At 44.3% G+C, this 72089-nt stretch overlaps 1 protein-coding gene across 1 annotated transcript; it reads left to right on the top strand.

The window, feature by feature from the left end:
• Window positions 1-38468: 38468 nt before the first annotated feature.
• On the top strand, window positions 38469-44483 carry LOC147958273 (uncharacterized). Its single transcript, XM_087532023.1, has 3 exons — window positions 38469-38921; window positions 44338-44365; window positions 44410-44483. Exons 1-3 carry the CDS (start codon window positions 38469-38471, stop codon window positions 44481-44483), a joined length of 555 nt encoding a protein of 184 aa, XP_087388149.1.
• Window positions 44484-72089: the final 27606 nt, after the last annotated feature.

Below are 72089 nucleotides of genomic sequence, written 5' to 3'. Positions count from 1 at the left end.
GACTGATACATACAATATGCTCGGTCTAAAGTGAAGTAGTACGGACATAGGAAATAAGAGTAAAACTTAAAGAGTCTCCATAATCTAGACTTCTCGGTTTCTTAATCGGTGTCTATCTTACTAAGATACTGGTGCAGCTAAAGGTGCTGGTGCTCCACCCCACTCTAAGAAGTATGACTGTGATTTGCCAATACCCAAATGGGTATTTACTGCTCACTCCCCTTCTTAATTTAGACTTGTTTGAGCACACATCCTTCCTATATGTTTCTCACCTAGATCCAACCAAACAAGGAAGATGTATGGCCCCCTCAATCAAAAGAAGGAAGTGCGGGAGTTTACTGGTAGGCAATAACGACAACTGAAAAGTGTTCAACTCAAAGAAAGAAGCTAGTGGGAGCTTCGAAGTCATGTCCCTCCTTGTTACACACCTCTTCTTGGAGAGTATGTGTCTTTGTTTAAGCTTCTCAACTATCGATAAACTGAACACTTTATTTTTTACTGCTCTTGGACATAGATATGTGTGGTGGCTTTCCACTTTCTGATATATTTTTCTCAGTGGATCGGTGAATATAATGAGTAACATAGGAATGGGGTATATTTGCATAGATATTTTCTTTGTTAAATATTTATATTTGACAAATTTGTTTGGTTATATGGATTGGAAGGTACTAAATGCGAAATTAAACGCACTTGCTTACATGCCAACCTACATGCCTGCATACATTTTAGCCAAGTTGATAGAAGCGCATCACACAAGGTGTTTCACTCTTGAAGGGACACTAGTGAGCTGTGGGCACAATCATTTTATAAGGGGATTAAATATTTTACGTTGTAAATGTAAGCACCACTCAAAAGGAAGCTGAACCCCTTCACGGTTAAAGAAAACCTTTAAGGTGGCAACTAATGAATATATCACTGTAGCTTAAATAAATATAGTACTGTTGATTCTCATTTAGTTTTCTAAGCCTCGGTAGACTTCTGAAAAGCCATAATTTCAGTTTAGTGAAAAGTGTAGCTTCCACCAGATTTTTTGGAAAAGTACAACCTTAGTTTATTGAGAAGTGTAACATCCACAAGATATCCAAGAAGAATAACTTTATCGCCACTAGTATTAAAAGAGCAACCATAAATTTCCTAAATCCACACATTAAACTATAACCGAGATAACAAGAACCCTCCGATCAAATCAACTAAACATATCCTACTGCCCACATTACATTAATGGTATGCCAGTTAGATCAATGTCTCCGATGAAATGTTCTGCCAACCAGACGCCATGCTTTGACAATCATCCTAAACCTCCACATCCTCGACGCTGCACCTAACTCCCTGATTTCTGATCAATATTACACAAATCATGCCTCCCTAACCCTTCTTTCTCTAGGCACCAGATCAAGACGAACGGATCCGCAATAACCTTGTGCCGCCGCTCCTCACTTCTCCCGTCCCATGCACTTCCCCTTTGGTCTGTTTCTTTCTCCTTCCCCTTCCACAAGGCAGAGACGGCTAGTGCACACGTGTGGGTCGCGTCACCTCTTGCACAAGCGTGAGTGTTGTCCTTGGTGAGGGGGAGATGGCGAGTCGAGGGGAGCGCGGTGGTGGCTAGGCAAACCCAGCCGCTGCTCAGATGGAGCATGGTGGCTGCGGTGACGGGCCGTATTACGGAGGCCGTGGTGGTTGACCAGGCGGTGGCAATCCCGATGATGGTATTGTCGTGGGCGTGAATACTACCAAGGACAGTGACGGTGCAGGTGGCGGCGGCCATAGCCGTGGTTACTACCAAGGAGGTGGCGTTGGTCGTGGGCAACCAAGGAGGCAATGATGGCAGCCATGGCCGTATGTACTACCAAGGTGGCCGCAAGAGCCTGTACACTATCGGTGAGCTTCCATTCAACACCAATGAGTTTGAGATCACCTTTCCTGACTACAAGCGAGGTCCATCTAGGCAATGGTTAACTCAGTTAGTTAGTCATTTTGCCCCATGACATGACAAGATGAGGTGATCAGATTCCCCATGCCATGTATGTTTGCATGCGGGAAAGGAAGTTCAAGGTGACCATCAAGCACACCACCCTGGTCAGCCTACAGTAATTGCAGATGCTCATGGACGGGATCTCCACGGTCATACCGGCGCATCCACCGCACGTGCTCGACATTGTGTTGTGTGACATCATGCTCAACGAACGGAATAACACGGGGTAACAAAAACTCTCTACCCTTTGCGTCGTTAGTATCGATCATTTTGCTTGCATTTCTTACTTGTTGGGGGCTTGTTTTCACTGTGCGCCTCAGGTTCGTTCCGGTAGGCCGGTCTTTCTTCTCACAGACCTTCAAGGAAGCCATCAAGTTAGGCCAGGGTATCGAAGGATGGAACGGGTTCAACCAGAGCGTCAGACCTACCTAGAGTAGATTTTCCCTCAGCATAAGTCTGTGACATGTATTCCTTGCATTATGTTTCCACTTACCAGGATGCATGAATGATGTGGGAATATTCTTACTTGCCAATTAATGTATTCTGAAGTTTGGATTGCAAACATGTCATTGATTGATTTCATCATGGAGGTTCGTAATAGGAGAGATCTCATTCACGGCATAGATGATCTTGATTATCTTAAGATGTCCATATATTCCGTACACACCAATTCTTTCTCATCGTGGGCCAAGCAGTTCTCTCTCATAGATAATAATATCCTGCTCTTAGCACCGGTTTTCACTTCGTGCGGTAGCTTCTTCTTATTTTGTCTCCTCAAACACTTCCTCCATGAGAACCAAGTTTTGATCAACGATATATTCTAAAAGTAAGAGCAACTCTACTAATTTACGTACCTTGTCTTCGGCCACCATACTTTCTTAGAATGGTGAAGGCGGATTCTATGAACCTATAATAAGGGCGAATGATACATACAATATAATCGGTCTAAAGTGAAGTAGTACGGATATAGCAAATCTGAGTAAAACTTAAAGAGTCTCCATAATCTAGACTTCTCGGTTTCTTAATCGGTGTCTATCTTACTAAGATACTGGTGCAACTTAAGGTGTTGGTGCTCCACCCCACTCTAAGAAGTATGACTGTGATTTGCCAATACCCAAATGGGTTTTTACTGCTCGCTCCCCTTCTTAATTTAGACTTGTTTGAGCACACATCCTTCCTATAACTTTCTCACCTAGATCCAACCAAAGAAGGAAGATGTATGGCCCCCCTCAATCAAAAGAAGGAAGTGCGGGAGTTTACCGGTAGGCAATAACTACAACTGAAAGTGTTCAACTCAAAGAAAGAAGGTAGTGGGAGTTTCAAAGTCATGTCCCTCCTTGTTACACACCTCTTCTTGGAGAGTATGTGTCTTTGTTTAAGCTTCTCAACTATCGGTAAACTGAATACTTTATTTTTTTAGTGCTCTTGGACATAGATATGTGTGGTGGCTTTCCACTTTCTGATATTTTTTTCTAAGTGAATCGTTGAATATAATGAGTGACATAGGAATGGGGTATATTTGCATAGATATTTTCTTTGTTAAATATTTAAGTTTGACAAATTCGTTTGGTTATATGGATTGGAAGGTACTAAATGGGAAATTAAATGGAATTGCTTACATGCCAACCTATATGCCTGCATACATTTTAGCCAAATTGATAGAAGCGCAACACACAAGGTGTTTCACTCTTGAAGGGACACTAGTGAGCTGTGGGCGCAATCATTTTATAAGGGGATTAAATATTTTACGTTGTAAATGTAAGCACCACTCGAAAGGAAGCTGAACCCCTTCACGGTTAAAGAAAACCTTTAAGGTTGCAACTAATGAATATATCACCGTAGCTTAAATAAATATAGTACTGTTGATTCTCATTTAGTTTTTTAAGCCTCGGTAGACTTCTGAAAAGCCATAATTTCAGTTTAGTGAAAAGTGTAGCTTCCACCAATTTTTTTGGAAAAGTACAACCCTAGTTTATTGAGAAGTGTAGCATCCACTTGATATCTAAGAAGAATAACTTTATCGCCACTAGTATTAAAAGAGTAAACATAAATTGCCCTAAATCCACACATAAAACTATAACCGAGATAACAAGAACCCTCTGATCAAACCAACTAAACATATCCTACTGCCCACATTACATTAATGGTATGCTAGTTAGATCAATGTCTCCGATGAAATATTCTGCCAACCAGACGCCATGGTTTGCCAATCATGCTAACGCTCCACATCCTCGACCCTGCACCTAACTCCCTGATTTCTGATCAATATTACCCAAATCATGCCTCCCTAACCCTTCTTTCTCTAGGCACCAGATCAATACGAACAGATCCGCAATAACCTTGTGCCGCCGCTCCTCCCTTTTCCCGCCCCATGCACTTCCCCTTTGGTCTGTTTCTTTCTCCTTCCCCTTCCACAAGGCAGAGATGGCTAGTGCACACGTGTGGGTCTCTTCACCTCTTGTACTAGCGTGAGTGTTGCCGTTGGTGAGGGGGAGATGGCGAGTCGAGGGGAGCGCGGTGGTGGCTGGGCAAACCCAGAAGCTGCTCAGATGGAGCATGGTGGCTACGGTGACGGGCCGTATTACGGAGGCGGTGGTGGTTGACCAGGCGGCGGCAATCCAGATGATGGTGTTGTCGTGGGCGTGAATACTACCAAGGACAGTGGCGGTGCAGGTGGCGGCGACCATAGCCGTGGTTACTACCAAGGAGATGGCGTTGGTCGTGGGCAACCAAGGAGGCGATGATGGAAGCCGTGGCCGTATGTACTACCAAGGTGGCCGCAAGAGCCTGTACACTATCGGTGAGCAGCCATTCAACACCAAGGAGTTTGAGATCACCTTTCCTGACTATAAGCCAGGTCCGTCTAGGCAATGGTTAACTCGGTTAGTTAGTCATTTTGCCCCGTGACATGACAAGATGAGGTGATCAGATTCCCCTTGCCATGTATGTTTGCATGCGGGAAAGGAAGTTCAAGGTGACCATCAAGCACGCCACCCTGGTCAGCCTACAGTAATTGCAGATGCTCCTGGACGGCATCTCCACGGTCATACCGGTGCATCCACTGCACGTGCTCGACATTGTGTTGTGTGACATCATGCTCAATGAACGGAATAGCATGGGGCAACAACAACTCTCTACCCTTTGCGTCGTTAGTAACGATCATTTTGCATGCTTTTCTTACTTCTTGGGGGCTTGTTTTCACTGTGCTCCTCAGTTTCGTCCCGGTAGGCCGGTCTTTCTTCTCACAGACCTTCAAGGAAGCCATCAAGTTAGGCCAAGGTATCGAAGGATGGAATGGATTCAACCAGAGCATCAGACCTACCCAGAGTAGATTTTCCCTCAGCATTAGTCTATGGCATGTATTCCTTGCATTATGTTTCCACTTACCAGGATGCATGAATGATGTGGGAATATTCTTACTTGCCAATTAATGTATTCTGAAGTTTGGATTGCAACCATGTCATCGATTGATTTCATCATGGAGGTTCGTAATAGGAGAGATCTCATTCACGGCATAGATGATCTTGATTATCTTAAGATGTCCATATATTTCGTACCCACCAACTCTTTCTCATTGTGGGCCAAGGAGTTCTCCCTCATAGATAATAATATCCTGCTCTTAGCACCGGTTTTCACTTCATGCGGTAGCTTCTTATTATTTTGCCTCCTCAAACACTTCCTCCATGAGAACCATGTTTTTATCAATGATATATTCTAGAAGTAAGAGCAACTCCACTAATTTACGTACCTTGTCTTCGGCCACCATATATTCTTCAAAGGGTGAAGGCGGATTCTATGAACCTATAGTAAGGGCGACTGATACATACAATATGCTCGGTCTAAAGTGAAGTAGTACGGACATAGGAAATAAGAGTAAAACTTAAAGAGTCTCCATAATCTAGACTTCTCGGTTTCTTAATCGGTGTCTATCTTACTAAGATACTGGTGCAGCTGAAGGTGCTGGTGCTCCACCCCACTCTAAGAAGTATGACTGTGATTTGCCAATACCCAAATGGGTATTTACTGCTCGCTCCCCTTCTTAATTTAGACTTGTTTGAGCACACATCCTTCCTATATGTTTCTCACCTAGATCCAACCAAACAAGGAAGATGTATGGCCCCCTCAATGAAAAGAAGGAAGTGCGGGAGTTTACTGGTAGGCAATAACCACAACTGAAAAGTGTTCAACTCAAAGAAAGAAGCTAGTGGGAGCTTCGAAGTCATGTGCCTCCTTGTTACACACCTCTTCTTGGAGAGTATGTGTCTTTGTTTAAGCTTCTCAACTATCGATAAACTGAACACTTTATTTTTTAGTGCTCTTGGACATAGATATGTGTGGTGGCTTTCCACTTTTTGATATATTTTTCTCAGTGGATCGGTGAATATAATGAGTAACATAGGAATGGGGTATATTTGCATAGATATTTTCTTTGTTAAATATTTATATTTGACAAATTTGTTTGGTTATATGGATTGGAAGGTACTAAATGCGAAATTAAATGCACTTGCTTACATGCCAACCTACATGCCTGCATACATTTTAGCCAAGTTGATAGAAGCGCATCACACAAGGTGTTTCACTCTTGAAGGGACACTAGTGAGCTGTGGGCACAATCATTTTATAAGGGGATTAAATATTTTACGTTGTAAATGTAAGCACCACTCAAAAGGAAGCTGAACCCCTTCACGGTTAAAGAAAACCTTTAAGGTGGCAACTAATGAATATATCACTGTAGCTTAAATAAATATAGTACTGTTGATTCTCATTTAGTTTTTTAAGCCTCGGTAGACTTCTGAAAAGCCATAATTTCAGTTTAGTGAAAAGTGTAGCTTCCACCAGATTTGATGGAAAAGTAAAACTCTAGTTTATTGAGAAGTGTAACATCCACTTGATATCTAAGAAGATTAACTTTATCGCCACTAGCATTAAAAGAGCAAACATAAATTGCCCTAAATCCACACATTAAACTATACCCGAGATAACAAGAACCCTCCGATCAAATCAACTAAACATATCCTACTTCCCACATTACATTAATGGTATGCCAGTTAGATCAATGTCTCCGATGAAATGTCCTGCCAACCAGACGCCATGGTCTGCCAATCATCCTAACGCTCCACATCCTCGACACTGCACCTAACTCCCCGATTTCTGATCAATATTACCCAAATCATGCCTCCCTAACCCTTCTTTCTCTAGGCACCAGATCAAGACGAACGGATCCGCAATAACCTTGTGCCGCCGCTCCTCCCTTCTCCCGTCCCATGCACTTCCCCTTTGGTTCGTTTCTTTCTCCTTCCCCTTCCACAAGGCAGAGACGGCTAGTGCACATGTGTGGGTCGCTTCAACTCTTGTACAAGCGTGAGTGTTTCCCTTGGTGAGGGGGAGATGGCGAGTTGAGGGGAGCGCGGTGGTGGCTGGGCAAACCCAGAAGCTGCTCAGATGGAGCATGGTGGCTGCGGTGACGGGCCATATTACGGAGGCAGTGGTGGTTGACTAGGCAGTGGCAATCCCGATGATGGTGTTGTCGTGGGCGTGAATACTACCAAGGACAGTGAAGGTGCAGGTGGCGGCGGCCGTGGCCGTGGTTAGTAAAGGAGATGGCGTTGGTCATGGCCAACCAAGGAGGTGATGAGGACAGCCATGGCCGTATGTACTACCAAGGTGGCCGCAAGAGCTTGTACACTATCTGTGAGCTTCCATTCAACACCAAGGAGTTTGAGATCACCTTTCCTGACTACAAGGCATGTCCATCTAGGCAATGGTAAACTCAGTTAGTTAGTCATTTTGCCCCATGACATGACAAGATGAGGTGATCAAATTCCCCATGCCATGTATGTTTGCATGCGGGAAAGGAAGTTCAAGGTGACCATCAAGCACGCCACCCTGGTCAGCCTACTGTAGTTGCAGATGCTCATGGACGGGATCTCCACAGTCATACCGGCGCATCCACTTCACATGCTCGACATTGTGTTGTGTGACATCGTGCTCAACGAACGGAATAACACGGGGTAACAACAACTCTCTACCCTTTGTGTCGTTAGTATCGATCATTTTGCATGCTTTTCTTACTTGTTGGGGGCTTGTTTTCACTATGTGCCTCAGGTTTGTCCCGGTAGGCCAGTCTTTCTTCTCATAGACCTTCAAGGATCAAGTTAGGCCAGGGTATCGAAGGATGGAACGGGTTCAACCAAAGCATCAGACCTACCCAGAGTAGATTTTCCCTCAGCATAAGTCTGTGACATGTAATCCTTGCATTATGTTTCCACTTACCAGGATGCATGAATGATGTGGGAATATTCTTACTTGCCAATTAATGTATTCTAAAGTTTGGATTGCAAACATGTCATCGATTGATTTCATCACAGAGGTTCGTAATAGGAGAGATCTCATTCATGGCATAGATGATCTTGATTATCTTAAGATGTCCATATATTTCGTACCCACGAATTCTTTCTCATCGTGTGCCAAGCAGTTCTCTCTCATACATAATAATATCCTGCCCTTAGCACCGGTTTTCACTTCGTGCGGTAGCTTCTTCTTATTTTGTCTCCTCAAACACTTCCTCCATGAGAACCAAGTTTTGATCAACGATATATTCTAAAAGTATGAGCAACTCTACTAATTTACGTACCTTTTCTTCGGCCACCATATTTTCTTCGAAGGGTCAAGGCAGATTCTATGAACCTATAATAAGGGCGAATGATACATACAATATGCTTGGTCTAAAGTGAAGTAGTGCGTACATAGGAAATCAGAGTAAAACTTAAAGAGATTCCATAATCTAGACTTCTCGGTTTCTTGATCGATGTCTATCTTACTAAGATACTGGTGCAGCTTAAGGTGCTGGTGCTCCACCCCACTCTATGAAGTATGACTATGATTTGCCAATACCCAAATGGGTATTTACTGCTCGCTGCCCTTCTTAATTCAGACTTGTTTGAGCACACATCCTTCCTATAACTTTCTCACCTAGATCCAACCAATGAAGGAAGATGTATGGCCCCCCTGAATCAAAAGAAGGAAGTGCGGGAGTTTACCAATAGGCAATAACCACAACCTAAAAGTGTTCAACTCAAAGAAAGAAGGTAGTGGGAGCTTCGAAGTCATGTCCCTCCTTGTTACACACCTCTTCTTGGAGAGTATGTGTCTTCGTTTAAGCTTCTCAACTATCGATAAACTGAATACTTTATTTTTTAGTGCTCTTGGACATAGATATGTGTGGTGGCTTTCCACTTTTTGATATTTTTTCTAAGTGGATCATTGAATATAATGAGTGACATAGGAATGGGGTATATTTGCACATATATTTTCTTTGTTAAATATTTATATTTGACAAATTCGTTTGGTTATATGGATTGGAAGGTACTAATTGGGAAATTAAAAGGACTTACTTACATGCCAAGCTATATGCCTGCATACATTTTAGCCAAGTTGATAGAAGCGCAACACACAAGGTGTTTCACTCTTGAAGGGACACTAGTGAGCTGTGGGCGCAATCATTTTATAAGGGGATTAAATATTTTACGTTGTAAATGTAAGCACCACTCGAAAGGAAGCTGAACCCCTTCACGGTTAAAGAAAACCTTTAAGGTGGCAACTAATGAATATACCAACGTAGCTTAAATAAATATAGTACTGTTGATTCTCATTTAGTTTTTTAAGCGTCGATAGACTCCTGAAAAGCCATAATTTCATTTTAGTGAAAAGTGTACCTTCCACTAGATTTTTTGGAAAAGTACAACCCTAGTTTATTGAGAAGTGTAACATCCACTTGATATCTAAGAAGATTAACTTTATCGCCACTAGTATTAAAAGAGCAAACATAAATTGCAATAAATCCACACATTAAACTATACCGTAGATAACAAGAACCCTCCGATCAAATCAACTAAACATATCCTACTTCCCACATTACATTAATGGTATGCCAGTTAGGTTAATGTCTCCGATGAAATGTTCTGCCAACCAGACGCCATGGTTTGCCAATCATCCTAACGCTCTACATCCTCGACTCTGCACCTAACTCCCCGATTTCTGATCAATATTACCCAAATCAAGCCTCCCGAACCCTTCTTTCTCTAGGCACCAGATCAAGACGAACGGATCCGCAATAACCTTGTGCCACCGCTCCTCCCTTCTCCCTTCCCATGCACTTTCCCTTTGGTCCGTTTCTTTCTCATTCCCCTTCCACAAGGCAGAGACGGCTAGTGCACACGTGTGGGTCGCTTCACCTCTTGTACAAGCGTGAGTGTTTCCCTTGGTGAGGGGGAGATGGCGAGTCAAGGGGAGCGCGGTGGTGGCTGGGCAAACTGAGAAGCTGCTCAGATGGAGCATGGTGGCTGCGGTGACGGGCCGTATTACGGAGGCCGTGGTGGTTGACCAGGCGGCGGCAATCCCGATGATGGTGTTGTCGTGGGCGTAAATACTACCAAGGACAGTGACAGTGCAGGTGGCGGCGGACGTGGCCGTGGTTACTAACAAGGAGATGGCGTTGGTCATGGGCAACCAAGGAGGCGATGATGGCAGCCATGGCCGTATGTACTACCAAGGTGGCCGCAAGAGCCTGTACACTATCGGTGAGATGTCATTAAACACCAAGTAGTTTGAGATCACCTTTCATGACTACAAGCCAGGTCCTTCTAGGCAATGGTAAATTCAGTTAGTTAGTCATTTTGCCCCATGACATGACAAGATGAGGTGATCAGATTCCCCATGCCATGTATGTCTGCATGTGGGAAATGAAGTTCAAGGTGACCATCAAGCACGCCACCCTGGTCAGCCTACAGCAGTCCACTGCATGTGATCGACATTGTGTTGTGTGACATCGTGCTCAACAAACGGAATAACACGGGGTAACAAAAACTCTCTACCCTTGCATCGTTAGTATCGATCGTTTTGCATGCTTTTCTTACTTGTTGGGGGCTTGTTTTCACTATGCGCCTCAGGTTCGTCCCGGTAGGCCGGTCTTTCTTCTCACAGACCTTCAAGGAAGCCATTAAGTTAGGCCATGGTCTCGAAGGATGGAACGGGTTCAACCAGAGCATCAGACCTACCCAAAGTAGATTTTCCCGGAGCATAAGTCTGTGACATGTATTCCTTGCATTATGTTTCCACTTACCAGGATGCATGAATGATGTGGGAATATTCTTACTTGCCAATTAATGTATTCTGAAGTTTGGATTGCAAACATGTCATCAATTGTTTTAATCACAGAGGTTCGTAATCGGAGAGATCTCATTCACGGCATAGATGATCTTGATTATCTTAAGATGTCCATATATTTCGTACCCACCAACTCTTTCTCATTGTGGGCCAAGGAGTTCTCCCTCATAGATAATAATATCCTGCTCTTAGCACCGGTTTTCACTTCATGCGGTAGCTTCTTCTTATTTTGCCTCCTCAAACACTTCCTCCATGAGAACCATGTTTTTATCAATGATATATTCTAGAAGTAAGAGCAACTCCACTAATTTACGTACCATGTCTTCGGCCACCATATATTCTTCAAAGGGTGAAGGCGGATTCTATGAACCTATAGTAAGGGCGACTGATACATACAATATGCTCGGTCTAAAGTGAAGTAGTACGGACATAGGAAATAAGAGTAAAACTTAAAGAGTCTCCATAATCTAGACTTCTCGGTTTCTTAATCGGTGTCTATCTTACTAAGATACTGGTGCAGCTGAAGGTGCTGGTGCTCCACCCCACTCTAAGAAGTATGACTGTGATTTGCCAATACCCAAATGGGTATTTACTGCTCGCTCCCCTTCTTAATTTAGACTTGTTTGAGCACACATCCTTCCTATATGTTTCTCACCTAGATCCAACCAAACAAGGAAGATGTATGGCCCCCTCAATCAAAAGAAGGAAGTGCGGGAGTTTACTGGTAGGCAATAACCACAACTGAAAAGTGTTCAACTCAAAGAAAGAAGCTAGTGGGAGCTTCGAAGTCATGTCCCTCCTTGTTACACACCTCTTCTTGCAGAGTATGTGTCTTTGTTTAAGCTTCTCAACTATCGATAAACTGAACACTTTATTTTTTAGTGCTCTTGGACATAGATATGTGTGGTGGCTTTCCACTTTCTGATATATTTTTCTCAGTGGATCGGTGAATATAATGAGTAACATAGGAATGGGGTATATTTGCATAGATATTTTCTTTGTTAAATATTTATATTTGACAAATTTGTTTGGTTATATGGATTGGAAGGTACTAAATGCGAAATTAAATGCACTTGCTTACATGCCAACCTACATGCCTGCATACATTTTAGCCAAGTTGATAGAAGCGCATCACACAAGGTGTTTCACTCTTGAAGGGACACTAGTGAGCTGTGGGCACAATCATTTTATAAGGGGATTAAATATTTTACGTTGTAAATGTAAGCACCACTCAAAAGGAAGCTGAACCCCTTCACGGTTAAAGAAAACCTTTAAGGTGGCAACTAATGAATATATCACTGTAGCTTAAATAAATATAGTACTGTTGATTCTCATTTAGTTTTCTAAGCCTCGGTAGACTTCTGAAAAGCCATAATTTCAGTTTAGTGAAAAGTGTAGCTTCCACCAGATTTTTTGGAAAAGTACAACCTTAGTTTATTGAGAAGTGTAACATCCACAAGATATCCAAGAAGAATAACTTTATCGCCACTAGTATTAAAAGAGCAACCATAAATTTCCTAAATCCACACATTAAACTATAACCGAGATAACAAGAACCCTCCGATCAAATCAACTAAACATATCCTACTGCCCACATTACATTAATGGTATGCCAGTTAGATCAATGTCTCCGATGAAATGTTCTGCCAACCAGACGCCATGCTTTGACAATCATCCTAAACCTCCACATCCTCGACGCTGCACCTAACTCCCTGATTTCTGATCAATATTAGACAAATCATGCCTCCCTAACCCTTCTTTCTCTAGGCACCAGATCAAGACGAACGGATCCGCAATAACCTTGTGCCGCCGCTCCTCACTTCTCCCGTCCCATGCACTTCCCCTTTGGTCTGTTTCTTTCTCCTTCCCCTTCCACAAGGCAGAGACGGCTAGTGCACACGTGTGGGTCGCGTCACCTCTTGCACAAGCGTGAGTGTTGTCCTTGGTGAGGGGGAGATGGCGAGTCGAGGGGAGCGCGGTGGTGGCTAGGCAAACCCAGCCGCTGCTCAGATGGAGCATGGTGGCTGCGGTGACGGGCCGTATTACGGAGGCCGTGGTGGTTGACCAGGCGGTGGCAATCCCGATGATGGTATTGTCGTGGGCGTGAATACTACCAAGGACAGTGACGGTGCAGGTGGCGGCTTCCATAGCCGTGGTTACTACCAAGGAGGTGGCGTTGGTCGTGGGCAACCAAGGAGGCAATGATGGCAGCCATGGCCGTATGTACTACCAAGGTGGCCGCAAGAGCCTGTACACTATCGGTGAGCTTCCATTCAACACCAATGAGTTTGAGATCACCTTTCCTGACTACGAGCCAGGTCCATCCAGGCAATGGTAAACTAGTCTTTTTGCCCCATGGCATGACAAGATGAGGTGATCTGATTCCCCTTGCCATGTATGTTTGCATGCGGGAAAGGAAGTTCAAGGTGACCATCAAGCACGCCACCCTGGTCAGCCTATAGCAGTTGCAGATGCTTATGGACGGGCTATCCACGGTCATACCGGCGCATCCACAGCATGTGGTCGACATTGTGTTGTGTGACATCATGCTCAATGAACGGAATAACACGGGGTAACAACAACTCTCTCCCCTTTGCGTCATTAGTATCGATCATTTTGCATGCTTTTCTTACTTGTTGGGGGCTTGTTTTCACTGTGCGCCTCAGGTTCGTCCCGGTAGGCCAGTCTTTCTTCTCACAGACCTTCAAGGAAGCCATCAAGTTAGGCCAGGGTATCGAAGGATAGAACGGGTTCAACCAGAGCATCAGCCCTACCCAGAGTAGATTTTCCCTCAGCATAAGTCTGTGACATGTATTCCTTGCATTTTGTTTCCACTTACCAGGATGCATGAATGATTTGGGAATATTCTTACTTGCCAATTAATTTACTCCGAAGTTTGGATTGCAAACATTTCATCGATTGATTTCATCACGGAGGTTCGTAATAGGAGAGATCTCATTCACGACATAGATGATCTTGATTATCTTAAGATGTCCATATATTTCATACCCACCAACTCTTTCTCATCGTGGGCCAAGCAGTTCTCCCTCATAGATAATAATATCCTACTCTTAGCACCGGTTTTCACTTCGTGCGGTAGCTTCTTCTTATTTTGTCTCCTCAAACACTTCCTCCATGAGAACCAAGTTTTGATCAACGATATATTCTAAAAGAGCAACTCTACTAATTTACGTACCTTGTCTTCGGCCACCATATTTTCTTCAAAGGTTGAAGGCAGATTCTATGAACCTATAATAAGGGCGAATGATACATACAAGATGCTCGATCTAAACTGAAGTAGTACGGACATAGGAAATCAGAGTAAAACTTAAAGAGTCTCCATAATCTAGACTTCTCGGTTTCTTAATCGGTGTCTATCTTACTAAGATACTGGTGCAGCTTAAGGTGCTGGTGCTCCACCCCACTCTAAGAAGTATGACTGTGATTTGCCAATACCCAAATGGGTATTTACTGCTCGCTCCCCTTCTTAATTAAGACTTGTTTGAGCACACATCCTTCCTATAACTTTCTCACCTAGATCCAACCAAAGAAGGAAGATGTATGGCCCACCTCAATCAAAAGATGGAAGTGCAGGAGTTTACCGGTAGGCAATAACCAGAACTGAAAAGTGTTCAACTCAAAGAAAGATGGTAGTGGCAGCTTCAAAGTCATCTCCCTCCTTGTTACACACCTCTTCTTGGAGAGTATGTGTCTTTGTTTAAGCTTCTCAACTATCAATAAACTGAACACTTTATTTTTTAGTGCTCTTGGACATAGATATGTGTGGTGGCTTTCCACTTTCTGATATTTTTTCTTAGTGGATCATTGAATATAATGAGTAACATAGGAATGGGGTATATTTGCATAGATATTTTCTTTGTTAAATATTTATATTTGACAAATTTGTTTGGTTATATGGATTGGAAGGTACTAAATGGAAAATTAAAAGGACTTTCTTACATGCCAACCTATAGTTTTGCATACATTTTAGCTAAGTTTATAGAAGCACAGCAGACAAGGTGTTTCACTCTTGAAGGGACACTAGTGAGCTGTGGGCGCGATCATTTTATAAGGGGATTAAATATTTTATGTTGTAAATGTAAGCACCACTCGGAAGGAAGCTGAACCCCTTCACGGTTAAAGAAAACCTTTAAGGTGGCAACTGATGAATATATCACCGTAGCTTAAATGAATATAGTACTATTGATTCTCGTTTAGTTTTTTAAGCCTCGGTAGACTTCTGAAAAGCCATTATTTCAGTTTACTGAAAAGTGTAGCTTCCACCAGATTTTAAGGAAAAGTACAACCCTAGTTTATTGAGAAGTGTAACATCCACTTGATAGCTAAGAAGATTAACTTTATCGCCACTAGTATTAAAAGAGCAAACATAAATTGCCCTAAATCCACACATTAAACTATACCCGAGATAACAAGAACCCTCCGATCAAATCAACTAAACATATCCTACTGCCCACATTACATTAATGGTATGCCAGTTAGATCAATGTCTCTGATTAAATGTTCTGCCAACCAGACACCATGGTTTGCCAATCATCCTAATGCTCCACATCCTCGACCCTGCACCTAACTCCCTGATTTCTGATCAATATTAGCCAAATCATGCCTCCCTAACCCTTCTTTCTCTAGGTACCAGATCAAGATGAACGGATCCGCAATAACCTTGTGCCGCTGCTCCTCCCTTCCCCCGTCCCATGCACTTCCCCTTTGGTCTGTTTCTTTCTCCTTCCCCTTCCACAAGGCAGAGACGGCTAGTGCACACGTGTGGGTCGCTTCACCTCTTGTACAAGCGTGAGTGTTTCCCTTGGTGAGGGGGAGATGGCGAGTCGAGGGGAGCGCGGTGGTGGCTGGGAAAACCCAAAAGCTGCTCAAATGGAGCATGGTGGCTACGGTGATGGGCCGTATTAAGGAGGCCGCGGTGGTTGACCAGACGGCGGCAATCCCGATGATGGTGTTGTCGTGGGCGTGAATACTACCAAAGACAGTGACGGTGCATGTGGTGGCGGCCATGGCCGTGGTTACTACCAAGGAGATGGCGTTGGTCGTGGGCAACCAAGGAGGCGACGATGGCAGCCATGGCCGTATGTACTATCAAGGTGGCCGCAAGAGCCTGTACACTATCGGTGAGCTGCCATTCAATACCAAGGAGTTTGAGATCACCTTTCCTGACTACAAGCCAGGTCCATCTAGGCAATGGTAAACTCAGTTAGTTAGTCATTTTGCCCCATGACATGACAAGATGTGGTGATGAGATTCCCCATGCCATGTATGTTTGCATGAGGGAAAGGAAGTTCAAGGTGACCATCAAGCACGCCACCCTGGTTAGCCTACACTAGTTGCAGATGCTCATGGACGGGATCTCCACGGTCATACCGGCGCATCCACGGCACGTGCTCGACATTGTGTTGTGTGACATCGTGCTCAACGAATGGAATAACACAGGGTAACAACAACTCTCTACCCTTTGCGTCATTAGTATCGATCATTTTGCATGCTATTCTTACTTATTGGGGGTTTGTTTTCACTTTGCGCCTCAGGTTCGTCCCGGTAAGCCAGTCTTTCTTCTCATAGACCTTCAAGGAAGCCATCAAGTTAGGCCAGGGTATCAAAGGATGGAACGGGTTCAACCAGAGCATCGGACCTACCCAGAGTAGATTTTCCCTCAGCATAAGTCTGTGACATGTATTCCATGCATTATGTTTCCACTTACCAGGATGCATGAATGATGTGGGAATATTCTTACTTGCCAATTAATGTATTCTGAAGTTTGGATTGCAAACATGTCATCGATTGATTTCATCACGGAGGTTCGTAATAGGAGAGATCTCACTCACGGGATAGATGATCTTGATTATCTTATGATGTCCATATATTTCGTACCCACCAATTATTTCTCATCATGGGACAAGCAGTTCTCTCTCATAGATAATAATATCCTGCTCTTAGCACCGGTTTTCACATTGTGCGGTAGCTTCTTCTTATTTTGTGTCCTCAAACACTTCCTCCATGAGAACCAAGTTTTGATCAACGATATATTCTAAAAGTAAGAGCAACTCCACTAATTTACGTACCTTGTCTTCGGCCACCATATTTTCTTCGAAGGGTCAAGGCGGATTCTATGAACCTATAATAAGGGCGAATGATACATACAATATGCTCGGTCTAAAGTGAAGTTGTACGGACATAGGACATCAAATTAAAACTTAAAGAGTCTCCATAATCTAGACTTCTCGGTTTCTTAATCGGTGTCTATCTTACTAAGATACTGGTGCAGCTTAAGGTGCTGGTGCTCCACCCCACTCTAAGAAGTATGACAGTGATTTGCCAATACCCAAATGGGTATTTACTGCTCGCTCCCCTTCTTAATTCAGACTTGTTTGAGCACAAATCCTTCCTATAACTTTCTCACCTAGATCCAACCAATGAAGGAAGATGTATGGCCCCCCTCAATCAAAAGAAGGAAGTGCGGGAGTTTACCACTAGGCAATAACCACAACCTAAAAGTGTTCAACTCAAAGAAAGAAGGTAGTGGGAGCTTCGAAGTCATGTCCCTCCTTGTTACACACGTCTTCTTGGAGAGTATGTGTCTTTGTTTAAGCTTCTCAACTATCGATAAACCGAACATTTATTTTTTAGTGCTCTTTGACATAGATATGTGTGGTGGCTTTCAACTTTCTGATATATTTTTCTCAGTGGATCGTTGAATATAATGAGTAACATAGGAATGGCGTATATTTGCATAGATATTTTCTTTGTTAAATATTTATATATGACAAATTCGTTTGGTTATATCGATTGAAAGGTACTAAATGGGAAATTAAATGGACTTGCTTACATGCCAACCTATATGCATGCATACATTTTAGCCAAGTTGATAGAAGCGCAGCACACAAGGTGTTTCACTCTTGAAGGGACACTAGTGAGCTGTGGGTGCAATCATTTTATAAGGGGATTAAATATTTTACGTTGTAAATGTAAGCACCACTCGAAAGGAAGCTGAACCCCTTCACGGTTAAAGAAAACCTTTAAGGTGGCAACTTATGAATATATCACCGTAGCTTAAATAAATATAGCACTGTTGATTCTAGTTTAGTTTTTTTAAGCCTCGGTAGACTTCTGAAAAGCCATAATTTCAGTTTAGTGAAAAGTGCAGCTTCCACCAGATTTTATGGAAAAGTACAAACCGAGTTTATTGAGAAGTATAACATCCAGTTGATATCTAAGAAGATTAACTTTATCGCCAATAGTATTAAAAGAGCAAACATAAATTTCCCTAAATCCACACATTAAACTATACCCGAGATAACAAGAACCCTCCGATCAAACCAACTAAACATATCCTACTTCCCACATTACATTAATGGTATGCCAGTTAGATCAATGTCTCTGATTAAATGTTCTGCCAACAAGACACCATGGTTTTCCAATCATCCTAACGCTCCACATCCTCGACCCTGCACCTAACTCCCTGATTTCTGATCAATATTAGCCAAATCATGCCTCCCTAACCCTTCTTTCTCTAGGCACCAGATCAAGATGAACGGATCTGCAATAACCTTGTGCCGCCGCTCCTCCCTTCACCCGTCCCATGCACTTCCCCTTTCGTCTGTTTCTTTCTCCTTTCCCTTCCACAAGACAGAGACGGCTAGTGCACACGTGTGGGTCACTCCACCTCTTGTACAAGCGTGAGTGTTGCCCTTGGTGAGGGGGAGATGGCGAGTCGAGCGGAGCGCGGTGGTGGCTGGGCAAACCCAGAAGATGCTCAGATGGAGCATGGTGGCTGCGGCGACGGGCCGTATTACGGAGGCCGCGGTGGTTGACCAGGCGGCGGCAATCCCGATGATGGTGTTGTCATGGGCGTGTATACTACCAAGGATAGTGACGGTGCAGGTGGCGGTGGCCATGGCCGTTGTTACTACCAAGGAGATGACGTTGGTCGTGGGCAACCAAGGAGGCAATGATGGCAGCCATGGCCGTAGGTACTACCAAGGTGGCCGCAAGAGCCTGTACACTATCTGTGAGCTGCCATTCAACACCAAGGAGTTTGAGATCACCTTTCCTAACTACAAGCCAGGTCCATCTAGGCAGTGGTATACTCAGTTAGTTAGTTATTTTGCCCCATGACATGACAAGATGAGGTGATCAGATTCCCCATGCCATGTATGTTTGCATGCGAGAAAGGAAGTTCAAGGTGACCATCAAGCACGCTACCCTGGTTAGCCTACAGTAGTTGCAGATGCTCATGGACAGGATCTCCATGGTCATACCGGTGCATCCACTGCACGTGCTCGACATTGTGTTGTGTGACATCGTGCTCAACGAACAGAATAACACGGGATAACAACAACTCTCTACCCATTGCGTCGTTAGTATCGATCATTTTGCATGCTTTTCTTTCTTGTTGGGGGCTTGTTTTCACTGTGCGCCTCAGGTTCGTCCCGGTAGGCCGGTCTTTCTTCTCACAAACCTTCAAGGAATCCATAATGTTAGGCCAGGGTATCGAAGGACGGAACGGGTTCAACCAGAGGATCAGACCTACCTAGAGTAGATTTTCCCTCAGCATAAGTCTGTGACATGTATTCCATGCGTTATGTTTCCACTTACCAGGATGCATGAATGATGTGGGAATATTCTTACTTGCCAATTAATGCATTCTGAAGTTTGGATTGCAAACAATATCATCGATTGATTTCATCATGGAGGTTCGTAATAGGAGAGATCTCATTCACGGCATAGATGATCTTGATTATCTTAAGATGTCCATATATTTCGTACCCACCAATTCTTTCTCATCATGGGCCAAGCAATTCTCTCTCATAGATAATAATATCATGCTCTTAGCACCAGTTTTCACTTCGTGCGGTAGCTTCTTTTTATTTTGTCTCCTCAAACACTTCCTCCATGAGAACCAAGTTTTGATCAACGATATATTCTAAAAGTAAGAGCAACTCTACTAATTTACGTACCTTGTCTTCGGCCACCATATTTTCTTCGAAGGGTGAAGGCGGATTCTATGAACCTATAATAAGGGTGAATTATACATACAATATGCTCAGTCTAAAGTGAAGTTGTACGGACATACGAAATCAAAGTAAAACTTAAAGAGTTTCCATAATCTGGACTTCTCGGTTTCTTAATCGGTGTCTATCTTACTAAGATATTGGTGCAGCTTAAGGTGCTGGTGCTCCACCCCACTCTAAGAAATATGACTGTGATTTGCCAATACCCAAATGGGTATTTACTTCTTTCTCCCCTTCTTAATTCAGACTTGTTTGAGCACAAATCCTTCCTATAACTTTCTCACCTAGATCCAATCAAACAAGGAACATGTATGGCCCCCCTCAAACAAAAGAAGGAAGTGCGGGAGTTTACCGGTAGGCAATAACCACAACTGAAAAGTGTTCAACTCAAAGAAAGAAGGTAGTGGGAGCTTTGAAGTCATGTCCCTCCTTGTTACACACCTCTTCTTGGAGAGTATGTGTCTTTGTTTTCAATGATGCTTACATAAAAGATAAGAATTGAAACATAAAGAGAGCATCATGAAGAATATGACTAGCACATTTAAGTCTAACCCACTTCCTATGCATAGGGATTTTGTGAGCGAACAACTTATAGGAACAATAATCAACTAGCATAGGAAGGCAAAACAAGCATAACTTCAAAACTTTAAGCACGTAGAGAGGAAACTTGATATTATTGCAATTCCTACAAGGATATATTCCTCCCTCATAATAATTTTCAGTAGCATCATGAATGAATTCAACAATATAACTACCACATAAAGCATTCTTTTCATGATCTACAAGCATAGAAATTTTATTACTCCCCACATAAGCAAAATTCTTCTCTTTCTGAATAGTGGGAGCAAGCTCAACAAAATAACTATTATGTGAAGCATAATCCAATTGGAAATTAAAATCATGATGACAAGTTTCATGGTTATCTTTATTCTTTATAGCATACGTGTCATCACAATAATCATCATAAATAGGAGGCATGATTTCATCATAATAAATTTGCTCATCAAAACTTCAGGGACTAAACATATCATCTTCATCAAACATAGCATCCCCAAGCTTGTGGCTTTGCATATCATTAGCATCATGGGTATTCAAAGAATTCATACTAACAACATTGCAATCATGCTCATCATTCAAGTATTTTATGCCAAGCATTCTATGTAATTCTTCTTCTAGTACTTGAGCACAATTTTGCCTCCCATCATTTTCATGAAAGATATTAAAAAGATGAAGCATATGAGGCACCCTTAATTCCATTTTTTGTAGTTTTCTTTTATAGACTAAACTAGTGATAAAACAAGAAACTAAAAGATTCGATTGCAAGATCTAAAGATATACCTTCAAGCACTCACCTCCCCGGCAACGGTGCCAGAATAGAGCTTGATGTCTAATACACAACCTTCTTCTTGTAGACGTTGTTTAGCCTCCAAATGCAGAGGTTTGTAGGATAGTAGCAAATTTCCCTCAAGTGGATGACCTAATGTTTATCAATCTTGGGCGGGCCGGAGACGCAGCTGGATGACATTCTTTGGGCCGTCCATGACGGAAAAAAAACGTGGTAGAAGCGAGGGGGAGGAAAATTTCAGGGAGTTCCCGGTTACGGTGGGAGGTCGGGGGCCAAGCGATGCGCGTTTCTCTCGTACACGTACGTGCGTGTATGCGAGGAGTTGGCTCTAACTGAACCCGAGCGAGGCGTTGGGCTCTAACTGAACCCGAGCGATTGCACTCCAGGCTACGCGTTACTGAACCCGAGCGATCGAACGATGGCTGTTAACTGAACCCGATCGAGCAATTCCTTCGCTGCTGCTGCTAACTGAAGCCGATCAATGCTGCGTCTGGGATGAACAGTGAGCGTTGCGGGGGGTTTGGATGAATAGTGAGCGGTGGCATTGCCTCTGGATGAACAGGACCCCGTGGTGTGGTGGAGGGCTGGATGAATAGTAGACGGTGGAGGGGTGGTTGAATAGGACCCCGTGGTGTGGAGGGCTGGATGAACAGTAGTCGATGGAGGGGTGCCCGTGGAGGGGTGGTTGAACAGTAGCCGGTGGAGTAGCGCGCGGTGGAGGCTGGATGAACAGGAGCCCGTGGAGGCTGGAGGAGGTCGAAGGTAGCCCATGGAGGCTGGAGGAGGTCGACAGTGGAGATGAACAGTATCCCGTGGAGTCCCGTTTTGCGGTACGCCACACCCCTCTCGATGAACAGGACCCCCGTTTCGACCGTAGCGCTCCAACACAAGTCCGTTTCGTCCGTTTTGCGGTACGCCACACCCCTCCCGATCAACAGGACCCCCGTTTTGACCGTATGAGCTCTGTTTTGTCCGTTTTGCGGTACGCCACACCCCTCCCGATCAACAGGACCCCCGTTTCGACCGTAGGAGGTCCGTTTCCTCCGTTTTGCGGTACGCCAGACCCCTCCCGATCAACAGGACCCCGTTCCAAACGTAGGAGGTCCGTTTCCTCCGTTGTGCAGTACGCCAGGCCTCGTTTCCATCGCCTGTTCCGTCCAAGCCATCCCGATGAACACAACCATGCATTCCGTTCCGACCCAGCCGGTTGGCTCCCACGCGTTCCGTTGCCTGTCGATGAACACGACGCATTCTTTTGCCTCCCCATGAACACGACGCATTCCGTTGCCTCCCCATGAACACCACGACGACGTTGTTTCTCCGTTCAGACCCAGCCATGTACACGAGCCCTGGCCGTACGTATGCGCGAGTAGGCGTTCGAGACCTTGCCCGTATGTACACATACGTGGCCGTATTTTCTTTCTTGCACCCTAGCCGCTGTACGTACGTGTACATGCTACGTGCGTGCCTCTACTACGACACGTACGCGCCTCTACTACGACACGTGCACGCCTCTACATCCACCAGTATATATGTACGTACACGTTCGCGACCAGAATGACAATGCTACGTACGCTTCGACCAGGTGGGTCCCGACTATCAGGCACTTCCTTGCCTGCGAAGATGTAGCTGGTGGGTCCCAGCAGTCAGGGGGGCGAATCGTTTTTTTTGCCCGGACGCACTTCCTTGCGTGTGAAGATGTAGTTGGTGGGTCCCAGCAGTCAGGGGCAAACGTTTTTTTCGTGAAATACAGTGGCCTGTCCGGTGGGTCCCCGCTGTCAGGTGGAGGAATAATTATTTTGCACGTAATAAGGAGGCACTTCCTTGCTACGGCCGTGGAACCAGCTGTCAGCCTCTCCACATACAGTCCACGTCCGATGGAAGCCATTCCTTGACCACGTTGACCACGCCGCGCCGAGAGCACCAGGGCGGTGGACGACGGCAAGGCCTAGGAAGGGGACGACGCGGAGCCGGGGAAGACGTGGCAGTGGATGCCCACACATAGAGGAGTACGAGGGTTCACTGGTTCGCTGCGGTGTGAGGCTGCCGTCGCCGCAGAATAACAAGAGGTGTGGGTGAGTATAGGGATGGCCTGGCCAGCGGTGGGAGTAGTAGGGGGCGGTGAGGCCTCTGCCGCATCGCAGCCGGCCACGGGAGGTAGGAGCACGAGGCATGACCGGCGCTGGTTTGGGCGGCTGGAGCAAGAAGACTAGAGGTTGAAGAAGCACTACGGCCGTTGGATGGACATCGTACGGTCACTAGAGCTAGAATCGGGCATATTGACTAAGTTGACAAAGCCCTCCATCCCCGTCAACTTAGTAGGCCCACAAGTCAGCCTGCCACTATACTGGGTCCCAGCTAATAGGGGGAGTATTCATTTTTTTTGTGCGTAATAAGGAGGCACTTCCTTGCGTGCGAAGATATAGCTGGTGGGTCTGAGCTATCAGCGGCGGTAACGTTTTTTCGCGAAATACAGAGGCCCTTTCGGTGGTTCCCTGATATCAGGTGGAGGAATCATTATTTTGCGCGTAATAAGGAGGCATTTCCTTGCGTGCGGCCATGGACCCAGCTATCGGCCTCTCCACGTACAGTCCACTTCAGATGCATGTCGGTCGTTGACCACGTTGACCAGGCCGCGCCGAGAGCACCAGGCGGTGGACGACGGCGAGGCCTAGGAAGGGGATGACACGGAGGCAGGGAAGACTCGGCAGTTGTTTCCGACGTGGAGGGGAGTATGACTGTACGAGGGTTTACTGGTTCGTCTGCCATCGCCGGAGAATAACAGCAGGTGTGGGTGAGTAGAGGGATGGCTAGGCCAGCGATGGGAGTACGGTGGGGCGGTGAGGCCTGCGCGGCAGCACAGCCGGCCGCGGGGAGGAGGGAGCAGGCAGTCGCGCCGGCGCTTGTTTGAGCGGCTGGAGTAGGAAGAGCAGAGATTGAAGAAGCACGACGGCCATTCGATGGATATCCAACAGTCACTGCTTGTGCGTCAACCTTTTTTTATGAAAGCCTCAAATCTGTGGAAAACATCATATAGCCCATCTGCCATTATTTCTAATAATTTACAGCCCATTTGCTAATTCTTAAGGTTGTTTTGGAGCCCATATTCTTTTTGTTAGCATTACAACCCATATTGTGGCCACGGTTACAAAATTATATGAAATTTTGCATATTTCGGTGCGGTCCGAACTGTTTTTAATCCCGAAATTTCGACTCACATTCAAACTGATTTTAAAATAAATGTATATAAATATGAAACCCAACAAATTCTCCACGCATAAAAATTGATGTAATTTAAAATCTCAAAATGAAAAAAAAATATTTGAAACTAATTGCCGGTTTGATATGTTTTAAAAATGTACAGCCCATTTCTCATTACTGATATGCCATTTTCTCGGCCAGCCGAATGAAGCTCCCCTCATCTTGAAAGATTTGCAGCCCAACAGGCCTGACAAAGATACTTACTTGGAAAATCACAAAAAAAACTAGGCTGTGGTCATGGACCCAGCTGTCAGCCTCTCCATGTACAGTACTCTTCCGATGGAAGTCTGATGGAAGGGGACGACGCGGAGCCGGGGAAGACGCGGTAGTGAATGCCCACGTGGAGAGGAGTACGAGGGTTCACTGATTCGGTTGCGGCATGAGGCTACCGTCGCCGCAGAATAACAGGGGGTGTGGGTGAGTAGAGGGATACCCTGGGCCAGCGGTGGGAGTAGTAGGGGCGGTGAGGCCTCCGCGGCATCACAGCCGGCCATGAGAGGCAGGAGCACGCGGCACGACCGGCGCTGCTTTGGGCGGCTGGAGCAAGAAGACGAGAGATTGAAGAAGAATGTCGGCCGTTGGATGTAAATCCAACGCCTTCTTAGGCTTCGACCTACTCGCCCACATGTCAGCCAGTCCATTTGTTTCTTTAGTCCATTTGGTGGGCTGGGTGAAACAATGATGTAGCATCTATGCAGCCCGTTTAAATTCCATTTGCATTTTTCTCGAAATCCGCGGACTTGCTGGGCTGGGTGAAAATATCATGTTGGGCTAGACGGAGAAATGTTATAAAAACATAAACACATGATTGCACGTCAGTAAAATCTTTGCAAGCTTATGTACGCAATCACTAGGAGTTAACTTGCCAAGTTATATATAAACAATTATTATTATTATTTTGTAAGAACTTTCAACTTATGAAATAAAATACCATTTTAATTTGATGAGTTAATAGTACATGGGGTATTATTATTTTTTAGGCTAGACGTGGGACAGTTGAGTTGGTTCTAGGGGAAAGTACTGGGAGAAAACTCAGTTTACATCGAAAAAGAAAATGGGAGAAAATTCAGAGACCTGCTAGGTCCACCTGATGAGGGGAATATGTTGGGAGGAAGGAGATTCAAAGCACGGCAGCCGAGTGAACTAGTTTTTTTTACGGACAAGTGAACTAGTTTACATACATAAGCAAATAGCCACTAAAAAAGCAATCAGGTTAATGGGTTCTTAAAAGAAATATTTCAGACAAAACAGATAATTATGACACATAGGCTAATGCATGAAACACTCAGATAATGAAGGTGCTTATCAACAGATAAAGTACAACATCTAGACCTTCCTGGCATGCTTGATCATGACGCTGCGGCTGTCCGTGTACTCGTCGCTTATGGGAAGCAGACACGCCCTCATGTCCAAGATCTGCCTGTACATGTCGTAGCATGTGTATGCGTACTTGGCCGCGTAGGTTATGTACGCTAGATTCAGAGGTACCTCCCACGTGTTCAGGTCGTCTTCTTTCATGTTGGTGTATCAGGGGTCGATGATGGTATCAGCGAGGTCAACCACGGAGTCCTTCTCCTGCCCGTTGCTGATGATCTTGTATTGCTTCTGGATGTCGACAAGCTTGTTGCACCATATGGCCGAATCGTCGCGTTCTTCCTTCTCTCCACCGTAGCGAAGGTGCAGTCGGCGCTGCCGATGAAACGGGCGAATGCTCCAGAACCTGGTGCAGCCATAGGACTGAGGCGAGGCAGAGCTTCACCGAGTCCGTATCGTTGGTGTACATCACATTCAACTTGGTGCAACCATAGGACTGATCAGCGAACTCAAAGGGGAACTCCTTGCTGAAGTCCATATCCAGCAGGCTCACCCCTCGGATCGCCATTGGAGTCTCTTCGAGTGAACGAGTGTGTAGGCGGCGACAGCAATTCATTTTTTAGCTCTTGGGGAACTGGATTCAACAGTAAGCTGAGTGTGTATAGGCGACAACAGTTATTACCCCTCCCTCGTCCGCTGCACGCCCGGCAGAAGATGCACCCTCGGCCACACGTCGGTTCACGAGCGGGTCTGTATTGGTACTGTAATAACAAGAGTTAGTGGTCACTTTACTTAAATTTAATTAGCTTTAATAGAAATTTATACTTAAAACAAGTAATGCATTCGCTCGTTCTATCAGTGCCACATGATCAACATGCACAACAATTAGAATTATTATTCTCAGGATGCACACGATCAGCACATTTGTCGCACTTTCACAAAGATAATACTACCAACTTTGAACTGTTTGTTATGGTTGTTGTCCTTTGCATCATCATGCCGTGTTTCCCAGCTTGCAAGATTCAGAACCAACAAATAAGATCCAAATAATAAGTAGAACAAAGATGCCTACACATCTCACTGATTCCCAGCTTGCAAGATTCAGAACCAACAAATAAGATCCAAATAATAAGTACAACAAAGATGCCTACACATCTCATTGATTCCCAGCTTGCAAGATTCAGAACCAACAAATAAGATTCAAATAATGAGTACAACAAAGATGCCTACACATCTCACTGATTCCCAGCTTGCAAGATTCAGAACCAACCCATTAGAGCCTTTTGATAAAGTGAATATCGGGATTAAATCCATCTTGGCTAGCCATGTCATACAATCGAAGAACTTGGCGAATGCTCTTGACCGTCACAACATCTATAGTTGAGTATTCCTGTTTGTGCAACATGTTTGCACAACACAAACAAGGAGACAGGAGAGCATGATTTCGCTTTAATAGCGGCCTCCTTGAACTCAACCTCCAGCTCTACTTGGATGAGGTCTGCCTGGAGTTCTATGATTCATTTCATGCGCCTTTTTCTGCAGTTCACTTGAAATGAAGCAAAGATTGCATCATTCAGCTAGCAAGAAGTACTTGCTCTTGTGAGCTGTCAGGTTCTTCTTTAGTAGTTGCACTAAAATTGAGGAACATTAAGGTTGGCTGTCCGGCTCATGTAAGGTGCAACTATAATTTTCTTATCCTTTTGTGCAGTTCCACTAAAATAAAGTGCAATTGTGGTGACAGTGACGGCTCCATCTAGTAAAGGCTAATAAAATGTTGCACGAGATTACCAGTAGAACTTGACGGAGATTTTGGAAACTCCAATCATCATTTTGTGCAGTTCCACCAAAATTGAGAGATGTTGCCCACGTGACATTTTAGTTGAAGTGCACAAGACACTCATTCCAAAAAAAGTGTTTTGTGCAGTTCACCAAAAGGTCACAATTGCAACAAGGTGAAATGGATATCCCTATCTACACAAAAATATAGAGTAAACAGTTGTTGGTCAATAAGAATATACGAAACATATACAAAATGAAAAGAAGCATCTTAATTATGTTCATGGCAATCACGCAAGGACAATAGAAATTTTAAAACGTCAGCAATGCTTCATGTTACCAGAAGCATTACGATCAACAATGAGATTCCTCAAATATGGGATTACTTTAATGGTGGCATTTCTTGTTTACCAGACACAGTAAATCAACAGCAGCTAAAGAGTTGGTTTAAGGGCATGGGACCGTGGGGACACCAGGACACTCAGCAGCATAAAGGAGCAACTTACTTATCATACTGGGGAAAATAGCAGGAGTGCCATTTGTAACACAGTTTAATTGCATTTTATCACTAGAGGCATTAGATTAACAATAACACTGGTTAGACATGTCCCTAAGGTAACAGTGTGATCGCTTCATTTTACATGCGCCCTTACATTAACAACAGCAAAAGGTTGGTATAAGGACATGCGACACTGGACGCATCAGCACAATGTACCTACAAGGAGTCATAAAGTGGTGATGCCGAGTTTGTTCATGCTATGTGAGGGCAGCAAACCTAATCCTGGAGACCTTGTACTATGTGAGGGCAGCAAATCTAATCCTGGAGACCTTTTACTATGTGAGGGGAGCACATCTAATCCTGGAGACCTTTTACTATGTGAGGGCAGCAAATCTAATCCTGGAGACCTTTTACTATGTGAGGGTAGCAAATCTAATCCTGATACCTTTTACTATGTGAGGGCAGCAAATCTAATCTTGAGACCTTTTACTATGTGAGGGCAGCAAATCTAATCCTGGAGACCTTTTACTATGTGATGGCAGCAAATCTAATCCTGGACATACTCTGTTGACTTGTCCACCAGCCGCCACTTTCTATCCTTTTTTCAACCAATAATAGATCTGTTCCTTATCTAGTTTGTACTGCGTTTTCCCATTATTTCCCTTTTCAACCAAGAGACCGGTTGGGTATCCGGTCTCTACTACTTTCACCATATTATTTCCTCTTTGAATCAAGTCCTAGATTCATGCTACAACTTTCCCCCTTTCTTCGTTGTTTGAACAAAGCCCTAGATTCGAATGCATGAAGTAGCTTTACCTCTAATAATACTAAAAATTTAGGTGGCTTTGGAAGAGCTGATGGGAGTAGAAAAAGATGCACATGCAAACACGTGGGGAGCTGGGGCAGTAGAGCAAGGCCGCTTTCGAAGAACTTATACCTGAGGGTCGCCAAGATGTCGGCAGCGGCAGGTCGGATCTGCGGACAATACGGTAGGGAGGAGGAAGGGTCAGAGGACCTCCCGAGCCGGCGCTGTGTCGGAGAGAACGGCACGGGCAGAGGATCGGGCCCCACCGGCAGCTGTGGGTTTCCTCCCTCGGCGGCGATGACCGCGTGAATGTTGCCTGCAGTCGCCAGCACTGTCTGGAAACGCTGCACAGTGCGGGGCCGCAGGCCGGCGCCTTGCATGATTTGGCACAGCCAACTGCCGCTCGCGTCCATCGCCTCCATAGGTGCTTGTGGCTTCTGGTCACATGGTCTTGGATTGGAGTGAGCAGTGTTGCGCAGAGACTTTGGAGTAGATGGACTGGAGTGGTGGGGCTATACTAGCAAGTAGTTGTACGTACTAGTACAATAGTGGGCTCACATAGCAATTTTGTCTCATGCAAGAGCCTGGCTATATGCGTGCTCCAATGTTCGCAACTGCAACGTTCGGTTTGCGCTTGGCTCTTCGCCTCTTTGAGAATACGAACAATGATGTTACTACTACTGCTTCTATAGTGTCGAATCCACTGTTGCATGTCCATCCACCGCGAGCGGGACGGATAGCTTGTTGTAGAAGTACTACTAATAAAAAGCCTGTCCTCGTTTGCGAGCAACCGCGCGCATGGGTGAGGGAGAAGGCGTGTAGTATAATCAAGCTTCTCCTCGTTGTACGAGTTAACGCGACACATCATAGCACTGGCCCCACATGCTTGCCTCTAAACTTGGCTGAAAGACCCGCAGTGTACAACATATTTGCTGCAACCTCTAACATTTACCCACCACAAATTAAAATATATGTGGCCGTATGCAACGTTCTGATGTAGAGGCCGGGGAGTCCCCCCTTTTCGAAAAAAACAAATTAAAATATATATTCCTGTCTTGACCATATGAGCGTGCAAACTACAATCACCAGGGTGTCAGGTAGGGCCAAAAGACTATTTTAAATTTTAAAAAAAACTTCAAGACGGCCACATAGCATGGAGCCGACCCCAACGATTTTAAGCTTACAGGCATGGTACACGCTATCCTAGACTACTCTACACATGAAACTGCCGCACGAGCGTCCGAGCTGTGCTTGGCTCTCCACCTCTTCGGGAAGTCGAACAATGATGGAGTACTACTGCACTGGAGGAGTACTATAGTACGCTTCTGGCCATCTGACACCGATTGAACTGCTGCATGTCCACCTCGTGCGGGAGGGAGAGCGTGTAGCGAAAGCTTCTCCTAGTCTTGCCAGCCACCATGCTCATGGGCGAGGGAGGGAAGCTCCTGCCTTTGCGTGTATGACAGGTGGGCCCGACAGGTGTGTGGCCAACCTGTCATACAGCCAAAGGCAGGTGCAGTTAAGTGCGCGAGGGAGAGGATAATCAAACTTCTCGTTGATGTACGAGTTGACGCGACACATCAAAGCACTGCACTCGATATATTTCAATAATTTGTGTTTACCGATGCATCAATCACAACGCATGCACGCATGCCGTGACTCTCCTTTTGATACCTGCATGTGTTGATTTAATGCACCTTGAAGTAGTATAAAATATGTGACGGTAAAGCTTTGTAATACCCCGGCCCAAGTCGAGAGATGGTTGTGCACGAGGAGGGCGAGATCATGCAGACCGGATAGGACCCGACGATGGAGCTCTCTAAGGTCTCGATGGACCTCACCGTGCTCCACTGCCCCTTGTGCCTCCGCCCCTTGACGCCTCCAGTGTATGAGGTTCGAATACACCTCGACCGTTCGGCTGATTGAGCAAGGTGCAGGTTTCTTGATTGATGTGTTGTTCGATTGATTTCTGCAGTGCAAGGGAGGGTGTCAGTGTCAAAACCGGCGGATCTCGGGTAGGGGGTCCCGAACTGTGCATCTAGGCGGATGGTAACAGGAGGCAGGGGACACGAAGTTTTACCCAGGTTCGGGCCCTCTCGATGGAGGTAATACCCTATGTCCTGCTTGATTAATATTGATGATATGGGTAGTACAAGAGTAGATCTACCACGAGATCAGAGAGAGGCTAAACCCTAGAAGCTAGCCTATGGTATGATTGTATGTTGTCCTACGGACTAAAACCCTCTGGTTTATATAGACACCGGAGAGGGCTAGGGTTACACAAGGTCGGTTACAAAGGAGGAGATATGCATATCCGTATTGCCTAGCTTTCCTTCCACGCCAAGTAGAGTCCCATCCGGACACGAGACGAAGTCTTCAATCCTGTATCTTCATAGTCTAACAGTCCGGCCAAAGAATATAGTCCGGCTATCCGGAGACCCCCTAATCCAGGACTCCCTCAGTAGCCCTTGAACCAGGCTTCAATGACGGTGAGTCCGGCGCGCAGTATTGTCTTCGGCATTGCAAGGCGGGTTCCTCCTCCGAATACATCACGGAAGAATTTGAATACAAGGATAGTGTCCAACCCTGCAAAATAAGTTTCCACATACCACCGTAGAGAGAATAACATTTCCACAAATCTAATCTGCTGACACGTTTTGGCAACACGACATTTTGCCATGGCCCGGTAATTATTTGAACCGTTTTTCTTCAACCAGCTCCACACATAACACGAGGCAGTTTTTTGGCACGTCTTGTCAAAGCAGAGATCGTGTTCCCCTAATTACGGGATTCTCATCAATACGGTCATGGGTAACCCAACCATATCTAGGACTCCTAGATTATAGGCAAGTCCCAAACGGCTACGGAGAGGACGCTTGATATTCACCCACTTTATAAAGGGACAAGGCTTTTACTCTTTCCCTCCCGTGCTCAATCGAATCCTTCCCCCGCCTCGAGTTCTAACACCCAAAGCCCAGGTCAGGTGCTCCGGACCTTCAATCATGTCCGGATCTAGCCTTCAAGGCCGGTGGATGCCCTCCTCCGTTACAGAAGAAGATATCAAGAAGTTGAGGGAGGCCAGATACCTGACCGCCGAGGTTTCGCATCGGCTGCCTGCCCGAGGGTAGGTTGTCCCTACTCCTGAACCCAACGAACACATCGTGTTCATCTCCCACTTCCTTCGAGGTCTAGGCCTCACTCTGGATCCCTTCGTTAGAGGGCTGATGTTTTATTATGGGCTAGATTTCCACGATCTAGCCCCAGACTCCTTTCTCCACATCTCATCATTTATGTTGTGTGTGAGGCTTTCCTCCACATTACCCATCACTTCGGCCTATGGCTCAAGACCTTTGACATGAAGCCGAAGATGGTCGAGGGGCAGCATGTAGCGTGCGGAGGCGCATTAATAAGCAGGATCACCGGAGCTCCATGGCCAAAGGGTTATATTCCAGAGGTGTCCGGATTATGGCAACGGGAGTGGTTTTACATCACAGCTCCCAGAAGCGCCAAGTGGGCGGCTGCCCCTGCTTTCCGCTCAGGCCCTCCACCACAACTGATGTCATGGATTAGCAGAGGGCTAGGCTGGGGTCCCGCCAAGGACGTGCCTATACTGCAAAGCCACATTCAAAATCTCTTCGAAGGAGATTTCAGTTTGATTATGGTAATGCAAGTCATGCTGGTTCGATGAATCCAGCCATGCAAACGCCGTCCTCTTCGCATGTGGGAGTTCAACCCAGAAGGACCGTGCGCTATTCAGAATTTCCTCGGCCTGACGCACAAGGAGATGTATAGATCATTCTTCGTACCCCAGATAGAGTGTCCGGATACTACCGAGGACGTGGGCCTGAGCAGCAACCACACCGCCGACCAAGTAAGTTATCCTCTAGCCGAACACAACGTCTTTCATTTATCATGACGTTATTCTGAGAAATCGCTATTTGACCAGGACTGGATAACAAAGGCGAAGATAATTTGGTGTTCGGCCCCCCTTCCTGAGGGTTTGGAAAATCCGGTAGTGGAAAAGATGCTCGAGCTAGCACCTTGCCCGGAGCCCTCAAAGGAAGACAAAGGGGGGAATAATTAGGGTGAAAGCGAGCCTCCACCGCTACCTATTCCGACCGAGGGAACGAGCGCCTCCGTGAGGGAGGATAACTGAGGGAAGGAATCTGACATTCTCTCACCCCGGAGAAGGAAGAGGACAACCTTTGAAGATCCGGAAACCAAGGTTTCCAAGCGGGAGAAGAAATCTCCACCATAGGGTCCTGCCTTGGAGGGTGCTCTTGCCGCACAAAGTCCGCGCGGGGATCAGCCCTCTAACGAGCTGTAAGTAATTAAAAAGTACTTTAATAGCGAAGATATATTACCTTACCTCTGAGGAACATAACCGAAGTATTTATCTTGCAGTTCGGATCTTAGCCCTTCTCAGCAAAGCTCGTCTTCGGGGGATCTTCTTCCGGAGATGATGGAGAGCGAAACGCCTTCCCTGGACTCCTCCGCTCAAGAAGCGGGTGACCTTGAAGTGTCGTCACGGTGGGCCTCTCTGGATCCGGTGAGGCCAGAAGATAATCCTATAGTCACCCGAAGTCCCCAGCGTCCGGCTCTCGAAGAGAGCAAACAGAAGAGTCCGGCACCGTCTAGTATGCGGTCGGACGTACTGAGAGAGCTGTTGGAGCGAGCGGCCATCTCAGAAGAACACCATACATTGATGGGTACGGTGATGGAAAGTATTTCATCCGCCGAAAGCGGGTTGCATGATGCCTTTATGAGTCTACTGACGGGCTTTGAGGTACGTAAAATGATGTACATTTGTGATGGTACCACACATTTTTAGGTGTGCCTTGTGTAGATAGTAGCCCCTGAGACTCTGGTTGTTGCCGAGAACGGCGGAAAACAGAGGATCGTAGTCCCAGGAAATAACCATACCGTTTTAATGTGCAGGTAGTGGGAGCTCCGGTGGCTAGCCGGACTCATGAGTTTGCCGAACTGAAGCGGCAACTGGATGCGGCGGATGCCGACATCGAGCTTGTTAACAAGAGGCTTGACGAGGCACAGAGTAAGTGCTATTTTCTGGTGAATGGCACATAGTAAGAGCAGCATGATGCCAGTATCTTTAATATGTTGTGACTGTAGATGGAGCTGCCACCGTGGAAACCCTGCGGGCGGAACTTGCCCGAGCCAAAGAACAAGCAAGGATTAGTAATGCGGCTGCTTTGAAGGCGGCCAAAGAGTTGAAAGCTGAGAAGGCCGCGCATTGCGAGAGCAAAGAGAAGATGGCCAAGATGGCTGTAAAGTTAAAAGACACTGCCAACCGTTGTCAGTTCCTTGAAAAAGAAAACCGAGCGAAGGCAATGGACCTTGAAAAGGCCACGATGGCGAACAAAGACACCCGCTCTGCTATGAGAGAGAAGAAGGAGGAGTTGCGTGAAGCCGGGGATATTGCGCCTGGGAAGCCCTTGATGCTACGGAGGAAGTTCGGAGATCCGCGGTATGCCCCTCTGGATCGGCTGTGGAGTTCGGTAGACGCATATATGGACTTGGTGGCGAGCGCTGTCGATGCGGCCAAATACTTCCGAGATCAAACAGACCGTGAAGTGGACAAGCTATTCTGGTCGCAATTTAACGTTCCAGAGCGCTCGCTTCCGTTGACTGGTCAGCTAGCCGAATGGGCCGAACTCAATAGGTTGTCCGGACTCGCCATGAGGTCTGTCGTGGATCAGCTGTGGCCGGAAAAGCCGAAGTCGGACAACTATTTCAGGTTAGTGCAGCAGTTCCTTGGTGCGGTGTCGCGCATCAATGCGATGAAGAGGTCGGCGTGCATAGAAGGCTCGCGGATGGCCCTTGCCCGTGTTAAAGCATACTGGGCGGAGATGGATGCTACCACTGTTGCGGCGCAGGGTTCGGCCATAGGCCGAGTGGCTGCCGAGCACTATTTCGAAGAGGTTCTCGAGGGTGCTCGTTTGATAGAGGCCCAGTGCTCGAAGAATATTATGTTTGAGTGACATGTATTCCCATTGTAAACACAATGTTTTTATGAAATTCATAAAGGTTGTGTTTGTACTTTTGCCAGAAAGTAATATGATGCCTCCTGTGCGGCCGTTTATGTATACATGTGTATAACCTGAAAGATTGCAGTCATCGCCTTCAGCCCCCACGCATATAATGCAGAGGTGTTCGCAGAAGACGCGTGTTCACACTTAACCCAACGTCTTGGTCCTATTAAGGAGGTGATAGCGCAGCGTACGAGGCAACCGGACTATAATGCTTTAACACTTTCACTTAGCCATAGGAGTTTGACGGTAGGGCTACTATATAGCCCCTGGTGGCTCCACACTCTCCTGAATTCGGGGTGCGTACATGCCTAGCCGGGAAACGGCCCTTCATTAAGGCGAAGGAATTCTAACATCCCGATAGGTCATCGAGTGGTTGACCAGTCTCACGCTATATCATGATAGTCAGTTTTCGGCTTTCTCTACTGAGGTGCTCGTCCGGATGACCCGGGGAACAGTCGCAGTAGTTCTCCTAGTGCTACCTTAGCCGATAGAGCGGAACGTAAGGTACCAAAACATAGGAGCCGGGCAAACCCAACATTTGACCAAAGACATGATTCGGAGCTGATGCATATAGGGCCAAACTCGCGACGCCGAACACTCCCTAAGGTATTTGGTCTTTATGGTATGAACCGGGCCTAATCAGTGCCCTTTGTAAGAAGCCCCTAGTGTTCGGGTACGTGCATTATTCTGACGTGGCCACATGCCAAGACGCCAGCATCCTTCTCAATTGTACTAAGAATCCGAGGGATGTGTATCAACAAGAGGCAGTAAAAAAGGTTGACGCAGAGTCTTAATCTAAAAAGAATCCTTGGAACGGGTCCCTGCTGCACGTCTGCGCCTGTGTCTTCGTTGTGCCGTATCCCGGACGGGTGTAGCATGGTGGTCATTTGTAAAAGAGAGGAACTTAGGTGAAAAGTTGTCGTGCAAAAAGGTAGGTTTTTTGAAAAAACCATGTATAATTCAAGATGAGTAAAAATTGCCACTTGTCTGCGTGCGTTGAGCCCCTTGTATTTGTGATAGGGGTGTGGCCATCAAACCTGTATGAATTACATATAGCTGCGCCGGACTCGTCTAACCGTGTCCGTGGTCTTGACGACCTATCGAATACTTTAGTTGGTGAGGCCGATTTAGTGTGCGGCTGCCCAGGTAGCCGCATTCTCTTCGACGCAGGGATCGCTCCATATTTCCATTTACTGTAATGATGCCACGTGGACCGGGCATCTTAAGCGTGAGGGAAGCGTAGTGTGGTATTGTGTTAAAGAGAGTGAAAGCTTCGCGTCCAAGTAGTGCTTGATAGCCACTTTGGAACGGAGCAATGTGGAAGGTTAAATTTTCGCTATGGAAGTTATTGGGGAAGCCGAATATAACTTCTAGTAGCAGGGAGCCCGTGCAGTGAGCCCCTGGGCCTTTGCTTCTACTTTTTTAGACTCCTCGCGGTGGCAATGAGCCTTTGACGGGCATTCTGTTGCTCTGGGTGTCTGTCCGGTGTGATGTCATCCAGAATGTTATCTTTGACAGAATTGGGTTGTTCGGTTTGATTCTCCGTGTTGTCGTGGTCCAGCGATGGTTCACCCTGCTCTAACGCTGGGTCTGTATGATCATTGTTTCTGCCAAGGCGGGATTTGGAGCGGCGCTTACGCCGCCGCTTTGACTGCTTCTCGAGGGGACAACCCTTCATTGCGTCCTTCTGTTCCTCGTGGTCGTTTTCTTTTGGTGTGTCCACCATGTATACATCATGTGATGAAGTGGGCGTCCCGTGCCCTATGGGAAGTGGTTCCTGTTCGTCTCCTGCATTGTTGTCCATACCGTCGATGTCTTCGGAGTCGAAGTCGAGCATGTCGGTTAGGTCATCGACAGTGGCTACTAAGTGGGTGGTGGGTGGGCGGTGAATTTTGACGCCATCCGCATCCCAATCCTGCCGGACATAGTTCGGCCAGGATTTTCCTGACAAGGAGAGAGACCTTAATGAGTTCAGTATGTCGCCAAGGGGCGAGTGCTGAAAAATATCCGCGGAGGTAAACTCCATGATCGGCGCCCAATTGGATTCGCTAGGAACGGGCGCAGGCGGTTCAGAGTCCGTGGCCGGAGAGAGATCCGGTAGTTTGTCAACACAGCTCTCATGCAGAGTAAGGTCGATGTTCAGCTCGATCGCCGATGGGGGTAAGGCCTCCGTGGTGGGGTCCATCCACCCGTCCATGGACGGCGCAACTGGCTCCGAATTGAGGGTTAGAGCGGCTGCCGGTGCGATCTCCTGAACACTATCAGATGGTAGAGCTAAATCGTACTCATCATGACCGCCTGACGCACAAGGCAGAGGCTCGAATCCGTCGGAGATCAAGTCTCCGCGGATATCGGCCGTGTAGCTTAAGCTCCCAAACATGACCTAATGGCCAGGGGCGTAGCTTTCAATCTGCTCCAGATGGCCAAGCGAATTGGCCCGCAGTGCAAAGCCGCCGAATACGAAAATCTGTCCGGGGAGAAAAGTCTCACCCTGGACTGCATTGCTAACGATGATAGAAGGAGCCATCAAGCCTAACGGCAATGACACAGAGGAACTCTCAATGAAAGCACCAATGTCGGTGTCAAAACCGATGGATCTCGGGTAGGGGGTCCCGAACTGTGCGTCTAGGCGGATGGTAACAGGAGGCAGGGGACACGAAGTTTTACCCAGGTTCGGGCCCTCTCGATGGAGGTAAAACCCTACGTCATGCTTGGTTAATATTGATGATATGGGTAGTACAAGAGTAGATCTACCATGAGATCAGAGAGGCTAAACCCTAGAAGCTAGCCTATGGTATGATTGTATGTTGTCCTACGGACTAAAACCCTCTGGTATATATAGACACCGGAGAGGGCTAGGGTTACACAAGGTCGGTTACAAAGGAGGAGATATGCATATCCGTATTGCCTAGCTTGCCTTCCACGCCAAGTAGAGTCCCATCCGAACACGAGATGAAGTCTTCAATCTTGTATCTTCATAGTCTAACAGTCCGACCAAAGAATATAGTCCAGCTGTCCGGAGACCCCCTAATCGAGGACTCCCTCAGAGGGCACCTGGCCTGCGTGGACTGCCGTGTCGAGCGCCCCGGGAACTAGCGGCAGTGCCAAAAGTGCGAGCGCGGCGGTGGCTTCAACGTGCGGAACACGGCGGTGGACTCCGTCCTTTCATTGGTGAGGGTGGAGTGCCCGCATGAAGGCTGTGGGCTCTACGTCACTTACCACAAGCTCGCCGATCACCAGAGCATGTGTCCGCTCGCGCCCTACAAATGCCTCGTGCCCGTCTGCGGCTACGAAGGCCCGCCGCCGGCGCTCTACCACCACATCAGCATCGCGCATCCCATGCCCGTGCACAGGATCCAGTACGGCACGATGCTCCAGCTGCAAGTGCCATTGTCGGAGCCACGGCTCTTGCTGTTCGCGGAGGAGGACCACCGCGCGTTTTTCTTGGTCAGCGGCGTGCTCGACATCGGCACGCCTATCACCGTGTCGGTCGTCTGCATCAGAGCGGGGGCGTCCCCACTACCGCACTACATGGCCAAGCTGTGGGCGAATGGCCCGCCGGGGGATCCCAAAGGCACGACCGACACCGTCAAGGTGGAAATGGCGGTGACAAGCAGCAAGGATCCCAGCGATGTTGACGTGCAAGAGCTGACCTTCTTGACAGTTCCGCCCAAGCTGCTGGCCGGGGCTAAGCTTGTGTCCCTCCACATTCAGATTGACAAGCTCACGTCCTAAATGTTTCTACAATGCCTTCTGTTTATCTTAGTAATATGCTAATATAGGGATTACCTTGGTCTACTTTAGCTTAAGAAATGGTGGGTTTTGGTGGCGATGCAATAATCGGTTTAGGATGTGGATTGTGTCGTCGGTTGTGAAATGGCGGGTTCTAGCGCGGATGTTTGGCCTTTGTTGGCCTCTTGGGATGTTGCGATTTCAATCTGGTAGCTTTTAGTCCTTCGTGTTAGGCTGGAGTTGTGCTGAACTTCTTATGAATTGTGGTGGTTTTCAGTAATGAAAATCGGAAGGGGCAAGCCCTTCTTTGATCAAAAAAATTAATCGTCCTTATATATTCATCAGTCTTGCTATAAGTCGTAGTAGATGCTATATAGGTCCGTCGGATCTTACATCAAGATCCATGCTTTCAGATTTTCTTTTTTCTCTCTTAAATCTCAGTCAAGTGAGACATAGCCACGCCATTAAATAGAGGCTCGGGCACCATTAATGGAGACCTTGGGAGAGAGGTGGACGGCAGATGGAGGTCAAAGGGCTCTCCTCCCGATAAGCACGCGCAGAGGTCTGATCGCACGTCTCTCGTACTCAAATAGCTACCCTGCACGGCGCCTCCTAGCTAATAAAAAATGGGGACGCATGGCGGCACGTAAATGGTACTAGTAAGTAGAACGCCTACGGTTTCAATAATACTTGTGTTTCCGATTGTAACGTGACAGCACTTGTTCCAAAATGACTTTGTTGATTGTTAATGTGTGCGCCTTCGCAAATCAGGCTGCAAATTTACCACAGCATGTTGGTGCCATGTCATGGCACCAATCCAAGTTTCATTATTTCCATGCGTGTTTTGGATTTACAGGAATTAAAAAACTAAGTTTCTCAATGTTTCCAACCCAGCCACGACGCCCAGAATTTTGTATTTCATTCCCATTTCTTGCATGGAACCTAGAAATTTACCCGAGGACACACATGTGATTTTTCAACCAACTTTGGTGCACTGGAACATGTGCTTGTATTTCAAATTTGACTTATGCACATTAAATGACCAGAAACTCAATTAATGTATAAAAAACAACAAACAAACCCGGAATAATTCCAAAATTTAACAGGGCACTAATGTAGTTCTATGTTGCCTTCGTTAAGAAACTCAAGCGGGGGGCAGCGTATATCATTTCACACTCAAAGGTGGCACTTCCCTCTTAGAACCACGAGCTTCCAAATCGGCCCAATTTTTTACCCCAACATGTTAGTGCCATGACATGACACCATGCCAAGTTTCATGATTTCCAGGCGAGTTTTGGATTTACATGAATTTAAAATCAAAGTTTCTCGATGTTCTCGGCCGAGTCATGACGCCCAGATGTTTGAATTTCATTCTCATTTCTTCCATGGGACCTAGAAATTCAACCAAGGACACACATGTGATTTTTCAACCCACTTTGGTGCACCGGAGCATGTGCATGCAATTCATATTTAGATTATGCACATTAAAAGTCCAGAAACTCAATTAATGTATAAAAAGGCCAAATGAACCCGAAATTATTCCAAAATTTAACAGGGCACTCATATAGTTCTATGTTGCCTTTGTAAATAAAATCAGGGGGAGGCAGCGTATAGCGTTTCACACACAAAGGTGACACGTTCCCTCTCGGAACCACGAGGCTTGTTGAGAGAATCTCCGGTTTCGCAAGAGGCTTATACCAAAACTTGTCCCAATTCAACCAAAAATTATACGTATGAAAACAGGGTTTAGATTATCCCAAACATCTCGCTACCTAGACCAATAATGTACTATGATTTGAATTCAACATAAAATGGATACAAATATTTGAATTGGAGAGTGTATGGTAATTGTAGTTCATAGTGAAATATGATTACTGCTATATGCATGTTTTTTGTTATCAAGATAATATTTAAATTATTGTATAACTTGACAAAAATCGTATTCAAATAAGGAAAATTGATTCAAATTTAGTCCATATGGTAGACGACAATATATATGTTCACATGGTGGAGTAAAATGTTCATATATGGTGGAAGATCAAAATGTACGACTACATCAATTATAAACCGCAAGGTCACCTAACGATATATTCGAATTTAACATAACGTGGATTCAAAATTTGAAATTCGAGATCATGGCATCTGTAATCATATAAAAAGGGGCATTACTCTTTCTTTGGTGGGAATTGATTTGTTTTTTGTTGTTGTTGAGGGAAATGCGAATCGATTTGGTACTGTGTAGGGTAATCTTGTTCTCCCGATTTTTTTTTACATTTTTCTTGTAGTTTTTTCAATGGCATCTATAGCAATACAGTAAAAGGGGACATGACTCTCTTGTGTCTTGTATGAATTGTTTTTTTACACGTTAAGTTTGTTCTGTCGAACAAGGAATCCGCACCTTGTTATCCTGAAATTTCCAAGCTCGAGTATCTTTTGTCTCACCTGCTTTCAAACTCCCGCTTCTTCAACCCGCGCCGCGCCTTGTTATCCCAAAATTTGGACGCGCGCGAGAACTCCCTCCTCATCCGAAATCGCTCCCGCAGCCCAGACACGCGAAATCCCCCTTCTACCCCTCAGCCGAAAATGAAGCTCCACGTCGCGGTGTCAACACTGGTGGGGGTACGCTGGTACTTACCCTACATTTCGGACAAGCGCATCCCTAAGCTTGGCTCCCCCTCCCCCTTCGCCCCCCCCCAATCGTACACCGAGGCCGCCAAAACCCGCAAAACCCCACGCTCCTCCGTCGGCCTCCCGACCGCCCCCAGCCGGAGACTCTTCCCCGACTACGTCGTCCACTGCAATAGCTCGCCGTCCCTCATCCACCGCATCGGAAGAGGATCCGTTGTCGATCTCGTCGTCCTGCCGGATCAGCCGCCCCGTCCTCCACCTCCAAGGAGCTGCCCCGACGTTCGCCTCGTCTATCACGCCACCTCAATCCCCACAGCACCGTCTTGACCTGCCCCACCGGAACCGCAGCACCCTCACCAATTCCTCCGATGAAGCCGAGGCCAACTCAGCGCCACCAAGGAGGTTCTGCACTCACCACTGCATTTTATCTTTTATTTGATCTCACGAGGATGCCGGTGCTCGATATCGAGCAGACATGGCGTGTCTCCATCGACGGCGCCGTCGCCGGCCACATCATCCACGGCGTCTCTCCCCCATGTCATTGCTTCCTCAGCGGCGACTTCCACAACGGCACTAGCTGCAGCTGCTCTGGCTCTCGCTCGCGTTGCGGCTCTATTCTTGCTGTCGGTCGCGCTACTGCACTGCTCCTACTTTTATTCATGATGCTGCTCTACTCTTGCTCTCGCTTGTGCTGCTGCTGCTGCATGACCTCTGGCAGCTACAGGAGTTGCTGCTTTAGCACTCGCTCGCGATGCTACTGCACGACTTGCTCTCTGCTATTGTGTTCCCTGCTCGAGCGTTTGCCGATTTAGATTACTGCTTCTCTGCTACTAGTGCTTGAACGCCCTAAACATCTATTGCAATGCTCTGTTACTACTTCAATCAGTTTTGATAGTAAAATTCAGTTTCGACTGTGAAGTTCATTTTCTTTAGTTAAGTTCAGAGTGAACAGTACTTACAGCATCTGTCGGAGCGGCCGTGGCGCGGCTGATGCGTTTTACATCTAGCACTTTTTGGTGATGTATTTTACATCATCTATTGCAGATGATATTAGGGTCCCACTTCAAATTAACGTTGTCTGTGTTGTCATGCTTTAGCCTCGTCGTCGTACACCTTAGCGGAGCTGCTCCAACGACGGAACCGTCCATCACGGCGGAGCAGTACCCTCGGCGCTGTTTCCAGAGGCCTCGGATCTTCTTCCCCGCCTCCGACAGTCACACCAGCATCATCACCATCCTCCACGTCCAACCCAATGATGCTGAGGTCCACAAGGCTATGCCAAAAAGGTTGTACACTCGACGCATCACTTTGTTTCTCCATTCCTCTGTTCTTCCAATTCATGTGAGCCAAACACCTAGGTTGACTGAAATCCTATGTTTCCAAATGCTCTGTTTTGCACGTGCATTCCTATCCTATTCATGTGTTTTTCTTGTCCCTGCGTTTATAGAATCCTCCAATTCTAAGGAGCCCTTACAGATTTACTTCATTTTCAGATAGGCGTCAAAGAAAACTCTGTCACTACAAGGAAACCCGCTATAAAGCAGCAAAAAGTTTACAATGTTTTGAGGATATGTTGTAAAATTCAGAATAGATACACATATACGGGTTGTAGTATATGTGTTGCAGATTTGCAGCTCATGACCCTATGATGATTATAAAAAAAGAATAGAGGAAAGGAGAGGGAGACGGGTGAGAAACAGAGCCCACAACTCCCTCGTCTCTACCAAGTTGCATCCACCAATGCCTCGTCTCCCTCCTCCGACCCGCCTCGTCTCCCTTGCGCCGACCCTCCCCCTCCCCTCCTCCCACCTCACAGCTCCGGAGGCTGCCGGATCCGCCACATCGCCACCCAACCGTCCCTCTCGCGTACCATCCCGGTCTCTTCACGCGGCTCCTCCCTGCGCTACCTGCGGCGGCTGCATCAGGCGATGTCCGGCGAATCCCACCAGCGCCAAGCACAACCCGAGGTCCCTTCGCTTCGTGGAGCACTCCCACCCAGCTAGATCGAGCGCTCGCTGCCACCAAAGCGCACCCGCGACCCACCCCCCATGGCTAGGGTTTCAGGCGTCGGATCCAGTGCCGGTCGCCATGTCGTCCTCATCTCATCCGATGAGTGCATCCCCTTCCCTGGCTTCATCCTCTCTCTCTCTCTCTAACCTCTGCTCTTCACTTATCATGTAGACGTGCGGGGAGGAAAGGCCAGTCGACAACCTTGCTGCGGCTCGGGATGAAGCAGCCACGAGCTTCCTTCTCCTTCGGCTTCAGGTTAGTTAGTCCACTCCTCCCTCTGCTCTGGTTCGTGGCACATCAGGAGACATTGTTGTTCTGGTGTTGTTAGGATTTTCTACTGTTTGGGATCAAGTGCCTGCTGGTTGAGGTCAATTTGATTTTTTTTGCTGCTAAAGTGTCAAAGCAAAGGACGACCACATGCTTGACTGAGTCATGATGTGTTGAGGCTGGGAAGGTCGGCATGTCCTCCAACCGTGCCAAATACACCTACTATGCTGCTGCCTTGCAAGCAGTAGTGGCTAGAAATCAACCCCTAGCTGCATATTCTTTCTAGGGTAACATCATTGTAGGGAGGGATTCTGAAGCCCATCTATGCAGTAACTAGTGTGTTTGAGGCAATTAGTACAAAAAACACATAGGTATAGTTAAAATTTAGGTTAGGGTCTACAAGTAATTAATACAGTATATATCTCCAAGGCCCTGATTATTTTCTTTTCCAATCTTAAGTATTCTCCTGTTTCAGGTTTTGACCATGGACAACATATATTCTTGTAGGCTAATTACTAAATCAATCTAACGATGGTTCATGTGGCAGTGGTGGTGTACCAACGGCAGTTTGAAGCAGATAAGGCGGCCACGGGCGTCTTTGGCGGCGAGGCCGTCCAGTGAATGTAATGGCTGTGTGGCCATTTGTGATCTATTCTCCATCCTTTAAGCTCATAACAGAAGAAAGAGCTATACAATCACTAAAAAAACATGTCTTGTATGCATGTATTGATGAGTACTCCTCTTGACTCAATTGTGTTGTAGGGAGTGAAAGCATCCAGTTGCGGTGGTCTGCAGCTCTGGTCGCCTCCAGCAACACCACATAATCAAAGTTCCAAACAGTAGTGTTGGACTGCTGCCTCCAGCCAACCATAACATAATCATTGGATGTGTCTCTTATGTAGAAGATTTGAGTGATGTACGTGTTTATTTCAGAAATCGTTTTCTTAATGAAGATTTATATAATACAGATATTCCTGTACATTAACTTTAGTTTTTTTGCTAACTAGAAAGTGTGGTTTCCTTTTTTTTTACACCAACTCACTAAAGCATGGGGTTCATTTGGGGTTCCTAGATAGCTAAATTTCGGAGCACACAAGATTTAGACTCCTACTATGTAATTAAAGGAAATCACAATATTAACTAATATCCTCTGTATATTTACTAACACTGGATCCCAGACTTCTAAATATAAATTATAATTTGGAAAGTTTATTTATAGGAATGATAATTAGTATGTATAAATGCATTTATTAAAATAAATTTATTTCAGCCACATGTAAGCCAACACAGTATCACATGTAATATTTCTCAATTAGTTAAAAGTATGCTTCTTTTAAAATTTACGGTTTTATTTTTTATTACATGGCAAATTAAAATTGTCGTGCAGACGCACTGGTTGATGACTAGTCTAACTAACTCAGGGATAAATTCACTGAGTAAGATGTAAAGTTTCCAAGATAGTAACTAGGACACATAGAATGGGACGAATATAGATTCTCTTCTTTTATTAAGTAGAATGGAACATGGTGAAGCTTTACTTGTGTTGCGCTGTTCTAGAGATGCATGAGACACCTGTAACCTTTTCCCCTTGGCATTGCAGCTGCACACACCAACTTGATGTAGGGGGGACACCATGGAAGGTATACACTCTTCCTCTCTCCCTAGTGTACTACTGCTCGTCGTGTCCATGACCATTGAACCATGCTAGGTTCTATCTGTCCATATAATGTGAGCCATGTTGTTCTGCAGGTTATGTCGTATATTGTGGCGTCTGGATTAGTCATCAATGATCACTAACACTCAAGCCGGTATATTTTCAGAATCATAACAAGGACGTAGTTCTTGCTACAGTTCTAAGTTATGATCCTATATTTAAACTTGATGGTGCTGAAATAAAAATGCATTTTGGGCAGTGTAATACTACACTTGCGAAAACTGAAGATTTGGTACAGAGTCGCAAAAACTGCAATACTAATGGTAATGCAGAAAAAATATATTGCATGGCCTTCAACGTTTGTACGTGTCGAATATCCTGCCTTTATCACTACTTGCATCATGTCAATGCATTATGTGTTAATAGTTTGTTTTGTTATTTTCTTTGTAGATTGAGAAGATATATAGATGATCATTTGGTGTGTAACAAGTATACTGCAATGATGATGATGATGATGATGATGATGATGACGACGATATTTTGGTTCATGATGATGATGATGGATGCTTTCGATTTTAGTTAAGTTGTGGGATGTTAGTTTTAGCCAAGTTGTAGTGATGTTGATGGATGATTTTAGTTTAGATTTTGCTGCCAAGAAAATTTTAGATTATGCATCACATTTGGATGATGTTCTTCCTGTAATATCCATTATTGTAATCCAACAGTTTTATGTGATATATGATTTCTTTCTCTTGTGAGTATATTCTCTTAATTTTTCCTCACTTGATACACATCATTATAAACATTATGTGGAGCATTAATTTAATTGTTGACATTATACAATGTTATTCATATTATATATGCACCAACATCTGAAGCCTTGCAAATTCTCTGTTGCCAAGCAATCAGATTTGGATTCATGTACATTGAGCACCAACGTATATAAGTGTTGTAAAAATAGGTTTTATGTGTTGTACTCTTGCAATGGTCCCTTTTACCAACGGTAGTATAAGTGTTGTATTATGCGTTAGCAACACTGGATAAGGCTACGCATCCCAATCCGTTGGTAAAGACCCTAGCAACGCATATATGGACTTTTAGATACGGAAAAAGCGTTGCTACAGGTGAGGTCATGTTGTAGTGTGTGTGTTATGTCCTGCTCCTGCCGTGTCGTCATCCACCCCATCTGAGGTGCACCATCGACAGAAGCGTTCACTGCAGCAGAGATCCCCCCTACAGACTTCCTTTCGCCGCCTCATATCATCTTCCCCGTTGCCGGCAGCCACGCCAACTGCATTACCATCATCGACTGAGCAGATGAACCTGAGGACTACACAGTTCCGGAAGAGAGGTCACAGTCTTTTTTGTTTGCTTACGTTATACATCGGTTATTATTACCTGCTACTTTATCATCCAATCTTGAGTTTTGAATTGCCCATGGGTTTCATATCGAGCCAGCAACGAATAGTATTTGTCTACTATCTGGTTCATCTAGGGTCTTCTATGTGGTTCATTTTGGGTGGGCAACAAACAATAGATGATCCATTGTCTATCTTTTTAAACTGAAGCTATAATCTACCTGCTATCATTAGTTTTGGATCCATCCACTCGTTTGCTACCATCAGTCTTGATTTTTGCATGCACCCCTTAGGCCTTACAAAATCTAACTATTTTTTTATTATGCATGTCAGATATTGTACACAATCGTACTGAACATGTAGAGAAAAAGAGAAGACCGTTGCGTGCGAATATAATGTCAGGCAGACGCCGCTCCATGGTGGGCGAAATGCCCCCCCTCCTGCATTTCCAGATTGTATTCCAGAGGAAGATAACTGTTCAGATGGAGATTCAGAAGGAGCCGACCACGCCTGTTTACCACCTGAGGTGTTTGCTCTAACCGGGCATGCTGATGTTGGTCATATCATGCATATGGCGCCTTGTATTGCTTACATTATACATCTTATATGTCATCAGCTTAGTTTAGATTTGCTTTGTGTGAATGCCACCTGTTTGGTTTCTATATCATACTCCCACCATTCCTAAATATTTGTATTTTTGGAGATTTCAACAAGTGACTACATACGGAACAAAATGAGTGAATCTACACTCTAAAATATGTCTATATACATCCGTATGTGGTAGTCCATTTGAAATCTCTAAAAAGACAAATATTTAGGAACAGAGGGAGTATATGGGAATTATGCAATGCCATCTTCTTTAGCCAGGAATCATATACGTGAATCATGCAATGTCATCCTGTTTAGCCAGTCATCGTATATGTGAATTGTATCGTACCATATTTTTTTCCATAATGTATTCCATTTGTCAACAATGTTTATACATTCATCTACTCTTCCTGTGCATCAGCCATTTGAGTCGGTCATGGGAAAATCTAGAGTGAAAACAAGGTCTTCTGAGCAGTCAGTGCTACCTGTCGATGCAGATTTCTTGCTGGTTACAGATAGCTCCTCAGAGGAGGATTCAGAGAGAGATGACAGTCGTATCCACCCCCCCCCCCCGAGGTGCATGCTCTAACTTGGCTGGGTTATATTGCTCATATCATGCATATGGTGTCTTGCATTGCCATGCCATCTGCTTAGATTAGACATGCTTTGTGTGAATGCCTCTTGTTTGCTTTCTATATCAGATATGTGAATTATGCAATGCCATGTTTTTCAGCCAGTTATCATATATGTGAATTATGCACCATCATGGAGCCAGGCATCATATATGTGAATTATCTCATGCCATCTTTTTTCCCATTACATATTCCATTTGTCGACAATCTGTGTATATTGAACTACTCTTCATGTGTATCAGCCATTTGAGCCGGTTATGGAAAAATCTAGAGTGAAAACAATGTCTTCAGAGCAGGCAATGGTACCTGTTGAAGCATATATCTCGATGGTTACAGGGAGCTCCTCAGAGGAGTATTCAGAGACAGATGACCAGTCCTATATCCCACCTGAGGTGTATGCTCTAAGTTGCAATGTTTATATTTCTCATATGATGCATATGGTGTCTTGCATTGCTTAGTTTAGACATCATATGCACAATATTGAATTCTATCTGGTTAGTTTAGAGATCATACATGCGAGTGCCAGCTGCTTAGTATATGAATCAATTATGTCAATTATATCAAGCCATCATGTATACTTAGACAACATGTATGTGAATTATTTCATCCCAACCTATTTTAGAAAGACATCATATAGTTTTGTCATGTCATGATGTTTAGGTACTCATCATATGTTGAATTATGCCATTATATCATGTTAAGTTATCCATCATATATCTGAAACTGTGTCATGCTATCCTGTTTAGTTAGGCATCATATATGTGAAATTGTGTCATGCTGTCCTGTTTGGTTAGACAACATATATGTGAATTACCACATCTGTCTATCATACAATGTATGTACGTTCAATTTCTTTTCTTTTTTATCAGCCATTTGAATTGGAGGGGGTGATGGCAGTATCTAAGGGAGCAAAATCCCGTTCTTCACAAAAGACAGTGCTACCCATCGATGCAGATAGAACCATGGTTGCACTGGCCCACAAACTAGCCCCACCACACATAATCGAGACTCTTCCAGATTGCACACTTACACCGTTGGGCACAGAACCAGCTACAACCCATCTAACCGCAACCCCAGCAGATAGTAACCCACTTATAGTTGACAAAGCACCATGTCCACCACAGAGTACCCCCACACAAGTAGTTTGTAAAGCTACTGCAGTGCCAAAAGCACGAAGACCACCACAGCTAACCCAAACTCCACGTTTAAAGCAGAAGAGCAACTGTTCTCAGGTCAGATTCCGTAGCTATGGTCCATACTCCTTTGTTGTTGCATCACTGTATTTACTCATATCAACTACTTTCGAATTTGAAGGATCCAATTGAAACTCCAATGGCGCAACAGGTATGTTTTGAACCTATTTCTTTAACTGGATTGTTGTTCTAACTTCTTGCTCTATGTTGATTTCAGTTTAAGTTGTATAAACAGTTATGTTATCATGTGATGCACATTACAAGTGTTGCCAATGCTGTGTAGTTTCTCACACTTATATTTTGTCTATGCTGTTGTGTCTTAAAAATATATGAGTTGAACTGTGTCTCTATCTTGATTAGGGAACATAAACTAGAATGATATGGACAATACAGTGTCCATAGTACATAGATATATGTTGGTTTCATGCTGTTATCCTGTCCACCTTACTACTGAACTGGTTTACCAAAATGAGTTTCGTATACTACAAGCTAAACATGTGGTGTGTCTGCTTGTTTCTCTTGTAGTATGCAAACAAAATATTGGAGAAGAGCACCCCACTATGCAATGGTAGAGAAAGTAATGCAGATAAGGTTCAAGATGGTGAGACAACCCTGTTAGTCTCCAAGAAAGGTGGTAAAAACGATCTTGTAGACAGTGAGAAAACCCCACAGTCCTACGTTGATGTAGTGTTCGAGTTACTGGCCAGTACCGCTGGCACAAGCTCTTCGAACTCGCTTCCTGAATCACTTCGGCTTCTTCAGTCTCAGCTACAAGCTGAAAGGCATCAGTCAGCTGTGCTGTGGAAAGAAGCCGAAGGACTGAGGAAGTCCCTGCAGAATTCAGATGCGTACTTTCTTGTGCAATAGCAAGCACTGGAGGATTTACGCGCCAAACAAGAGAAAGTTAATAAGCTTGCTAAGCATCTTGCCAGCATTATGGGTACCCAGGATATTGTTTCTTGAACTCTTATGAAGTGGTTTCAGTTCTGGACTTGTTTTGCTGCGGAGTTTATCTGCTGCTTTATTCCCTATATTTGCACTGGTGGCGAACTTTGATGCCCAGTGGATGTAATATATGTAATAGCCATGATAGCCTAGCATAAGTTGCTTGCTTGTTTATTTGTTTGCTTGTAGTCAGTGTAGTTCTTTTTCCGCGGTTTGCTAGTGGCTGCAATAACCTATTTTTTAAAACTAGGCCACAATAACCATGGGCTAATATTTACTGTAGTGACACTGGGCCTCCTACGGGCCATAGAAACAGTCAGCCTTCTACGGGCCGTAGAAACAGTAGGCCTTCTATGGGCCGTAGAAAAAATGGGCCTTCTACGGGCCGTAGAAACAATGGGCCTTCTATGGGCCGTATCATCAATGGGCCTTATATGGGCCGTATGATCGATTGGCCAAACATGGGCCAATAACAGGCCGCATTATGGCCGTAAACGGGCTAGAGTTGGAATCGTCCGTTCATGGGCCGACCATAACAGGCCATCGTTAATAGGCCATATTTGATGACGCTATGAAAACGGCCCAACATATTAACGGACCACAAACGGGCCGACTGTAACCACGGGCTGAATTTTGCCCACAAGCAGAAAATGACAGTAACGGGCCATAAGTAAACAAATGCTGGAAATGATCCCAAGAATAAATGGGCTCTGAGAAGGCCGAAAGACAACATGGGCTGGAAACGGCCCAACAGAATAATGGGCCGTTAATGGGTATAAAGTGATACACTGTTCATTACGGGCCAGTTTCACCACGGGCCGTTAATAGGCCAAGAGTTACATAGGGCCTCATATGGGCCGAAAGACGTCATGGGCCATACATGGGCTAGAAGTGAAAACGGGCTGGAATCATATTGGATGGCCCAGATGACACTATTCGGCCTAATTCGGATAGGGCGTAATGGGCCTTGGGTTAGCGGGCTGTAAATGGGCTATATGCGAATAGGTCATTAACAGGCTTTACATGGGCCGGCCCGCCACCTTTTGACCAAGTCAAACGGGCCGGCCTTTTCACACGAATGGGCCTCTGTTGGGCCGTGCCATGTGTCAACGTATCACAGGCGCCTTCTGTCCAATGAGTGGATGACATCTGTCCCAACGATGAGCCGACACGTGTTTCCTCCAGCCAATGATGATTTTACACGTGGAAAATCCCCATTGGTCGGGGCTATTAACGGGTTATCGGATCCAAAACCCCACCCGATAGCTTAACGGTGTTCCGTTACGGTGGATGCCACATGTCGGTCACCCTTGACGAAATCACTTCTGTGACGCGCGATTTATCGTCATAGAAGTGCACACTTCCGTGATGATAATTTTGGTAATGTCATGGAACACTTCTACGACAGCACATGTATGACTATCTTGATTCTGTCACAAAATCGTCATGGATGTACATGCATGACAAAAAATGCGACCTACTGTGACAAACACGTATCATCACGGAAGTGTATTTTTTTTGTAGTGAACCCTGCAACCAAATAACAAAGTGTCTCTTGTGTCCCCAACACACCTAATACAATGGTAAATTGTATAGGTGCACTAGTTCGGCGAAGAGATGATGATACAAGTGCAATATGGATGGTAGATATAGGTTTTTGTAATCTGAAAATATAAAAACAGCAAGGTAACTAATGATAAAAGTGAGCAAAACGGTATTGCAATGCGTTGAAACAAGGCCTAGGGTTCATACTTTCACTAGTGCAAGTTCTCTCAACAATAATAACATAATTGGATCATATAACTATCCCTCAACATGCAACAAAGAGTCACTCCAAAGTCACTAATAGCGGAGAACAAACGAAGAGATTATGGTAGGGTACGAAACCACCTCAAAGTTATCCTTTCTGAACAATCTATTCAAGAGTCCGTAGTAAAATAACACGAAGCTATTCTTTCCGTTCAATCTATCCTAGAGTTCTTACTAGAATAACACCTTAAGACACAAATCAACCAAAACCCTAATGTCACCTAGATACTCCAATGTCACCTCAAGTATCCGTGGGTATGATGATACGATATGCATCACACAATCTCAGATTCATCTATTCAACCAACACAAAGAACTTCAAAGAGTGCCCCAAAGTTTCTACTGGAGAGTCGAGACGAAAACGTGTGCCAACCCCTATGCATAAGTTCACGAGGTCATGGAACTCGCAAGTCGATCACCAAAGCATACATCAAGTGGATCACGTGATATCCCATTGTCACCACAGATAAGCACATGCAAGACATACATCAAGTGTTCTCAAATCCTTAAAGACTCAATCCGATAAGATAACTTCAAAGGGAAAACTCAATTCATCACAAGAGAGTAGAGGGGGAGAAACATCATAAGATCCAAATATAATAGCAAAGCTCGCGATACATCAAGATCGTGCCACCTCAAGAACACGAGAGAGAGAGAGAGAGAGATCAAACACATAGCTACTTGTACATACCCTCAGCCCCGAGGGTGGACTACTCCCTCCTCGTCATGGAGAGCGCCAGGATGATGAAGATGGCCACTGAAGAGGGATTCCCCCCCTCCGGCGGGGTGCCGGAACGGGTCTAGATTGGTTTTCGATGGCTACGGAGGCTTCTGGCGGCAGAACTCCCGATCTTCTGGAGGTTTCAGTATTTATAGGATTTTTTGGCGTAGGTCTCACGTCAGGGGGGGTCTCCGGGATGTCCACGAGGCAGGGGCCCACTCCCAGGGGGTGGGCGCGCCCCCACCCTCGTGGGCAGCCCGGGACTCTCCTGGCCCAACTCTTTTACTCCGGGGTCTTCTTTTGGTCCATAAAAAATCGTCAAAACTGGCACGTCAATTGGACTCCGTTTGGTATTCCTTTTCTGTAAAACTCAAAAACTAGGAAAAAATAGAAACTGGCACTGGGCTCTAGGTTAATAGGTTAGTCCCAAAAATCATATAAAATAGCATATAAATGCATATAAAACATCCAAGGTTGATAATATAATAGCATGGAACAATAAAAAATTATAGATATGTTGGAGACATATTGTAACATCCCAAAATTCTAAATTTTAGAATGTTATATTAAATAAATTTTTGTGTTTGTTTGTTTGATTGAATGCTTGATTGATTGACTAAAAGTGAGTGAAATTTGAAACTTTTGAGAGTTTAATGAGAGGGAATGAAATGACTTTCCCAAAAACCCTAGGAATTCAAATTCATTTCATCACAAAAACCCTAGAGTGAAGATGATATGACTTCTTCCATTCAAAGAAATGAAAAGGGGTTTGAAAAGATTTGAATTCCATCTGAAAATATTTCAAATTCGAAACTTTATGCAACTCAATGATTTCCATGAGAGAAGATAAAATGACTTCTTCAATTATATGAAATATGAGTTGGAAGTTACAAAGAATCAAATTGAAAGTCATTTGGAATTATTTTGGAACCCACTTTCAATTTAGGAGTTATTTGCCTTTTATTCAAATTATTTTTCTCCTAAAAATAAATAAATGGAAATATGGGTAAAATGATTCCCTTCGATGAAAAATTAGGAGAAAATAAATTTGAAATCATTTTGGTATTTTAAAAATGATTTTTGTTGGGTTTTATTGCAACAGTAGTATTGTTTCCTTTATTTAATTTTTTTGAGGATTTTTCTTGCCTATGAAAATATGTTCATGTTTTAGGAAATTTTATTCTTGGTATATAATATGTCTATATAAAAGTCTTATTGTTTTTCCTTTTTTTAGTTTTCTTGTGTGTGCTTATTTCTTTTTTTTAAAGAGAAAAAATGGCCGAAGCCGACGGACTGAGGCCCACCTACCCTTCTCTCTCTCTCCCTCGGCCCATCTACGCGCCAGGCTGGCCTAGCATCCACGCGCATGCCCGGAGCCCCTTCGCCACGGTCACCCGCTCCCTCCTCGCTCGCCCTGTGCCGCTGACCGCTGGGTCCCACTGCCCGATCGCCCTACCCGCGTCTTCTTCTTCCTCCCCACGCCAAGTCGCGTCGTCGCCGCCGGAATCCCGATATTCTCGGGATCACGAATCCCCTCGCCCCCTTCTCCAAGCACCCTCCCCTATATATACCTCTCGCCCCTCGTCCGATTCCCCCTTAAAGCACCTACTCCCGTCGCCTCTCCCCGTCGCAATTTCTCGCCGGAGTCCACCTCCGCCGTCGCACGCCGTCGCTCACTCCGCCGCCCACGCTCACCCCCGACCTCTCCCAACACCACCAATAGCTGTGCCACCCTCTACCTCGTCGCCAGGTTCAATTTTTTCACCGGAGGACCAACGCCGACGACCACCGAGCGCCGTCTCCGCTTCGAGCTCGTAGCCGACCGTCTCCAACTACCTCCGCCGACGCCACGACCATCGTAGGGGACGCCACGCATTGCTTCACCTGCCTGTGGCCTTTTTCGACGCCTCCGACCATCGAAGACGCCTCGCCGACAACGCCCGAAGCCCACGCCACCGTCGACCACCGCAGTGAGCTCTCCACTCCCACTCCACCGTTAGATCTGTGTCGGACGCGTTAGATTAGATCTTTTTTTGCCCCAAACCGTTTTCTGTTACGGTTAGGTCATCCATCCGCTAGCTCTTTTCGGCCACCGCTTTAGTCCAGCCGGGTAGCGCCACATGGCCTTTGACCGATCGTAGTGTTTTTATCTGTTTTAGTTTCAGAAAAGTTTCTGTTTTAGATTGGTTATAACTTTTATGTTTTAGATCCAAATTGAGATATTCTTTCTGCATTAGATGGCACCGGCAAGGACTGCATCTTCAGGACTCCTCAAGATTTCGAGACTCGAGACAAGAATTCAATACACACTACTGGGTGAAGGACGGTTGACGGGCACCCAGGAGAAACCAGTGGTTGGCCAGGATGCATGGAGAAGCGCCATGACATCTTGTGGAAAGCTTCACCCAGACTCAAAGAGATGGAAGAATACTTCATGCCCGGAAGCTTACCTGTGCAACCGCAAGTCACTATGGCTCTGGCTTGGTTGACCTTAATTGTGACTCTGGCTGGGACGGTGCTAGCAGATGTAGAACTGCGGTAGGATTGGATGAGCACCGGACAGTTGTCAGAGGAACTCTTCGGAAGACCATGTTTCAGTCATCTTGTTCTTAAACACTCTAAACTGCGAGAATGTAAAGAGAGGGGTCGAATCTTGCGGGTAAAGTGTACAAACCTCTGCAGAGGGTTAAAACCGAATCGATTAGCCGTGTCCCTAGTTACGGACAATTTGAGCCTCTGGACTTGGATCTATCTCGGAACTCTCAACACCGGACTAATAACATAATTGTGGGCAACTTATGATGATTTGGGTATGAGACATCGGTTGGCGGAACCATGTCATGATAGAAAACTCCGTAGTACAGACTCCTGATATTTCTTTGTTGTAGGGAAAATAAAACCAATTTTTACGCAAAAACATCAAACACAGAGCCACAAAGCCATATTGCATATAGAATAGTATTATCATCTGCTTTCTCATGTTGTGATCTTGCCGGTACATTCAATGTACTGACCTACACGGCTGCAACATCTCATGCTGCAGATATGTTTCTTCCAACGAGTAAGAGTACGGTATAGGGTTACGGTCTACACTCAACTTGCCGATGGCGTTGATGGGACTCCACACCCGTTGATTGTTTCCGCTGAGACTTATGAGGTATATATCAGTTTTACGTTATTTATAATGTGATTTCCCTTTGATATATACATTGATGTACTGTGTGTGTGCCAGCATACTGATCCAGGGATGGCATAGATACACAGAGGCTTGACCGTCTAAGGTCGGGTCGCTAGAGATATGGTATCAAAGCACATGTTGACTGTAGGACATGACCCTAGAAACTGGAAAGCTCCTAGGACAAGAAATCTCTAAAACTTTATTTTCAAAAGAATCCATTACTTATCATCTTTTATAATTTTATCAAATATCCTCTCCTACCTCAAATAGTTAGAATATACCCCTTTCCCTTTTGACCACACGGAGGATCAACTGAAGCCGCTCCAAGAAGGACAAGATATCGCACAACTGATGACCATTTCAGAGTAAACATGATTTGACCATGCATTAGAAGAGTTGAAGCTAAACCAGTTGAAGACTCCGATGACTTGAAGAATCAGAAGAATTATTTGACCGTTAGAGGACCAAACCCCTGTTATACACTTACGTTAGATGCAACGATTTGTGAGCTATCATTTGTTCGCTGTTTTTCCGACAGCCACAAAATAAAACTCGTTTCTTCAAAACTATTGTTTGTATTATGTGTATCCCTCCCCACCTCTCTCTTATCTCACCCTAAAACCCTTGGACCCAGTAGATGATGAATGAAGTTGGACTGGTATTCTCTAGTCCGAAAACCCAGCCGGAGGCAAAGCTATGGATTCAGAACATGGAGAATCACTTCGGGAGCAATTTGGTTTCAAGGAAGAATGAAGTATCGTACACTCTTCAGTACTTTGAAGGAAGTGCTGAAACATGGTGGCAGATGCATCAAGCTATACAGGGATGGAATGGAGCAAGGACTTGGGAAGAATTCAAGAGGACTCTGACGAGATCCCGTCTTATCCGGAAGCACCATGATACCCCAAGAAATAAACCTTGTGCCTGCAAGATTTGCGGAGAAATAGGACACACCCAGGAGGAACACAAGGATGGATGCCCTCATTGTGAGCAGAAACACCCAGCTGAGGAATGCCCAAGTAGTCAGGTGACTTGTTTCTTGTGTGAAGGAACCACCCACTACCCAGCTCAGTGTCACATTTACCCCACGGTGCAACAAACTATTCAGAAGTAGGAAGAAGGAATGAAAGAAGCCCTCCGAGAAGTTATGAAAGAACCTGTGATTAAGGAAAGTGTTGAACACCCTGATGGAGAAAGCCTCAAGAGATTTTACTCCAATGCATGTTATTCATGTGGAGAAGAAGGACATTTTTCACACTATTGCACCAAGGAAAGAAAAGAGTATTTGGGATACTTCCCAACAGAAGCAGTGGAGTTTGATCCACATGGAATAGAACGTTTGATCAAAACAAAGAAAACTAGGAAGAGAAAACAAAGACACCCTCAGAACAACCCAATTTCTGCAAAGAGGGACAAGAGTCATATTACCTGTTTTGAATGTAAGGACGTCGGGCATTATGCCAATGATTGTCTCGAAAGGAAGCAAGGAACTCAAGGAGCAGGCACCATCACCAAGAAGCCTCGAGACATGCCGGAAGTTATTTGTTTTCGTTGCAAGGAAGTGGGACATTTTGCTAGGGATTGTTCAAATCATGAGAAAGCTGGAGCTGAGATGATGGAGATGTTGATATCAGTAATAAGGGTAGTAAGGAAAACATTTTTTCATGAGAATGCGGGGTTGAGTTATGTAATAGATTACTCAGAGATTGTAATAATTCATGACTAAATAAAGTTGATATGTCATATGCTGAAAGGCTTTAAGGAGTTGTTATGTTTTATCTTGGAAATTAATATTCTGGGTGAACATGGAAGAAAATGAGTTGTGATGCATAAACTGGATGTTGGAAATTGAGTTTGAAGTTTTTTTTGGATGATATGAATGTGTACCCAAGGAGATATGTACCTTATTCTGAGCACCATTTTTGTTTTACAACTGCAGATGACGACCCTTTATGAGTCTTTCCTTAAGGGCCCGGAAACGATCATGACTCTGACAAGTGATCATGATTACCCGAAGATCCTGAAGGACATGATGAAGCATATTCACCTTGAAGGAGATGCGGTCTACAAAGGCTACCCCTTCATGCAAAAGGGAGTGGAACTTTGGTATGTGGAGGTACACCTCCACCCTATGAAAGGAGTTTGCCCAACGACGATGGGGCAGTACTTTTTCATCTCACGTGTACCACAAGCAAATTTCTTTGACGCTGTTCGTGAAGCAGCCATGGAAGCCATACGCCAGATCGGAGAAATACTTGAACCAAGACTCCATTATACTCAGGAATACCTAAGAGAAGTGCATGCAGAGATGATGGAGATGAAGCTCAAGGCCACCACGATGAAATAGAAGATTGAAGATTTCAAGGCGCATGTCGCACAATTCCAGTGGGACTGAAGAATCCTCAAGGAGGATAAATGAATAAAGTTGGAAGTAATGCCTGACCATACCAAACCATGTGGGTGGCAGCATTTGTAATAAAGTACTTTTTGGGATTTGGATTTACGAAAAATGGTTAAGGATGTAATAAAAGATTTGATATGAAAATAATATGATTTATGGATAAACTAGTGCATTTCATTTTAGGTGTGGTAGTACTCCGTAAAGCCATAGGATCAATGAAGAAAGAAATGTGTTATTCATGATGGTCCATAGAAGGGAGCTGGACCAAATAAGTTGGAGTTTTGTATGATCGTCACCGTAAGGGTATGAAGGAAGAAGTACTATTGGATTTAAAGGAGATGTAATGTTGGAATACGGAATGATAATCCTCGAAAGGATGAGTTAAATTTCTACAAGAGTTGAAGTGGGCCATAACCCACAGGCCCAGGAGTTAATAAGAAGCAAGCACACTCTTGCTAAAGGAAGATATTTTGGAAGAAAACTCTGAGTTAATCAGCCGACATTTTTAGGAGGATACGAAAACCCAAGAGTTGTGAAGATACGTTAGATGTCTTGTTCAGCTGCAGAAAACAATGGATTTATTCGAACTCAGTTCGTTGACAAGAGAAATTCTGCAATGTTTGTGAGTATGCCCAAGTGTTAGAATACATGATTCGATGTCTGCATATGTAGTAATGGTTCAAGTACGGGATGGATTGGCCCCCATACCGGAGACTTCTATCATGAACTATCATATGTTGATGGAAAATCAGAGAGCCTTGAAAACCTTAGAAGTGGGTCGACACGTCAAGCCATAAAACCATAGAATGGTAGGACGATGGAACCCTTTATAGGCAACCGATACCAACCGTAGGATATACTGTGAGATTCAACCCCGGCCATTTTTCCTGCAGGAGAAGCCATAGATTGTTGACTGCCAGGAGGTTCTGATAGTTTCTTAGTATTGACGACAGACATGTCAGATATGAAGACCCACTCTTCGGAAGAACCTCACCAGGATTGAGAGGACACCAGATTTTGAGAAAAAGGTCATGCCCCTACTGGGAGAGCACCAGCGAAAGAGTTATTCCGGAGAATATGAGAAGACCAACACCATCAACCGAAAGGATGGAGTACATGAATTTTGTCAGAACCATAGCATTGCTTTCAAGTGTGGTAGTACACTAGACCATACCGATCAATGGATTTGCTGGAAGACCCCCAAACCCTAACCTTTTCTTTCCAGCCTCTTCGAATCTCGAGGAAGAGATTTATTTTAAGTGTGGTAGGTTTGTAACATCCCAAAATTCTAAATTTTGGAATGTTATATTAAATAAATATTTGTGTTTGTTTGTTTGATTGAATGCTTGATTGATTGACTGAAAGTGAGTGAAATTTGAAACTTTTGAGAGTTTAATGAGAGGGAATGAAATGACTTTCCCAAAACTTTCACCTTGAATTTTGATCCCTAGGAATTCAAATTCATTTCATCACAAATACCCTAGAGTGAAGATGATATGACTTCTTCCATTCAAAGAAATGAAAAGGGGTTTAAAAAGATTTGAATTCCATCTGAAAATATTTCAAATTCAAAACTTTATGCAACTCAATGATTTTCATGAGAGAAGATAAAATGACTTCTTCAATTATATGAAATGTGAGTTGGAAGTTACAAAGAATCAAATTGAAAGTCATTTGGAATTATTTTGGAACCCACTTTCAACTTAGGAGTTATTTGCCTTTTATTCAAATTATTTTTCTCCTAAAAATAAATAAATGGAAATATGGGTAAAATGATTCCCTTTGATGAAAAATTAGGAGAAAATAAATTTGAAATCATTTTGGTATTTTCAAAATGATTTTTGTTGGGTTTTATTGCAACATTAGTATTGTTTCCTCTATTTAATTTTTTTGAGGATTTTTCTTGCCTATAAAAATATGTTCATGTTTTAGGAAATTTTTATTCTGAAAATTTTGGTATATAATATGTCTATATAAAAGTCTTATTGTTTTTCATTTTTTAGTTTTCTTGTGTGCGCTTATTTTTTTAAAAAAAGAGAAAAAATGGCCGAAGCCGACGGACCGAGGCCCACCTACCCTTCTTTCTCTCTCCCTCGGTCCATCTACGCGCCAGGCTGGCCTAGCATCCACGCGCACACCCGGAGCCCCTTCGCCTCGGTCGCCCGCTCCCTCCTCACTCGCCCTATGCCACTGACTGCTGGGTCCCACTGCCCGATCGCCCCGCCCGCGTCTTCTTCCTCCCCACGCCAAGTCGTGCCGCCGCCGCCGGAATCCCGATCTTCTCGGGATCACGAATCCCCTCGCCCCCTTCTCCAAGCACCCTCCCCTATATATACCTCTCGCCCCTCGTCTGATTCCCCCTTAAAGCCCCTACTCTCGTTGCCTCTCCCCGTCGCAATTTCTCGCCGGAGTCCGCCTCCGCCGCCGCACGCCGTCGCTCACTCCGCCGCCCACACTCACCCCGACATCTCCCAACACCACCAACAGCCCTCCCACACTCTACCGCGTCGCCAGGTTCCCTTTTTTCACCGGAGGACCGCCGTAGGACCAAAGCCGACGACCATCGAGCGCCGTCTCCACCTCGAGCTCGCCGCCGACCGTCTCCGACCACCTCCGCCGACGCCACGGCCATCGTTGGGGACGCCACGCGTTGCTGCACCTGCCTGTGGCCTTTTTCGATGCCTCCGACCATCGAAGATGCCTCGCCGACGATGCCCGAAGCCCACGCCACCGTCGACCACCGCGGTGAGCTCTCCACTCCCACTCCATCGTTAGATCTACGTCGGACGCGTTAGATTAGATCTTTTTTTTACCCCCAAACCGTTTTCTGTTACGGTTAGGTCGTCCATCCGCTAGCTCTTTTTGGCCACCGCTTTAGTCCAGCCGCGTAGCGCCATGTGGCCTTTGACCGATCGTAGTGTTTTTTCAGTTTTAGTTTCAGAATAGTTTTTGTTCTAGATTGGTTATAACTTTTATGATTTAGATCCAAATTGAGAGATTCTTTCTGCATTATATTCAAAATTTGTTGAAGTTTCTTTCTGTACCATTGGATTTTAAATTTGAGTAGTTTAAAATTGAATTTGATAAAATTTATTCAAATCACTATTTTGGCCATATCTTGAGTTTTATGAAATATTTTTGATTGATTCTTTTTGCTACTGTTTTGTTATTGTTTTGTCTATCTAGTAGCTTATCGTTATTTATTTTTAGTTTATTTTAATTAGGTTTATTGCGAAAACAGTACTGTTTTTCTTATGTGGTTGTTTTAGTCATATAATTAGTGTTTTTAATTATTTTTTAGTTAATTCTTTTTGTAGATTTTTAGATGTTGTCATATATTTCTGTTAGACTATAGTAGATAAATTTTTGTAGTTATTTATTAGTGTTTAGCTACTGTTTTAGTATTTGTTTGTTTAGTTCATAGTGATAGTTGATACAAATAGTTTTATTAGTTTTAATGTATTTCTTTTTGCCACTTCAATATATGTTGTTATTGGTTCTGTTATTTAGAAGTAAAATAAGTTTTCATAAATTATTTTAGTATTGTTTACTATTGTCTTAGTGTTTTCTAGTTGTTATAGTTGTTCCAGTGTTAACTAGATAGTTATAATAGTTTTTATACTAGTTCTTTTTGCTAGTGAATGCTTTAGTAAATTATTTTCTGTTGTTTCATTAGAATTATATTTTCTTTGTTGTAGAAAAAATTGTTAGAGTAATTTGGTGTTGCTACGAGAGTATTGTCTATTATTGTGTGAGTTGGTTTCTCCCTTGCTTTCTTGAAGTTTTTTTAATTCTATTTGGGTTTCTTTGACTTCATTATTGTTTTATTTATTGCTTTTTGGTTGTTATTTTGATTGCTAGTATTGTTTGCTAGGATTATTACTTATGTGAGTATAATGTTTGACTATATAGATTTTCTCGGAGTGACGAATAGTTTATCAAAGATTCCGAGAGCGTTATTATCTTCATCAAGTAATACCAGGCAAGTTCACTTTGACCATGTTTTCCATACCTATGTTTATTTGCATGTAGTAGCACCCTTTCAACAATCCCTCCAGTAGTGTTATTGAATTTTGTAGTTGAGTAGAATGCATGAGGTAGAAACCCATCTCCCTGTCACCAAACCCGGGACGTTATATAGTTTTAATGCTGCACTATAGTATACGGGGTTTGGTATGAGTGCATGAGAATGGTGTGAAGAAGGAGGACTCTACGTAAATGGCGACAACTTCATGATGGCACCTCCTTGCCTCTTCAGGACTCCTCAAGATTTCGAGACTCGAGACAAGAATTCAATACACACTACTGGGTGAAGGACGGTTGACGGGCACCCTGGAGAAACCAGTGGTTGGCCGGGATGCATGGAGAAGCGCCATGACATCTTGCGGAAAGCTTCACCCAGACTCAAAGAGACGGAAGAATACTTCATGCCCGGAAGCTTACCTGTGCAACCGCAAGTCACTATGGGCTCTGGCTGGGACGGTGCTAGCAGATGTAGAACTATGGTAGGATTGGATGAGCATCGGACAGTGGTCAGAGGAACTCTTTGGAAGACCACGTTGCGGTCATCTTGTTCTCAAACACCCTGAAGTGCGAGAATGTAAAGAGAGGGATCGAATCTTGTGGGTAAAGTGTACAAACCTCTGCAGAGGGGTAAAACCTAATCGATTAGCCGTGTCCCCGGTTACGGACAATTTGAGCCTCTGGACTTGGATCTATCTCGGAACTCTCAACACCGGACTGATAACATAATTGTGGGCAACTTATGATGATTTGGGTATGAGACATCGGTTGGCGGAACCATGTCATGATAGAAAACTCCATAGTACAGACTCCTGATATTCCTTTGTTGTAGGGAAAATAAAACCAGTTTTTACGCAAAAACATCAGACACAGAGCCACAAAGCCATATTGCATATAGAATAGTATTATCATCTGCTTTCTCATGTTGTGATCTTGCCGGTACATTCAATGTACTGACCTACATGGCTGCAATGTCTCATGTTGCAGATATGTTTCTTCCGATGAGTAAGAGTATGATACAGGGTTACGGTCTACACTCAACTTGCTGATGGCGTTTACAGGACTCCACACCCGTTGATTGTTTCTGCTGAGACTCATAAGGTATATATATATATCAGTTTTACATTATTTATACAGGTGATTGCCCTTTGATATATACATTGATGTACTGTGTGTGCCAGCATACTGATCCAGGGATGGCACAGATACACAGAGGCTTGACCGTCTGAGGTCGAGTCGCTACTCGTATCAAGCATCCCCAAGCTTAATTCCTACTCGTCCTCGAGTAGGTAAATGATAAAAATAGATTTTTTGATGTGGAATGTTACCTAGCATATTTCTCAATGTAATCTTCTTTATTGTGGCAAGAATATTCAGATCCATAACATTCAATACAAAAGTTTAATAATGACATAAAAACAATAATACTTCAAGCATACTAACGAAGTAATCATGTCTTCTCAAAATAACATGGCCAAAGAAAGCTATCCCTACAAAATCATATAGTCTGGCTATGCTCTATCTTCATCGCACAAAATATTTAAATCATGCACAACCCCGATGACAAGCCAAGCAATTGTTTCATACTTTTGATGTTCTCAAACTTTTTCAATCTTCACGCAATACATGAGCGTGAGCCATGGACATAGCACTATAGGTGGAATAGAATGGTGATTGTGGAGAAGACAAAAAGGAGAAGATAGTCTCACATCAACTAGGCGTATCTACGGGCTATGGAGATGCCCATCAATATATATTAATGTGAGTGAGTAGGGATTGCCATGCAACGGATGCACTAGAGCTATAAGTGTATGAAATCTCAACAAAAGAACTAATTGGGTATGTGATACGTCTCTGTCGTATCTATAATTTTTTATTGTTCCATGCCAATATTCTACAACTTCCATATACTTTTTGGCAACTTTTTACACTATTTTTGGGACTAACATATTGATCCAGTGCCCAGTGCCAGTTCCTGTTTGTTGCATGTTTTTGGTTTCGCAGAATATCCATATCAAACGGAGTCCAAACGGAATAAAAACGGACGGAGCTTATTTTTGGAATATTTGGAAAATTCCGGAAGAGAAATCCACGCGAGACGGTGCCCGAGGTGGCCACGAGGTAGGGGGCGCGCCTGCCCCCCTGGGCACGCCCCCTACCCTTGTGAGCCACCCGTAAGGCGGTTGACGCTCTTCTTTTGCCGCAAGAAAGCTAATTTTTGGAAAAAAATCACGGTGAAGGTTTCAGGCCAATCGGAGTTACGGATCTCCATATATACACGAAACGGTGAAACAGAGCCAGAAGGGAACGCAGAAACAGAGAGAGACAGAGAGACAGATCCAATCTCGGAGGGGCTCTCGCCCCTCCCTTGCCATGGAGGCCATCAACCAGAGGGGAAACCCTTCTCCCATATAGGGAGGAGGTCAAGGAAGAAGAAGAAGGAGGGGGCTCTCTCCCCTCGCTTCCGTTGGCACCGGAGTGCCACCGGGGGCCATCATCATCACCGCGATCTACACCAACACCTCTGCCATCTTCACCAACATCTCCATCACCTTCCCCCCTCTATCTACAGCGGTCCACTCTCCCGCAACCCGCTGTACCCTCTACTTGAACATGGTGCTTTATGCTTCATATTATTATCCAATGATGTGTTGCCATCCTATGATGTCTGAGTAGATTTTCGTTGTCCTATCGGTGGTTGATGAATTGATATGATTGATTTAATTTGCTTGTGGTTATGTTGCTGTCCTTTGGTGCCCATCATATGATTGCGCACGTGGATCACACCCTAGGGTTAGTTGTATGTTGATAGGACTATGTATTGGAGGGCAAGAGTGACAGAAGCTTCAACCTAGCATAGAAATTGATGAATACGGGATTGAAGGGGGACCAATATACCTTAATGCTATGGTTGGGTTTTACCTTAATGAACATTAGTAGTTGCGGATGCTTGCTAATAGTTCCAATCATAAGTGCATAGAATTCCAAGTCAGGGATGACATGCTAGCAGTGGCCTCTCCCACATAATACTTGCTATCGGTCTAGTAAAGTAGTCAATTTCTTAGGGGCAATTTCGCAACTCCTACCACCACTTTTCCACACTCGCTATATTTACTTTATTGTTTCCTTATCTAAACAGCCCTAATTTTTATTTACGTACTCTTTATTATCTTGCAAACCTATCCAACAACACCTACAAAGTACTTCTAGTTTCATACTTGTTCTAGGTAAAGCGAACGTCAAGCGTGCGTAGAGTTGTATCGGTGGTCGATAGAACTTGAGGGAATATTTGTTCTACCTTTAGCTCCTTGTTGGGTTCGACACTCTTACTTATCGAAAACTGTTGCGATCCCCTATACTTGTGGGTTATCAGTATGCATCCAACTTGCTTGCTCACGAAGACCTAGGGCATTTTGAGGAAGCCCATCATTGGAATATACAAGCCAAGTTCTATAATGAAAGATTCCCACTAGTATATGAAAGTGACAACATAGGAGACTCTCTATCATGAAGATCATGGTGCTACTTTGAAGCACAAGTGTGGTAAAAGGATAGTAGCATTGCCCCTTCTCTCTTTTTCTCTTTTTTTTTGTTTTTTTGTTTTTTTTGTTTTTTGGGCCTTCTCTGTTTTTTGGCCTTTTTATTTTTTCATCCAGAGTCTCATCCCGACTTGTGGGGAATCATAGTCTCCATCATCCTTTCCTCACATGGGACAATGCTCTAATAATGATGATCATCACACTTTTATTTACTTACAACTCAAGAATTACAACTCGATACTTAGAACAAAATATGACTCTATATGAATGCCTTCGGCGGTGTACCAGGATGTGCAATGACTCATGAGTGACATGTATGAAAGAATTATGAATGGTGGCTTTGCCACAAATACGATGTCAACTACATGATCATGCAAAGCAATATGACAATGATGGAGCGTGTCATAATAAACGAAAGGGTGGAAAGTTGCATGGCAATATATCTCGGAATGGCTATGGAAATGCCATAATAGGTAGGTATTGTGGCTGTTTTGAGGAAGGTATATGGTGGGTTTATGGTACCGGCGAAAGTTGTGTAGTACTAGAGAGGCTAGCAATGGTGGAAGGGTGAGAGTGTGTATAATCCATGGACTCAACATTAGTCATAAAGAACTCACATACTTATTGAAAAAATCTTTTAGTTATCGAAACAAAGTACTACGCGCATGCTCCTAGGGGGATAGATTGGTAGGAAAAGACCATCGCTCGTCCCCGACCGCCACTCATAAGGAAGACAATCAATAAATAAATCATGCTCCGACTTCATCACATAACGGTTCACCAAACGTGCATGCTACGGGAATCACAAACCTCAACACAAGTATTTCTCAAATTCACAACTACTCAACTAGCATGACTCTAATATCACCATTTCCATATCTCAAAACAATCATCAAGTATCCTTCTCATAGTATTCAATGCACTTTATATGAAAGTTTTTATTATATCCCTCTTGGATGCCCATCATATTAGGACTAAATTCATAACCAAAGCAAACTACCATGCTGTTTAGAGACTCTCAAAATGATATAAGTGAAGCACGAGAGTTCATCTATTTCTTCAAAATAAAACCACCATTGTGCTCTAAAAGATATAAGTGAAGCACTAGAGCAAATGACAAACTACTCTGAAAGATATAAGTGAAGATCAATGAGTAGTTTAATAATTATGAAACTATGTGAAGACTCTCTAACATTTAAGAATTTCAGATCTTGGTATTTTATTCATACAGCAAGCAAAGCAAAATAAAATAAAATGACGCTCCAAGCAAAACACATATCATGTGGTGAATAAAAATATAGCTCCAAGTAAAGTTACCGATGAACGAAGACGAAAGAGGGGATGCCTTCCGGGGCATCCCCATGCTTAGGCTTTTGGTTGTCCTTGAATATTACCTTGGGGTGACTTGGGCATCCCCAAGGATAGGCTCTTGCCACTCCTTATTCCATAGTCCATCGAATCTTCACCCAAAACTTGAAAACTTCACAACACAAAACTTAACAGAAAACTCGTAAGCTCCGTTAGTACAAGAAAATAAATCACCACTTAGGTACTGTTGTGAACTCATTCCACATTCATATTGGTGTAATATCTACTCTATTCCAACTCATCTATGGTTCATACCCTCCGATACTACTCATAGATTCATCAAAATAGGCAAACAACACATAGAAAAAAGAATATGTCAAAACAGAACAGTCTGCAGTAATCTGTAGGATTCGAATACTTCTGTAACTCCAAAAATCTTGAGAAATTTGTAAGTCCTAGGGAATTATTTTATTAATCTACTGCAAGTGGAATTGGTATTCTACCACTCTTAGGTAAAAAAATGAAAATTATTCTCGTGAGCGCATACTTTATGTTTTTTACAGCAAGATCAAATAACAATCACCCAAGAAGATCCTAAAGGATTTACTTGGCACAAACACTAATTAAAACATAAAAACACAATCATAACATAGGATAGATGATTAATTTATTACTAAACAGGAACAAAATTCAAGGAGCAAAAATAAAATTGGGTTGCTTCCCAACAAGCGCTATCGTTTAACGCCCCTAGCTAGGCATGATGATTTCAATGATGCTTACATAAAAGATAAGAACTGAAACATAAAGAGAGCATCATGAAGAATATGACTAGCACATTTAAGTCTAACCCACTTCCTATGCATAGGGATTTTGTGAGCAAACAACTTATAGGAACAATAATCAACTAGCATAGGAAGGCAAAACAAGCATAACTTCAAAACTTTAAGCACATAGAGAGGAAACTTGATATTATTGCAATTCCTACAAGCATGTATTCCTCCCAAATAATAATTTCAGTAGCATCATGAATGAATTCAACAGTATAACTACCACATAAAGCATTCTTTTGATGATCTGCAAGCATAGAAATTTTATTACTCCCCACATAAGAAAAATTCTTTTCTTTTGGAATAGTGGGAGCAAACTCAACAAAATAACTATCATGTGAAGCATAATCCAATTGGAAATTAAAATCATGATGACAAGTTTCATGGTTATCTTTATTCTTTATAGCATACGTGTCATCATAATAATCATCATAAATAGGAGGCATGATTTCATCATAATAAATTTGCTCATCAAAACATGGGGGACTAAACATATCATCTTCATCAAACATAGCATCCCCAAGCTTGTGGCTTTGCATATCATTAGCATCATGGGTATTCAAAGAATTCATACTAACAACATTGCAATCATGCTCATCATTCAAGTATTTTGTGCCAAGCATTCTATGTAATTCTTCTTCTAGTACTTGAGCAAAATTTTCCTTCCCATCATTTTCACGAAAGACATTAAAAAGATGAAGCATATGAGGCACCCTTAATTCCATTTTTTGTAGTTTTCTTTTATAGACTAAACTAGTGATAAAACAAGAAACTAAACGATTCGATTGCAAGATCTAAAGATATTCCTTCAAGCACTCACCTCCCCGGCAACGGCGCCAGAAAAGAGCTTGATGTCTACTACACAACCTTTTTCTTGTAGACGTTGTTGGGCCTCCAAGTGCAGAGGTTTGTAGGACAGTAGCAAATTTCCCTCAAGTGGATGACCTAAGGTTTATCAATCTGTGGGAGGCGTAGGATGAAGATGGTCTCTCTCAAACAACCCTGCAACCAAATAACAAAGAGTCTCTTGTGTCCCCAACACACCCAATACAATGGTAAATTGTATAGGTGCACTAGTTCGGCGAAGAGATGATGATACAAGTGCAATATGGATGGTAGATATAGGTTTTTGTAATCTGAAAATATAAAAACATCAAGGTAATTAATGATAAAAGTGAGCACAAACGGTATTGCAATGCGTTGAAACAAGGCCTAGGGTTCATACTTTCACTAGTGCAAGTTCTCTCAACAATAATAACATAATTGGGTCATATAACTATCCCTCAACATGAAACAAAGAGTCACTCCAAAGTCACTAATAGCAGAGAACAAACGAAGAGACTATGGTAGGGTACGAAACCACCTCAAAGTTATCCTTTCTGATCGATCTATTCAAGAGTCCCTAGTAAAATAACACGAAGCTATTCTTTCCGTTCAATCTATCCTAGAGTTCGTACTAGAATAACACCTTAAGACACAAATCAACCAAAACCCTAATGTCACCTAGATACTCCAATGTTACCTCAACTATCCGTGGGTATGATTATACGATATGCATCACACAATCTCAGATTCATCTATTCAACCAACACAAAGAACTTCAAAGAGTGCCCCAAAGTTTCTACCGGAGAGTCAAGATGAAAACGTGTGCCAACCCCTATGCATAAGTTCACGAGGTCACGGAACTCGCAAGTCGATCACCAAAACATACATCAAGTGGATCACGTGATATCCCATTGTCACCACAGATAAGCACATGCAAGACATACATCAAGTGTTCTCAAATCCTTAAAGACTCAATCTGATAAGATAACTTCAAAGGGAAAACTCAATTCATCACAAGAGAGTAGAGGGGGAGAAACATCATAAGATCCAAATATAATAGCAAAGCTCGCGATACATCAAGATCGTGCCACCTCAAGAACACGAGAGAGAGAGAGAGATCAAACACATAGCTACTGGTACATACCCTCAGCCCCGAGGGTGGACTACTCCCTCCTCATCATGGAGAGCGCCAGGATGATGAAGATGGCCACCGAAGAGGGATTCCCCCCTCCAGCAGGGTGCCGGAACGGGTCTAGATTGATTTTCGGTGGCTACGGAGGCTTCTGGCAGCGGAACTCCCGATCTTCTAGAGGTTTCAGTATTTATACGATTTTTTGCGTAGGTCTCACGTCAGGGGGGTCTCCGGGTTGTCCACGAGGCAGGGGCCCACTCCTAGGGGGTGGGCGCGCCCCCCACCCTCGTGGGCAGCCCGGGACTCTCCTGGCCCAACTCTTTTACTCCGGGGTCTTCTTTTGGTCCATAAAAAATCGTCAAAAATTGGCACGTCAATTGAACTCCGTTTGGTATTCCTTTTCTGTAAAACTCAAAAACAAGGAAAAAATAGAAACTGGCACTGGGCTCTAGGTTAATAGGTTAGTCCCAAAAATCATGCAAAATAGCATATAAGTGCATATAAAACATCCAAGGTTGATAATATAATAGCATGGAACAATCAAAAATTATAGATACATTGGAGACATATCAGTGAACGGTCAAAGAATTAAACATTATATCTCAGGTAATCCTATAAATGTTAAAACTAATATTATCGAAACTGTAACCCCGGAGGAATACATAAGGGACACTTTCCAGAACGTTTCAGACCCCGAAAAGGAATAGGTATGTGGTACGGTAAGTAAACCGACTCCAAAACAGTTCTAATGGCAATTTTTCTCCGTTTTGGAATATTTAGAAAAATAGGAAAATAAGAAGCAGTCCGGGAAGGACACGAGGCTTCCACGAGGGTGGGAGGCGCGCCCCCTGCCTCGTGGGCACCTCGTGTGCTCTCCGGACTCCGTTTTCTTGCACGATACTTCTTTTGATCAGTAAAAATTCATTATATAATCTCCCAAAGGTTTTGATCCCTGTATCACGCAAATATCTCTTGTCTTTGTTTCGAGCTGTTTTTCTGACGGATCTAGGTCGTCGTGTCGTCTTCAAGTGCCCCCAAGGACAAGTTCTTCGAGAAGGTCATCAACCCCTACCTCGCGGAGGTGCTGCAACACCCTCAAAACATTGAGATGCGTGAGGGGTTGTTGCACATCCGCGATGTTGAGGGACCAAGGAGGACCAGAAGCACGGAGGCAAGGCTCGAGGCATTGGAGCAACAAGTTTTCAAGTGTCAGGAGATGGTGGAGCGTGGACTCGACTCCAATCACATTATGATCACGGAGTTCACCAACAACCACAAGTTAGACGTCAAGGACATTGGGGAGGCCATCTTCAAGCTTCATGAGAAAATCGAGCACCTCCAAGCCTAGATCTATGACCTGCAAAATCAAAACTATGAGTATGAATATAGATTCAAGAGGATGAGTTTGGCTGCAGATTTGAGGATTCACGAGACTCGGTCATCAACAACTCCACTTTCTTCACCAACAAAGAAGAACTGAGTATCTGGTATGGGCACTCCCCTTGGCAACTGCCAAGCTTGGGGGAGTGCCCCGTTATTGTATCACCATCACTTTTATCTCTACCGTTTTTCTTAGTTCGATCCTTTTGATAATATCTTGATCCAGTATAATAAAGTTTTAGTATGATCTAGTTGTGAGTTTTGCTTTATGATCCTTCTATGTAATCGAGTCCGTGAGCTATATATAATAAATATTAGTGTTCAGTCAAGGGCTTGATTATTTTGCTATAATCTTGAGGGAATTAAATAAAAAAAGAAATAAAAATAAATAAAGAGATCATATGGATCTTATGGAGAGTAATGAGCTCACATATAAAGAGTATGATGAATAAAAGTTGTTGGGAGTTGACAAACATAGTTTTGGTCATTGTTGCAATTAATAGGAAGTAATAAAGAAAGAGAGGTTCACATATAAATATACTATCTTGGACATCTTTTATGATTGTGAGCACTCATTAAAGTATGACATGCTAAGAGTTGACGTTGGACAAGGAAGACAACGTAATGGGTTATGTTTTCTTACATCTGGGATAAATTATATTGTCATGGATCATCCAACATGTTGAGCTTGCCTTTCCCTCTCTTACTAGCCAA

This window comes from Triticum urartu, chromosome 7A (genome assembly GCF_056163025.1).
Source record: "Triticum urartu cultivar PI428250 chromosome 7A, HENAU_Tu73, whole genome shotgun sequence".
NCBI lineage: Eukaryota > Viridiplantae > Streptophyta > Magnoliopsida > Poales > Poaceae > Triticum > Triticum urartu.
Note: the sequence above shows the minus strand (reverse complement) of the source record. Positions and strands in the feature narration are given on the sequence as shown.

What these genes read in the sequence shown, in the direction of transcription:
- LOC147958273 (XM_087532023.1), top strand. Translation starts at nt 38,469, where the DNA reads ATGTGTCCGCTCGCGCCCTACAAATGCCTCGTGCCCGTCTGCGGCTAC. An exon ending in TGCTGGCCGGGGCTAAGCTT is followed by an intron (nt 38,922 to 44,337) that starts GTGTCCCTCCAC and finishes CTCCTGTTTCAG; the next exon opens with GTTTTGACCATGGACAACAT. An exon ending in CATGGACAACATATATTCTT is followed by an intron (nt 44,366 to 44,409) that starts GTAGGCTAATTA and finishes TTCATGTGGCAG; the next exon opens with TGGTGGTGTACCAACGGCAG.